The sequence below is a fragment of the Eleutherodactylus coqui genome, chromosome 8 (genome assembly GCF_035609145.1).
Source record: "Eleutherodactylus coqui strain aEleCoq1 chromosome 8, aEleCoq1.hap1, whole genome shotgun sequence".
Classification (NCBI taxonomy): Eukaryota; Metazoa; Chordata; class Amphibia; order Anura; family Eleutherodactylidae; genus Eleutherodactylus; species Eleutherodactylus coqui.
Genome location: NC_089844.1, coordinates 163,547,354 through 163,619,442, shown reverse-complemented (window position 1 = coordinate 163,619,442; position 72,089 = coordinate 163,547,354). Strand labels below are relative to the sequence as shown.

General features: G+C 47.0%; 2 protein-coding genes across 2 annotated transcripts; one reads left to right on the top strand and one right to left on the bottom strand.

Annotated features, from left to right (window-relative positions):
- Window positions 1-18,429: 18,429 nt before the first annotated feature.
- LOC136577988 (uncharacterized) lies at window positions 18,430-18,888 on the bottom strand. The gene has a single exon (XM_066577898.1). It carries the CDS (start codon window positions 18,886-18,888, stop codon window positions 18,430-18,432), a length of 459 nt encoding a protein of 152 aa, XP_066433995.1.
- Window positions 18,889-20,916: 2,028 nt separating this feature from the next.
- Window positions 20,917-55,638, top strand: LOC136577987 (uncharacterized). Its single transcript, XM_066577897.1, has 6 exons — window positions 20,917-21,079; window positions 26,680-26,985; window positions 27,437-27,778; window positions 33,513-33,821; window positions 55,156-55,503; window positions 55,589-55,638. Exons 1-6 carry the CDS (start codon window positions 20,917-20,919, stop codon window positions 55,636-55,638), a joined length of 1,518 nt encoding a protein of 505 aa, XP_066433994.1.
- Window positions 55,639-72,089: the final 16,451 nt, after the last annotated feature.

Sequence of the window (72,089 nt, the reverse complement as noted above, 5' to 3'; positions counted from 1 at the left end):
TCGGAAGATCACTTTCAGGATCCTCCTCCTCCTCCTCCTCCGGCCATACACGCTGAAAGGATGACAGGCAAGCAGCATCTGTACCCTCAGCAGTGGGCCAAGCTGTCTCTTTCCCCTCCTCCTAATGCTCCTCCCCTTCCTCCTCCTCCTCAACGCGCTGAAATATAGACATGAGGGTGCTCTGACTGTCCAGTGACATACTGTCTTCCCCCGCCTCCGTTTCCGAGTGCAAAGCGTCTGCCTTTATGCTTTGCAGGGAACTTCTCAAGAGGCATAGCAGAGAAATGGTGACGCTAATGATTGCAGCATCCCCGCTCAGCATCTGGGTAGACTCCTCAAAGTTTCCAAGGACCTGGCAGATGTCTGCCAACCAGGCCCACTCTTCTGTAAATAATTGAGGAGGCTGACTCCCACTACGCCGCCCATATTGGAGTTGGTATTCCGCAATAGCTCTACGCTGCTCATAGAGCCTGGCCAACATGTGGAGCGTAGAGTTCCACTGTGTGGGCACGTCGCACAGCAATCGGTGCACTGGCAGATGAAACCGATGTTGCAGGGTCCGCAGGGTGGCAGCGTCCGTCTTGGAGTTGCGGAAATGTGCGCTGACCCGGCGCACCTTTCCGAGCAGGTATGACAAGTGTGGGTAGCTTTTCAGAAAGCGCTGAACCACCAAATTAAAGACATGGGCCAGGCATGGCACGTGCGTGAGGCTGCCGAGCTGCAGAGCCGCCACCAGGTTACGACCGTTGTCACACACGACCATGCCCGGTTGGAGGCTCAGCGGCGCAAGCCAGCGGTCGGTCTGCTATGTCAGACCCTGCAGCAGTTCGTGGGCCATGTGCCTCTTATCTCCTAAGCTGAGTAGTTTCAGCACGGCCTGCTGACGCTTGCCCACCGCTGTGCTGCCATGCCGCGCGACACCGACTGCTGGCGACGTGCTGCTGACACATCTTGATTGCGAGACAGAGGTTGCGTAGGAGGAGGAGGAGGGTGGTTTAGTGGAGGAAGCATACACCGTCGCAGATACCACCACCGAGCTGGGGCCGCAATTCTGGGGGTGGGTAGGACGTGAGCGGTCCCAGGCTCTGACTCTGTCCCAGCCTGCACTAAATTCACCCAATGTGCTGTCAGGGAGATATAGTGGCCCTGCCCGCCTGTGCTTGTCCACATGTCTGTTGTTAAGTGGACCTTGGCAGTAACCGCGTTGGTGAGGGCGCGTACAATGTTGCGGGAGACGTGGTCATGCAGGCCTGGGACGGCACATCGGGAAAAGTAGTGGCGACTGGGAACCGAGTAGCGCGGGGTCGCCGCCGCCATCATGCTTTTGAAAGCCTCCGTTTCCACAAGCCTATACGGCAGCATCTCCAGGCTGATCAATTTGTGCACGTTTAACGCTTGAGCGTGCGGGTGCGTGGCGGCGTACTTGCGCTCGCGCTCAAACAGTGGCGCTAGCGACGTCTGGACGCTGCGCTGAGAGACATTGCTGGATGGGGCCGAGGACAACGGAGGTAAGGGTGTGGGTGCAGGCCAGGAGACGGTAGTGCCTGTGTCCTCAGAGGGGGGTTGGATCTCAGTGGCAGGTTGGGGCACAGGGGGAGAGGCAGTGGTGCAAACCGGAGGCGGTGAACGGCCTTCGTCCCACCTTGTGGGGTGCTTGGCCATCATATGCCTGCGCATGCTGGTGATGGTGCCTCCCCAGCTGATCTTGGTGCGACAAAGGTTGCACACCACTGTTCGTCGGTCGTCAGGCGTCTCTGTGAAAAACTGCCACACCGTAGAACACCTTGACCTCTGCAGGGTGGCATGGCGCGAGGGGGCGGTTTGGGAAACAGTTGGTGGATTATTCGGTCTGGCCCTGCCTCTACCCCTGGCCACCGCACTGGCTCGGCCTGTGCCCACACCCTGACTTGGGCCTCCGCGTCCTCGCCCGCGTCCACGTCCTCTAGGCCTACTCCTACCCCTCAGCATGCTGTATTACCAGTAGTGCAGAAACAGAGCGCTGTAATTAAATGTGCCGCTTATTGGCCTGTGGTTGGAGGCTGACTTCGCTTACGGAACGCCAGGAAATAATTTTGCGCAAGCCTGCTGTAACACTTAGCTGGCTGCGTATGAATTTGGAGAACTACAACACCCAGCACAGACCCAGAACACTGAGGACAGTGACAGGCAGCCCAAATAGATTTTTTTCCCAAATTTTTTTTGCAAAGGCCCACTGCCTATATTCAATCAATATGTCTTCTGTCCCTGCCTAAGCGCTTCTGGCCCTGGAGTATGTCAAAGAACTGCAGAGTGTTGCACTGTGAACTGCAATACAGCGGTGATTTCACAGCCCAGACAGAGCCAGGAAATAATTTTGCGCAAGCCTGCTGTAACACTTAGCTGGCTGCGTATGAATTTGGAGAACTATCCCACCCAGCACAGACCCAGTACACTGAGGACAGTCACAGGCAGCCCAAATAGATTTTTTTCTCCAAATTTTTTTGCAAAGGCCCACTGCCTATATTCAATCAATATGTCTTCTGTCCCTGCCTAAGCGCTTCTGGCCCTGGAGTATGTCAAAGAACTGCAGAGTGTTGCACTGTGAACTGCAATACAGCGGTGATTTCACAGCCCAGACAGAGCCAGGAAATAATTTTGCGCAAGCCTGCTGTAACACTTAGCTGGCTGCGTATGAATTTGGAGAACTACTACACCCAGCACAGACCCAGAACACTGAGGACAGTCACAGGCAGCCCAAATAGATTTTTTTCCCCACATTTTTCTGCAAAGGCCCACTGCCTATATTCAATCAATATGTCTTCTGTCCCTGCCTCACAATATATGTCTTCTGTCCCTGCCTCACAATATATGTCTTCTGTCCCTGCCTAACCACCACTTCTGGCCCTGGAGTATTACTGCAGGGCGCAATGCTCTGCACAGCCGATATACCAAAAAAAAAAAAAGTGCAACACTGCAAAAAGCAGCCTCCACACTACTGCACATGGTTAGATGTGGCCCTAAGAAGGACCGTTAGGGTTCTTGAAGCCTACAATAACTCCTAACACTCTCCCTATAGCAGCTCCACCAAGATAGCACTTTCCCTCCTCTATGTCAGAACGCATCTGTGGCGAGCCGCGGGAGGGGCCGATTTTTATACTCGGGTGACACCTGATCTCGCCAGCCACTCACAGCAGGGGGGTGGTATAGGGCTTGAACGTCGCAGGGGGAAGTTGTAATGCCTTCCCTGTCTTTCAATTGGCCAGAAAAGTGCGCTAACGTCTCAGAGATGAAAGTGAAAGTAACCCGAACATCGCGTGGTGCTCGTTACGAGTAAAGAGCATCCCGAACACGCTAATATTCAATCGAGCATCAAGCTCGGACGAGTACGTTCGCTCATCTCTAATTACTACACCATTCATCCAATCGCCATGAGACTTTGGGAAGTTGTTGAGTACACTCCTGGGAAGATTACTGGTATAGTACATCTATCCTATGATAAATGGCGCGCTTGCGAGTGTCGTCGACAGTTACGCCCCCCCCACGTAGATCGTTCGATTTCCATCATTGCCACTAATTCTCTCACTTCCCGATGTCGTAGAAACATGAAATTTAGCACAAGCATTGATTATGTCATAAATAGGAAAGGTTAATGGGTCCCAACTCGATTATTCAAATCTAAGCGCAATAGAATTAGCGTCCAAATTTTATGTACAGAATCTAATTCTCTCACTTTCCAATGTCATAGAAACTTGAAATTTGGCACGAGCATTGATTATGTCATAAATAGGAAAAGTTAATGGGTCCCAACTTGATTATTCAAATCTAAGCTCCAAAGAATTAGCGTCCAAATTTTACGTACGGAATCTAATTCTCTCACTTCCCGCTGTAATTTGGCACGAGGATTGATTATGTCATAAATAGGAAAAGTTAAAGGGTCCCAACTCGATTATTCAATTCTAAGCGCAAAAGAATTAGCGTTCAAATTTTATGTACGGAATCTAATTCTCTCACTTTCCAATGTCCTAGAAACTTGAAATTTGGCACGAGCATTGATTATGTCATAAATAGGAAAAGTTAAAGGGTCTCAACTAGAGATGAGCGAACGCGTTCGTCCGAGCTTGATATTCGTGCGAATATTAGGGTGTTCGGGATGTTCGTTATTCGTAACGAACACCATGCGGTGTTCTGGTTACTTTCACTTCCTTCCCTGAGACGTTAGCGTGCTTTTCTGGCCAATTGAAAGACAGGGAAGGCATTACAACTTCCCCCTGCAACGTTTAAGCCCTATACCACCCCCCTGCTGTGAGTGGCTGGCGAGATCAGGTGTTCGCCTAATATAAAAGTCGGCCCCTCCCGCGGCTCGCCTCAGATGCGGTGTGAGTTAGATGAGGGACAGTGCTGTTTATACCGGAGCTGCTGTAGGGAAAGAATTGGTAGTTAGTGTAGGCTTCAAGACCCCCCAAAGGTCCTTATTAGGGCCACTGATAGCTGTGTGTTGGCTGCTGTTAGCAGTGGCATTTTTTTTTTCTCAAAATCGGCTCTGCAGAGCGTTGCACCTGGCATTAGGGACAGAAGTGCTGCATAGGCAGGGAGAGTGTTAGGATTGAGTGTAGCCTTCAAGAACCTCAACGGTCCTTTCTAGGGCCATATTTATCCGTGTGCAGTACTGTTCAGGCTGCTGTTAGCTGTGCTGCATTTTTTTTGGGCTTCTCAAAATCGCCTCTGCAGAGCATTCCACCCTCCATTGATACTGCAGGGAAAGAATTGTATAGGCAGGGCCACAACACAGTTATTATTCATAGAATATACGCTTTACTGCTGGCTTCGCCATTTGCTTTCCTTAATTGGGAAAAAAATTCCTGCTCTGCCAGAGTTATAATAACTCTGCTACCCTCACGTTCTGTGACACATAAGCAGGGACACAGCACAGTTATTAAACTTCTCATGTTCATTGAATATACGCAGTGCTGCCTTTTGGTGGGAAAAAACTGAAAACAAATCTATTTGTCCAGCCTCTGTCCGTCCTAACGCCTGTGGACACGTGTGAGCTGCGTGAAAAACATTGCTAAATCATACGCACCCAGCTACGCTTTACTGCTGGCTTCGCCATTTGCTTTCCTTAATTGGGAAAAAAAATTCCTGCTCTGCCAGAGTTATAATAACTCTGCTACCCTCACGTTCTGTGACACATAAGCAGGGACACAGCACAGTTATTAAACTTCTCATGTTCATTGAATATACGCAGTGCTGCCTTTTGGTGGGAAAAAACTGAAAACAAATCTATTTGTCCAGCCTCTGTCCGTCCTAACGCCTGTGGACACGTGTGAGCTGCGTGAAAAACATTGCTAAATCATACGCACCCAGCTACGCTTTACTGCTGGCTTCGCCATTTGCTTTCCTTAATTGGGAAAAAAAATTCCTGCTCTGCCAGAGTTATAATAACTCTGCTACCCTCACGTTCTGTGACACATAAGCAGGGACACAGCACAGTTATTAAACTTCTCATGTTCATTGAATATACGCAGTGCTGCCTTTTGGTGGGAAAAAACTGAAAACAAATCTATTTGTCCAGCCTCTGTCCGTCCTAACGCCTGTGGACACGTGTGAGCTGCGTGAAAAACATTGCTAAATCATACGCACCCAGCTACGCTTTACTGCTGGCTTCGCCATTTGCTTTCCTTAATTGGGAAAAAAAATTCCTGCTCTGCCAGAGTTATAATAACTCTGCTACCCTCACGTTCTGTGACACATAAGCAGGGACACAGCACAGTTATTAAACTTCTCATGTTCATTGAATATACGCAGTGCTGCCTTTTGGTGGGAAAAAACTGAAAACAAATCTATTTGTCCAGCCTCTGTCCGTCCTAACGCCTGTGGACACGTGTGAGCTGCGTGAAAAACATTGCTAAATCATACGCACCCAGCTACGCTTTACTGCTGGCTTCGCCATTTGCTTTCCTTAATTGGGAAAAAAAATTCCTGCTCTGCCAGAGTTATAATAACTCTGCTACCCTCACGTTCTGTGACACATAAGCAGGGACACAGCACAGTTATTAAACTTCTCATGTTCATTGAATATACGCAGTGCTGCCTTTTGGTGGGAAAAAACTGAAAACAAATCTATTTGTCCAGCCTCTGTCCGTCCTAACGCCTGTGGACACGTGTGAGCTGCGTGAAAAACATTGCTAAATCATACGCACCCAGCTACGCTTTACTGCTGGCTTCGCCATTTGCTTTCCTTAATTGGGAAAAAAAATTCCTGCTCTGCCAGAGTTATAATAACTCTGCTACCCTCACGTTCTGTGACACATAAGCAGGGACACAGCACAGTTATTAAACTTCTCATGTTCATTGAATATACGCAGTGCTGCCTTTTGGTGGGAAAAAACTGAAAACAAATCTATTTGTCCAGCCTCTGTCCGTCCTAACGCCTGTGGACACGTGTGAGCTGCGTGAAAAACATTGCTAAATCATACGCACCCAGCTACGCTTTACTGCTGGCTTCGCCATTTGCTTTCCTTAATTGGGAAAAAAAATTCCTGCTCTGCCAGAGTTATAATAACTCTGCTACCCTCACGTTCTGTGACACATAAGCAGGGACACAGCACAGTTATTAAACTTAGATTATTCATTCACTAGAGGCAGTGGGGCCTTTCGTTTTCCAAAAAGGGCAAAAATTATATTTGGCCTGCAGTCTTGCGCCAATTTATTTCCTGCCTGTGAAATCAAATCACTGGTAATACAGCATGCTGAGGGGTAGGGGTAGGCCTAGAGGACGTGGACGCGGCCGAGGACGCGGAGGGCCAAGTCAGGGTGTGGGCACAGGCCGAGCTCCTGATCCCGGTGTGTCGCAGCCGACTGCTGCGCGATTAGGAGAGAGGCACGTTTCTGGCGTCCCCACATTCATCGCCCAATTAATGGGTCCACGCGGGAGACGGTTATTAGAAAATGAGCAGTGTGAGCAGGTCCTGTCCTGGATGGCAGAAAGTGCTTCGAGCAACCTATCGTCAACACGCAGTTCTGCGCCGTCCACTGCTGCAAATCCGAATCCTCTGTCTGCTGCTCCTCCTTCCTCCCAGCCTCCTCACTCCACTACAATGACACCTGCTCAGGAGCGGGAACACTCCCAGGAACTGTTCTCGGGCCCCTGCTCAGATTGGGCAGCAGCGGTTCCTCTCCCACCAGAGGAGTTTATCGTGACTGATGCCCAACCATTCGAAAGTTCCCGGGGTCCGGGGGATGAGGCTGGGGACTTCCGCCAACTGTCTCAACAACTTTCTGTGGGTGAGGAGGACGATGACGATCATACACAGTTGTCTTGCAGTGAGGTAGTAGTAAGGGCAGTAAGTCCGAGGGAGCAGCGCACAGAGGATTCGGAGGAAGAGCAGCAGGACGATGAGGTGACTGACCCCACCTGGTGTGCAACGCTTACTCAGGAGGACAGGTCTTCAGAGGGGGAGTCAAGGGCATCAGCAGGGCAGGTTGCAAGAGGCAGTGCGGTGGCCAGGGGTAGAGGCAGGGGTAGAGGCAGGGCCAGACCGAATAATCCACCAAGTGTTTCCCAAAGCGCCCCCTCGCGCCATGCCACCCTGCAGAGGCCGAGGTGCTCTAAGGTCTGGCAGTTTTTCACAGAGACGCCTGACGACCGACGAACAGTGGTGTGCAACCTTTGTTGCACAAAGCTCAGCCGGGGAGCCAACACCAACAGCCTCACCACCACCACCATGCGCAGACATATGATGGCCAAGCACCCCACAAGGTGGGACGAAGGCCGTTCAGCGCCTCCGGTTTGCACCCCTGCCTCTCCCCCTGCGCCCCAACCTGCCACTGAGATGCAACCCCCCTCTCAGGACACAGGCACTACCGCCTCATGGCCTGCACCCACACCCTCATCTCCGCTGTCCTCGGCCCCATCCAGCAGTGTAGTTCAGCGCACCGTCCAGCCGTCGCTTGCGCAAGTGTTCGAGCGCAAGCGCAAGTACGCCGCCACGCACCCGCACGCTCAAACGTTAACCGTCCGCATCGCAAAATTCATCAGCCTTGAGATGCTGCCGTATAGGGTTGTGGAAACGGAGTCCTTCAAAAGTATCATGGAGGCGGCGGCCCCGCGCTACTCAGTTCCCAGTCGCCACTACTTTTCCCGATGTGCCGTCCCAGCCCTGCACGACCACGTCTCCCGCAACATTGTACGCGCCCTCACCAACGCGGTTACTGCCACGGTCCACTTAACTACGGACACGTGGACAAGCACAGGCGGGCAGGGCCACTACATCTCCCTGACGGCACATTGGGTGAATTTAGTGGAGGCTGGGACAGAGTCAGAGCCTGGGACCGCTCACGTCCTACCCACCCCCAGAATTGCGGGCCCCAGCTCGGTGCTGGTATCTGCGGAGGTGTATGCTTCCTCCACTAAAGCACCCTCCTCCTCCTCCTCCTCCTCCTCCTCTGTCTCGCAATCAAGATGTGTTAGCAGCAGCATGTCGCCAGCAGTCGGTGTCGCGCGGTGTGGCAGCACAGCGGTGGGCAAGCGTCAGCAGGCCATGCTGAAACTACTCAGCTTAGGCGATAAGAGGCACACGGCCCACGAACTGCTGCAGGGTCTGACACAGCAGACCGACCGCTGGCTTGCGCCGCTGAGCCTCCAACCGGGCATGGTCGTGTGTGACAACGGCCGTAACCTGGTGGCGGCTCTGCAGCTCGGCAGCCTCACGCACGTGCCATGCCTGGCCCACGTCTTTAATTTGGTGGTTCAGCGCTTTCTGAAAAGCTACCCACGCTTGTCAGACCTGCTCGTAAAGGCGCGCCGGCTCTGCGCACATTTCCGCAAGTCCCACACGGACGCTGCCACCCTGCGCACCCTGCAACATCACTTTAAGCTGCCAGTGCACCGACTGCTGTGCGACGTGCCCACACGGTGGAACTCTACGCTCCACATGTTGGCCAGGCTCTATGAACAACGGAGAGCTATAGTCGAATACCAACTCCAACATGGGCGGCGCAGTGGGAGTCAGCCTCCTCAATTCCTTTCAGAAGAGTGGGCCTGGTTGGCAGACATCTGCCATGTCCTTGGTAATTTTGAGGAGTCTACCCAGGTGGTGAGCGGCGATGCTACAATCATTAGCGTCACCATTCCTCTGCTATGCATCTTGAGAAATTCCCTGCAAACCATAAAGGCAGCTGCTTTGCGCTCGGAAACGGGGGCGGGGGAAGACAGTATGCCGCTGGATAGTCAGGGCACCCTCCTGTCTATTTCTCAGCGCGTACAGGAGGAGGAGGAGGAGCATGAGGAGGATGAGGAGGAGGGGGAAGAGACAGCTTGGGCCGCTGCTGACGGTACACCGGCTGATTGCCTGTCATCCTTTCAGCGTGTATGGCCTGAGGAGGAGGAGGAGGAGGAGGAGGAGGAGGATCCTGAAAGTGATCTTCCTAGTGAGGACAGCCATGTGTTGTGTACTGGTACCCTGGCACACATGGCTGACTTCATGTTAGGATGCCTTTCTCGTGACCCTCGCGTTGCACGCATTCTGGCCACGACGGATTACTGGGTGTACACACTGCTCGATCCACGGTATAAGGAGAACCTGCCCACTCTGATTCCCGAAGAGGAAAGGGGTTCGAGAGTGTTGCTATACCACAGGACCCTTGCGGACAAGCTGATGGTAAAATTCCCAGCCGACAGCGCTAGTGGCAGAAGGCGCAGTACCGAGGGCAAGGTAGCAGGGGATGTGCGTAGATCGAGCAGCATGTACATCCCAGGCAGTGCAACAGTCTTTAAGGGCCTGGCCAGCTTTATGGCTCCCCACCAAGACTGTGTCACCGCTCCCCAGTCACGGCTGAGTCGGCGGGAGCACTGTAAAAGGATGGTGAGGGAGTACGTAGCGGATCGCACGACCATCCTTGGTGACGCCTCTGCCCCCTACAACTACTGGGTGTCGAAGCTGGACACGTGGCCTGAACTAGCCCTGTATGCCCTTGAGGTGCTTGCTTGTCCTGCGGCTAGCGTCTTGTCGGAAAGGGTGTTTAGTGCGGCTGGGGGAATCATCACAGATAAGCGTAGCCGCTTGTCAACCGACAGTGCCGACAGGCTAACACTCATCAAGATGAACAAAGGCTGGATTTCCCCAGACTTCTGTTCTCCACCAGCGGACAGCAGCGATACGTAAGCAATACGTAGGCTGCACCCGCGGATGGAAGCTACGTTCTCTCTCACCATCCAAAACGGGGACATTTCTGCTTCATCAATCTGTGTCTAATATTCCTCCTCCTCCTCCTCCTGCTCCTCCTCCTGAAACCTCACGTAATCACGCTGAACGGGCAATTTTTCTTAGGGCCACAAGGCTCACTCAAATAATTTTTCAGAACAATTTTTATAAGTTTCAATGCGCTTAAAAGCGTTGGAACTTTAACTTGAACCAATTTTTCGTTACACTGGGCTGCCTCCAGGCCTAGTTACCACTTAAGCCACATTAACCAAAGCGATTCACCTGCCATCTTGGTTGGGCATGGCCAATTTTTACTGAGGTACATTAGTACTGTTGGTACACCAATTTTTTGGGGCCCTCACCTACAGTGTAATCATAGTAATTTCTATGTTCTTCGCCTGCACTCATGGTACAGAAAGGTGTGTGGGGTTGGCCTACACTTTAGCTACATAAATGTCACTTGTGCCTTGGCTATACTAAGGCTACTGAAATGGAACTAAGACTGCGCTCCCGCTATACTGCTGCTTCGGAATTGTTACTGGGGCCTGTCTTGAGTGCTACTATTGCTTACATGGAACGAAGACTGCGCTCCCGCTATACTGCTGCTTCGGAATTGTTACTGGGGCCTGTCTTGAGTGCTAATATTGCTTACATGGAACGAAGACTGCGCTCCCGCTATACTGCTGCTTCAGAATTGTTACTGGGGCCTGTCTTGAGTGCTACTATTGCTTACATGGAACGAAGACTGCGCTCCCGCTATACTGCTGCTTCGGAATTGTTACTGGGGCCTGTCTTGAGTGCTACTATTGCTTACATGGAACGAAGACTGCGCTCCCGCTATACTGCTGCTTCGGAATTGTTACTGGGGCCTGTCTTGAGTGCTACTATTGCTTACATGGAACGAAGACTGCGCTCCCGCTATACTGCTGCTTCAGAATTGTTACTGGGGCCTGTCTTGAGTGCTACTATTGCTTACATGGAACGAAGACTGCGCTCCCGCTATACTGCTGCTTCAGAATTGTTACTGGGGCCTGTCTTGAGTGCTACTATTGCTGACATGGAACGGACACGTGGAGAGGACACGTAGTGCCTCAAAAACATCCCCCTCCTCCTCCAACAGGGAAAACATTGTTGGCAAATGCCTTTGCATTGGTTCGTCTGGTGGCAGTCCAAGAATTTCACCTTTACCGACACTACAAGAGAGCCCCCCCACCATCCCCCCGCCACGGCCTACTTAATCCTGGCCACATTCCGAAAACCAACAAAATACAACCGTGCTACTAGGTCCGCAGTCACCACCACATTACCACCAACGCGGTTACTGTTAAGGTGCATATAACCACGGACACGTGGAGAGGACACGTAGTGCCTCAAAAACATCCCCCTCCTCCTCCAACAGGGAAAACATTGTTGGCAAATGCCTTTGCATTGGTTCGTCTGGTGGCAGTCCAAGAATTTCACCTTTACCGACACTACAAGAGAGCCCCCCCACCATCCCCCCGCCACGGCCTACTTAATCCTGGCCACATTCCGAAAACCAACAAAATACAACCGTGCTACTAGGTCCGCAGTCACCACCACATTACCACCAACGCGGTTACTGTTAAGGTGCATATAACCACGGACACGTGGAGAGGACACGTAGTGCCTCAAAAACATCCCCCTCCTCCTCCAACAGGGAAAACATTGTTGGCAAATGCCTTTGCATTGGTTCGTCTGGTGGCAGTCCAAGAATTTCACCTTTACCGACACTACAAGAGAGCCCCCCCACCATCCCCCCGCCACGGCCTACTTAATCCTGGCCACATTCCGAAAACCAACAAAATACAACCGTGCTACTAGGTCCGCAGTCACCACCACATTACCACCAACGCGGTTACTGTTAAGGTGCATATTACCAATCTGACTGGGGCATGCAGACACCTTGACAGAATGAATAGTGTGTGGCACATAGGTTCCCCATTGCTATGCCCACGTGTGCAGCTCCTGATGGCGGTGGCACAGGATTATATTTCTCATTGCTTCTGTACAGCATTGTGGGCTATCGCCCCGCCCCTATTAAAGAGGGTCGCTACCTAGCCGTGCCAACCCTGTGCAGTGTGTGCCTGCGGTCCCTCGTCGTGGCAGACGCACTTCTAAATAGACATGAGGGTGGTGTGGCATGAGGGCAGCTGAAGGCTGCGCAGGGACAGTTTGGTGTGCGCTGTGGGGGGGAGGGGGTGCGATTGGGCAGCATGTAACCCAGGAGAAGTGGCAGCAGAGTGTCATGCAGGCAGTGATTGTGCTTTGTTGGAGGTAGTGTGGTGCTTAGCAAAGGTATGCCATGCTAATGAGGGCTTTTCAGAAGTAAAAGTTGTTGGGAGGGGGGGGGCCCACTCTTGCCGCTATTGTGGCTTAATAGTGGGACCTGTGAACTTGAGATGCAGCCCAACATGTAGCCCCTCGCCTGCCCTATCCGTCACTGTGTCATTCCCATCACTTTCCTGAATTGCCCAGATTTTCACACATGAAAACCTTAGCGAGCATCGGCGAAATACAAAAATGTTCTTGTCGCCCATTGACTTCAATGGGGTTCGTTGTTCGAAACGAACCCTCGAGCATCACGGGAAGTTCGTTCCGAATAACGAACACCCGAACATTTTGGTGTTCGCTCATCTCTAGTCTCAACTCAATTTTTCAAATCTAAGCGCCAAAGCATTAGCGTCCAAATTTTACGCATGGAATCTAATTTTCTCACTTCCCAATGTCATAGAAACTTGAAATTTGGCACGAGCATTGATCTCTATAAATAAAAATGAATGTATGTCTGTCTGTCTGTCCTTCATGCATTACTACACCATTCATCCAATTGCCATGAGACTTTGGGAAGTTGTTGAGTACACTCCTGGGAAGATTACTGGCATAGTACATCTATCCTACGATAGGTGGGGTGCGTGCGAGTGTCGTCGACAGTTATACGCCCCAGACAAAGATCGTTTGATTTCCATTTCAAGCACGAAAGCAAAAGGCATTACGAGTAACGGGATGCGTGTTTAACTACAAAATGATGCATCCGCCGAATGTTTCGCAAGACAATTGCTGGATATTGAGAATGCTGAGGCAACATGAAAGCTGTGCTGTGATTGGTTGCTATTTCTTATACTGCTGAGGTTACATGAAAGCTGTGCTGTGATTGGTTGCTATATATTTTACTGCTGAGGCAACATGAAAGCTGTGCTGTGATTGGTTGCTACTTCTTATACCACTGAGGTTATATGAAAGCTGCACTGTGATTGGTTGCTATATATTATACCGCTGAGGTAAAATGAATGCTGCGCTGTGATTGGTTGCTATTTTTTATATTGCTGAGGCAGAATAAAAGTTGCGCTGTGATTGGTTGTTATTTCTCTTACTGCTGAGGTAACATGAAAGCTGCGCTGTGATTGGTTGTTATACATTATACTGCTGAGGTAACATGAACGCTGCGCTGTGATTGGGTGTTATATATTATAAAGCTGAGGTAATATGAAAGCTGCGCTGTGATTGGTTGTTATTCTAAATATATAAAAACGAATGTATGTATGTATGTCTGTCTGTCTTCGCAGCAACGCGCGATGTGTAAGCTAGTTATATATAAATTTTGTTTGTAATAAAACGTCTGCTGTGGCCAAATTATTCAAAAGATGGTAGGTGTCTGTCGTTATTCGGGCATAGGAGGTGGAGGTTGGTAGTGAATAAAAGGTTTGAAGGCTACAGCTGGAAACGACTCTGTTGTACCCGTCTCATGGAAGTAGATATCTGACTTGTAGTTTTGCATTGTTTTGCAGCAAAGCCCAAAGTGCGGAGCCCTATAAAACTGTCCCTGACCAATTCTGATGTCCTGTGTACTTTGGACATAGAGGAATTTTATCCTTCTGATATCCAGATAAAATGGAACGATAAAAAAAATCAGAGTTTGGATAAAACAGTTGAAAATGCTGACGGCAGTTACAGCGTACACAGCGAGTATAAACTTCCTGGAAGCTTCTTCAAAGACCCGCAGTCCTTGGTGACCATCTCCTGGAAGCATAAGTCCACGGATGACTGGGAATGGAGGCAGATGTCTGCTGTGGATAAAGGTAAAGGTGTAACGAGCCTCATCTGTAGTGATCAGTGATAATTACACAGGATTTCACTAGAGATTTGTGCTTTATTTCATGCATGGACGCCGCCCTGGATCGTGCAAATACAGATCCATATTGGCTCAATAGAAAATTAAACCAATGCCCGTAAATATGGAAGCAAATGCTGCTGACAAACTATTGCAATGTGACAATACGTAAGTCTGGAACAGCCTTAGGGCTCTTTCCCACAAGCGCACAAATACAGCGTCTTTATACGCCGGAGAAAATACGCTTGTTCAGCGTTTAATCACCCGAAAGGACGTTTTCCCCCTCACGACTATTTCACCCAAAACATAGTTCCAGAACTATGTTTTGTCCTAGCGTATATACGCTAGCCGCGTATGTTCTCTTTTTCACGCTGCTGTTGTTTTTTCACACCGAAGTTTCGCCGGTGTGAACAAATTCATTTCAAATCTGTGCCTCTATTGCGGGCATATATACAACCGGGCATGAACGCGTATATGCGCTTGTGGGAATGAAGCGTCAGTGGAAGACTTCTCATGGACCCATGCTTAGCTATAACACATTGTACAACATTCTCTTCCTTTACTTTGTTCCTTTTAGATTTCCCATGGAAGCCAGACTTACGAGAGATTCCTGTTCCCAACCTTCTTGCGGGTATCGCAGCCACCCTGAAATGTGAGGTGTCCAACGTGTTCCCTGATGTGCTGAGTGTGAGGTGGCTGAAGAAGAAGGACAGTCAGGATCTGTTCCCGCTGGTTCATAGTGATAAATACAGGATTTCAGACCCTAAAGAAGAGCGCCAGAAGGACAATACATTTATATATAGAGGATGTATAATGTTCACTCCATCAGTCAGCGAGGACCAAGGAGCAGAGTTTATCTACAGAGTGGAGCATCCCAGTTTAGGAAGACCAGCAGAGAAGAGCACCGGCCCCCTCTATATACAAGGTGACTGAAGATCTACTAATATATCCATATGGTCTTTATAGTAATGTATATTCTGTATAAATAGCTAGTAAATATTTGTGAGCTGCCACATTGATTAATGTACATGGCTGAAATTCAGGCGGCTCGCTCGTTAAGGTATGTGGTGCAGTTATGGGAATAGGTGGTGATGTACCTCTGGTGTAAACTATAAAAATAAGTGAAGCAATTGTACAATTAGGGTTTTTACATTTTTTAGGAGCTTCGCAATAGTACTGTCCAGTAGGCATTCCCTACCAGTCAATGTCAATGAAATATGACGCCATCCACTGATAGTGCGGTAGAGACGGCCCACAGGACCGCTGGGCTCTGTATGTAACAAGAGCTGGTGCAGGTGAATGAGTGGTGGGGTTGTAGTACAAAAAGAAAAGTAGCAATGGAGTCTGCATGAACATTGTTGTAAACGTAGGCAGCCGGTCCCACTGAACAGTGCTACAATTTTCCCCTTTGTTTCAGATGTTTTGATACATAATTTATATAGTCTCAGATTAGAGCACGGATGTGCCAACATTTTAGGTTGGTGTCAGAGGTGGGTCGTTTTCTATATACATTTATGTATTTGTATTGTATTCTGTAATTTTTAATTTATTTTTTTAACATCTATATCTCCCATGACATCATATAAGGACGTCACACAGGATTTGTTTACTGTTTTGTTTTTAACTGCAGTTTTCTACAGTAGCTGGGACATCCATAGGAGCTCTAGTTACAGAAAATCCATAAGAGCTCTAGTTACAGGAAAAAACTAGTGTGACAATAGTCACTGGCAGAGCTGATCTGGAGTCTAATACCCTGCAGCTCTACCATGATGGGGGATGATCACTGAGTCCAATAGAGGAAACTGCTTCCTCTATTCTCTACATAGCGCTCATTGAACAGGTACTAGTCCATCTTGTCTCCATCGGAACTATCGTGAACGCCTTCAGCTGATGATTGGCTACCTGGGTGAAGGCTGCAGATGACAGCCTGCGTTGGGCAATGATTCAGCGTCGGCATTGGACAGAAGGATTGCAGGGCCAGCTTCAGTATCTGCGGTAGACCGGAGGGGACATTGGGCACCAGCAGTGAGAGTGACAGCGAACGATGGCAAGGCAGTCTAAATGCATCCATATGATAGCGTTGGCCGCGTTCGGCGTAGAAGCAGGACAGGCACAGTGATTCTCCTGAAGATAGTAGCCATGGGGTGAGACTGACAGCGGTGCAGGCGTCAGGGGAGAAGGGAGAGCGACAGGAAAAATGCCTGGAGGCTGAAGGGGAGATGATGTTACACGGGCGCGTGGAGTGACAACGGGGTACCGGGGGGAGATTGAAAGCGGGGCCACAAGAGGATATGGGAGGACGGCGGCAGGAGCATTACAGAGGTGCAAGGAGCGCAGATGGAAGGCCTGAGGCGAGCATACATGCCTGAATTCCAGTTTGAGGTGTGGCCTTGCGTATGGGGAGCAGCCAATCTGCATTAGTGGCCGCCACCTGCCCCTCCCTTGTGAGTAAACCCACACAACCCATGTCTCTACCCATTCTTCTGGTGGAGACAAGATGAACGAGTACCAATTTAACATCATGTATCCTGCAAGAGAAGGCAGAAGTAGTTAAAAGCCATTCTCCCCCAGATCCTTGGTGTCCCTGACAACCGCAGTGGTGTCCCTGACAACAATAGCGGAGAAGCAGACAATGTGGAGCTGGATTAAACAGTGCAGTGGCAGGGCCAGGCTTTTATAGGAAGTCTAATCAAGTGCTGGGCAGAGCTTGGACATGGGCTGAGTTAACAGGATCTGGGAACAAGGCAGCAGATATGCAAGGGGACTGTCCAAAGAGCTGAGAGCTCAATAAAAAGGGCTGCTGCTGGGAGTACAGGAGGTTCCCGGTTCAAGTCCTGACACTAGCCCCCCCCCCACCCCCCTGGAAATCCCAGAGGGACTTTCCCGGGTACCTTTGATGGAAGTCCCATGTGAGCCTAGGTGTATGTATGTTCCCTTCTGGCTCCCACGAGTTTTCCTTCAGCCCGTATCTCTGCCAATGCACCAGGTACTGCAATTTTACCTGGTATGTTTGGAAGTCCAAGATCCTTTCAACGATGTACTCATCATGCCCCTTGGTCTGACCATTGGACTAGGGGTGGAAAGCAGAAGACAAGTGAATAGTAAGTCTCAGAGCCGTGCAAAAACTCTTCCAGAACTTAGATGTGAATTGAACCTCCCTGTCCGAAACTATATCAACTGGTATTCCATGCAGTCTGAAAACCTCCCAGATGATTTACTCCGTGGTGTGCTCGGCAGTAGAATCTTTTTTTTGGGGGCAAAGTGACACATCTTTCGAAGTTGGTCCACAACAACCAGGATGGTAGTCATTCATTTTAAGGGGGACAGGTCCACCATAAAGTCCATCAATATAGATCCCCAAGGCCTGGATGGAATTGGCTGAGATTGTAGGAAACCCAGAGGGCAAGCTCGGGGTGTCTTGTTCTAGGCACATACCTCGCAAGAGGTAACATATCTCTTCATATCTTTTCTGCAGTCGGGCCATCAGATAGAACGAAGCAGGAGTTCCAAAGTTTTTGTGACCCCAAAGTGACTGGCCAGCTTGGAATTGTGGACCAGTTTGAGAACTTCGGGTTGACCAGCCTCAGAAACGTATAGTTAGTGTTCTTCCCTCTAAATGTCCATTCTTGAAAGGGAGCTTTACATCCTTAGAAGGATGACTCAGGAAAGTATCACTTTTGTAGCCTCCCTTAAGCTTTATTAGGAAGTCCTCAGAATGCAGGATATCTAAAAAAAAATTTTGGGCACAGAATTGTGTGGTCTGTATTTAACTACTCTTCAGTCTCCGAAAATATCCTGGACAATGCCTTGCAATTTTGGAAAACCAGGACGTTAGGACACAACAAAATTGAACCTGAAGAAGAACAGGGCTCATCATGCTTGTCTCACAGATAACCTCTTGGCAGTACAAAGAAATTCTAAATTTTGGTGGTCAGTAAGAACCGTCACTGAATGATGGGCTACTTCCAAGAGGTCTCTCCATTTGGTGGAAGCCACCTTGATGGCCAGAAATTCCTTGTTCCCGACATCATAGTTTTTCTCTGTGGATGATATGGTGTAGGTCAAAGATGCACAAGGATGTAGTTGCATCTTATCTCTGACTCATTGTGATAGGATAGCTCACACAGTGGAGTCGGAGGCATTCACATCCACGACAAAAGGCAATGCTGGTCTTGGCTGGATCAATACTGGTGCTGAAGTAAACAGAGTCTTTAGTTTCTCCAGAGCGACCTGTGTTTCCGGGGACCAGGAAAATGTGTGTACTTTCTTTGTGAGGGAGGTGATGGGAGAGATGACTTTAGAGAAGTCCTTGATAAATTTTCTGTAGAAGTTCGCAAAACCAATCAGGCACTGTACTTTCTTCAAATTTCTTGGAATGGGCCAATCCAGGATGGCTTTAATCTTGTTGGGATCCATACTTAACCCGTTTGGAGAGATAATGTATTCCAGGAATTGCATTTGGGTCTTTTCAAACTTACACTTCTCTAGCTTGATGTAGAGGTTATTCTTTTGGAAATGTTTCAAGACCACCCGAATGTGCCTGCTATGTTCCTCCGAATTCTCAGAGAAGATGAGCATGTTCTCGAGATATGCTACTACAAGTTGATTCAACTCATAATACCAATAGAGAAGAGCAGGGTTACCAGCAGAACTCTATTCAACCCAACCAGGGTGGGACTTAAAAATGCACATGTGCATTGGACACCAAACGACGCTACACAATACTGGTTATCCAGCGCATTGAGATGATGTAAGACACCGGTGGATGACTGACAGAGATGGCATATGGACGAGACACACCTGATGGCATACCTTCTAAACTGTTTTGAGGTATGTTTTAAACATTGTGTATGTGTTTTACACCTGTGCAATTGTGAGGATTCATCACATATGTTTTAGCTCTAATGTAATTGGTATACTTGTTTGTATGACTTGTTATAAATACTGTGGATGTCGATTGTAACACTTTATGCTTGAAAAAGACCTACAGTATTCTATGGTCAAAACGTAGCATTTTTTTTAATATGGAGGAATAAAGTTTTGAAAATTTTTTGCATCAATATATGCTGCCACAAGCCTTCTTTATAAAGGTCTCAAAATACGTCATTGACAAAGTACTGGAAGCGGGAGCACTGCAGAGACCAAACGGCATCAATAGAGATTCAAAGTGTCCATATCTTGTTCTGAAAACCATCTTCCATTCATCTCTGGGGTAGATCCGTAACAGATTATATGCTCCTTTGAGATCCAGTTTAATAAAGACCTGAGCTACCCGAAACCTCTCCAACAGTTCTGGGATTAACGGGAGAGGATAGCAATTCTTATCAGTAATCTTGTTAAATTCGCAGTAATCATTGTGCAGTCAAAGAGTAGAATTTTTCTCTTCAACAAAGAAAATGGGGACTCTTGCTGGGGAAGAAGAAGGTTGGATGAAGTAATTCTTTAGATTTTCATCCAAATGTTCCCAAAGAGTCTTTAACTCTGGTTCTGAGAGATTGTAGCTATGCCCAAATGTAATAGAAGCTCCAGGGAGCAGCTCAATAGAACTGTCATATGGCAACTGTTCCGCTTTCTTCTTGCTGCAGACATCCCTGAACATATGGTATTGAACAAGTAATTTCTCAAAATCCTGTTGACCATCCTCAAGGTCTTACATTGGTTTAGGGGTGGATGGTGCTATTTGGCAGTTCACTTTACTGTATTCTGAAGGGAAGGCAATGGTCTTTGATTCCCAGTTGATAAAGGGATTATGGGTAGAGAACGAGGAAATTCCAAGAATCACCAGAAAATTAGGGGACGAGATGAGCTGGAAGCTGATAGTCTCTTGATGGTCAGGTTTCATAATGAGCTCGAGTTCGATGGTCTCCTGTGTGACGGGTCCCGAGGAACAAGGGTGACCCATTCGAAGTTTCCATATCGATCGGTAGGAGCTGAAGTCTGGTTGCAATGTTTTTGTCACAAGCGAATCCCAAGTCAAACATCGCTGAGGATGTCATCTTTTGATTACCCGTTAAGATCGCTATTGGGAATACAAAATGGTAGAGCAAGGTAAAGGGTTTTAACACCATCTTGGACTACCAGTGCAAAGGTGTGTTTGGTGTCATCCCTTATTTCCATGATGGCTGGATTGGTCATGGTCTTGATGTTGGCTAAGGTGAGAGTCCTTTGGAACTTGTTTGGACAGTTTAAGGCATAATGCCCTTAGCTTCCACAATATAGGCACAGATTTTCCACACGGCACTGTTCTTTTGCAGCTGGCATCGACCTGCATCAGTTCTGGTGCAGCTTCAGTCCTTGGCAGGGAATTCAACATGGATCGGCTGGAGGAGTAAGGGGTGGTGGTGCCCAAACCCCGCAGTCTCTCTTTTTGCCACTTGGAAAATCTCTGGTCAATTCGAATGCAAGCTGAATGAAGTCTTCTAGATTATCGGGGGTCTCTACTCTGGCAAGTTCATCCTTTACCCACTCAGATAATCCCAGGCGGAATTGGCTCTGTTGTGCAGCTGGGTTCCACAAGATATCATTCGCTCAGCGACAAAATTAATCTGTATACTCTGCAATGGAACATCATCCTTGTCGTAGGTTATGTAACCTCCCTTCAGCACAATGGCTCAGATCATCAAAAATTTGACCCATAGCGGTTGTGAAGGCATCAAGGCTGTCAAGGAGATTACTGTTGGTCTCTATGTACAGCGAGGTCCATATGAGCACCTTAACAGCGAGGAAGTTAATGATGAAAAACACTTTCTTCCTACTGCTGGTAAACAAGGTGGGCTGCATCTGGAAATGCATTGATTTAGAAATCTTCTATACTGCTGACAATCCCCACTGAATTTTGCAGGCAGTAACATGCGGACATCAGACCCTGAGTGATGCAAATCTAGCAGTTGCCTCTGTAGACTGATTATTCCCTTTTGTTGATCTAGCACCAGTGCCTGTAATCCAGTAAACTTCTCTTGATAGGAGGTACAAAATTCCTGGAGCTCTGTAACTTGCTTCCACTAGGCAATCATTATGGGCTCCATGTTTGGGCATGAGTAATATATAACGTCTTACCGTCACTGGATAGGAGCCATAGGTGTAATAGCAGTGCAAGTGAGTAGTCAGAATAGCCAGGAGTCGTTATTGGTAAATCTCGGTTGCAGTACAAATTGATAAGGCAGGTAATGAAATCAGAGAGGCAGCCAGAAGTCAATATCAGGAGGCTTTGCAGAAATAGCGGAGAAGCAGGCAATATGGTGCTGGATTAAATCCTGCTGTGAAGCAGATTATTCATGTGCTGGTACAGTGGCAGGGCCAGACTTTTCTAGGAAGTCTAATCAAGAGTCGGGCGGAGCTAGGACATGGCCTGGGCTAACAGGATCTGGGAACAAGGCAACAGGTATGCAAGGCTTCTGTCCAAAGAGCTGATGCCTCAATAAGAAAGGCTACTGCTTTGAGTACAGGAGGTTTTCGGTTCGAGTCCTGACTAGTTAGTTAAATATCTCCATGCTCAAGTTCTAGCTAGTGATTTAAAATTCTGTAAACTAATAACGTTTCTCATTAATTATGTAAGCAATTGTATTGTCTGAGGATTGACAGCTCTGTCAGCCAACCAGCACCTTCCCTTTAGATATATAAAATCCATCTCTTCCTGGCTTGAAGTGCTGGTTAAATTTCTTGTCTTCTGGTCTTGCCAGTGCTCACAGCATATCTGTCTGCTGTCTGGCTTCTACTCTGTGATTCTGTCTGTCTTGTATTCCCTGAATGTTTGCATATAGTCTGCAGTTTGTTTATTGTCAGTTTTGTTGGAGTTCAGTGTTTTATGTTCAGTTCTTCAGTAGTCCCCGGTTCGGTTCTCCAGTTCCTCTCTGACTTCGGACCCTGCCTCGTTCAAGCAATGGGGATGTTCCTTTTGGGACGGGTGCTATGCTTTGAGGCGATCCCTATCAGAGAGGTTTAAGGTGTTCTGCTCAGATCTGTATTTATATGTTTGGTCCGCTCCTGCGTCTTAAACAGCTTTCGTCGTGTGTGCACACGCCTGTCCTGATTGCTCCGGTACCTTGCTCACTATAGTTTAGTCAGCAGTCTCAGACAAGTGTGAAATCTGTCTTCTGCAACTATCAGCAGATATGGTGCTCAGCTACCTGTCGTAGGCAGCACACTCCCACAGCACTCATCTCTGCTGCGTCACACACCTACAACTAACATTTTTATAAACTGGTTCTGCCTAGCAACTGAGAACTCCACCCCATTGCCTTTTCACACCACCATGCTCTGTATCAGCAGATATTCAACTTAAAGAAACTGTTACTTTATAACTTCATAAGCGTAGTTAGTCAAACATTATTGCATCATGTTTCCACAAAGATGTTACCAGATTACAGGCCCGGCGACCACTGTGTAGACGTCTGCAGCTTTTTCAGCAGTCGGGGAGGCGGGAGCTCAGATGTTTGCCGGGGGAACTGTATTAGCAGGTGGGTAGGTGGCACCAGGAAACACTATTAGAGGGCGGATAGCCGGCCGCGGGGAACACTATAATGAGCAGGGGAGCCGGCTGCGGGCAGCACTATTACCGTTAACAGAGTGGTAGTCAGGAGGGGAGACAAGCACCGCAGATGACAGCGTCGGGGAGGACAAACAGGAGCATAACAGTGCATTAACAAGGGGCAAGATTATTCTACTTATCAGCAGGACCTGCAGCCGAGCCTTCTCTGCAGCCAATCAGCTTCAGGGGGCATCACCAGGCAGTCAGTCTTATCTCCACCAGGACTTCATGGTGGCGTCAAGATACACTAATACCGACAGTACATGCTGTGTTAGGGTGGCTTCAGATGAGCGTGTATTTTGTGCGTGCATACGCACGCATAAAAACACGCATCTATTAGCCCCAATGCATTCACTATGGTGTGTGCACATGTCCGTGCTTTACAAGCGTGCGCCTGCAGAGATAGGACATGCGTGCACCATAATGAATGCATGCATTGTTTTCAATGCAGCCGCAGCTGCTGCCGGCGGCTCCATTGAAAACAATGGTCTGCCGGCACCCCTGCATTGTGTTCAGGAAAGGGCTTTACATATAAGCCCTTCCCTGAAAAAGAAAAATTTTAGTGTAAAAAAAAAAAATATATAAACTTACCATCCGCCGCTGACGTGTCCCCCGCAGGGATAAAGAACACATCTGCCTCATGCGGCAGATGTTTCCTTCATCCCCGCTAGTAAAAAGAATTCCCTGCTGCTATATCTGATACAGATGCAGCAGAGGAATTCTTCAATTCTCTACCGCAACTGTCACACATGTCAGCTGCAGTAGAGGATTCTTCTGCCGTTAATTGATTTCAGGGAAGGGCTTGAATGCACGGACCTGCATTCACGCATGTTTTTGCACGTGCATGGGTGCGCACCTATGTACGCACCTATGTACGCACAAAAACACGCTCGTCTGAAGCCACCCTTATTGGCATATTATCCGTATACTAAGAAATTTATGTGCCCTATACCTAAACAAGTTATCCCCACAGGATGGGCGATACTTACTGATTGCTGGGGTTTGACTGCTGGAATAACCACCAATCTTGTAAAGAGGGCTTCCAAAGGTTCACGAATGAAAAGAGCTGCAGTTGCCAATTTGCACTGCCACTCCATTCATTGCAGTGTGACCGCCGGAGTTAACAGAGTTAAAGCACTCAGGTATATCAGGCAGTCCTATTGAAATGGAATATCAGCACATATGTTCAACTGCTGCTCTTGCCGTGTCCGAGAAGCGGGCCCTCAGCCAGGTAGACAGCGGGCTAGAGATGTTAACCCTTTCCAATCCAATTTGTATCCTAGTTTTCCTAGGGGGCTTACTCTTTTTCTGCCGTTATACAACGGCACTATCTGCTGGCTAAAGCCAGTACTGCATGAGGTGACACGTTGGATAGGCTCCAACAGCAGAGAGTCTAGCAATATACAGTAAGAGAACCCAGATGGACGTTTTCCAACATCGGAGCTGTACAGCCTTAAATCATAATGTCTTCAGACGTCAGACAGTGGATTGGAAAGGGTTAAGACTTGGACTCTACCGTCTCCCTCTCATAGAGAAACTAAGGGACGCTACCTCGCAACCAGCTGGGGAACCTTTTCAAATAGTAACCCGGTGATACTTTAAGTCCAATTGTCACTCGTGACGCCACCGTTCCTTCTCCTGGAATGGATCTCTGGGATGAATAAAATAGTCCAACAGCAGAAGAATAGTTTTGGAACAAAATCAGGAACGGTTGGTTTTGCCCATTTACTTAACTTCTTAGAAAACATTCCATACAGTTGCGGTAAATCACAGTGTACAAAAAGTAAACCTCACAGTGAAGCTCACGGGGTAATGAACAATCCACAGACCAAGTGTTATCTGCAGCTTCTTCCGCTCCTGGTAATCACTTTCTTCACCAGCAACACACTCACACTGACGTTCTCTCTTTTCTTGCTGTTAAGTGGTTTCTTTCCTAACAGACAGCAGCGGTATAGAGAACTCCTGGGAAAAACAGGCCCAGGCCAAGCAGCAGGCAAATCGCTCGGCCTCCTCCATTCTCCACAACACACTGACTGACCTGGCAGTCTCACTGTCGGATATTCCAGATTCTCTCCTCTCTCACTGAAGCTGCTCTTTCTCTCTCTGGCATCTCCTGCCTAGACCCCGACTGCCTTGCAGCTTCCATAACTCCTAGCACTACACTCCTTTGCAACAACTCCCTTACATTGCATCATCTCGTCTAAAAGCACCAATAGGTATTAGTGTATCCTGACGCCATCGGAAGCTAGGTGTTTGACAGGGGGAACGCCCTTCTCACACCCCTAGCTCTCGATAAGGTGAAGACACTAAAGTCCTCCTAGCTAAAATGAGTAGCTGTAAAAGTTAAAGAACCAGAGTAACCCTCACCCTAAGGCCTCATGTCCACGGGGAAAATAAGAATTAAAATCCGCAGCGGATTTTAACTCTTCTCCCGCGCGCGGATCCGCACCCCATAGGGATGCATTGACCACCCGCGGGTAGATAAATACCCGCGGATCGTCAATAAAAGTGATTTAAAAAAAAAATGGAGCATGAAAAAATCTGGACCATGCTCCATTTTCATGCGGGTCTCCCGCGGGGACGGCTCCCGCGGGCTTCTATTGAAGCCTATGGAAGCCGTCCGGATCCGCGGGAGACCTAAAATAGGAATTTAAAAGCATTTACTCACCCGCAGCGGGCCGGGAAGGTCTTCTCTTCCTTACGGCCGCATCTCCCTTGCTTCGGCTCGGCGGATGTGCCCGGCGCATGCGTGACGAATTCATCCGCTGGCCGAAGAAAGAAGATCCGGCCGCGACGCAGAGAAGAAACGGAGCGGATGGGAGGTGAGTTTATTCTCATTTATTCTTCTTTTCAGCGCTCATGTCCGCGGGGCAGGAGGGACCCGCTACGGATTCTACATGTAGAACCCGTAGCGGGCCCGATTTTCCCCGTGGACATGAGGCCTAAGGCTTCTGGGGCCTTAAAAAACAAAGGAATGCAGACGATGCAGCCCTCAATGTGTCCGCAGCTGCCGTTCCCCCTTGCATCTGCACGCGCCTTTCCGGCCGCTGCCTCAGTCATCTGCGGTTGCTGACGGCCGGTGGCTCTGTGGAAGTTGGGTGGCGCATCTGGAGGCTCCCATCTGTGTGAGTGCAGCAGCCGTCCCCCGGTACTATCTTGAAGCTAGGTCACGGCCGGTGGCTGTGTGCAGTGAGGTCGCTTGCTGTCGGTGGCTGTGTTCTCTGTGATCACCGGTGGGCCGCTGCCGTAAGATGTGGAGCCTCTGTCTGTGACGCTGCCTCCGTGCTCACAGGTGTTAGCGGACGGCCGCCTCAGTGGTTAGCGGTCAGGCGCCTCAGAGCTGCCTGACAACCTCAATGTACGTCAGACATTAAGGGGAAGGGCGCTTTCATGTCCCTGCCGCTTCAGCAGTCTGTAGGGTTTCTCCTTCAGGGCTGCAAGCGGGGAACAGGCTAGCAGCTGCGGCTAATGCTGTATGGCTTCCTCAATAATGTTTTATGGGCTTACAGGACCTGCAGGGCGAGCGCCTATGCAGCCAATCAGCTGCAGGGGGCGTCACCCCCTGTCACTCTTGACTCCACCAAGACTTCCTGGTGGCCGCACCAATAATTGTTACCTTCAATATGGATCTGCTAGCGCTTATGTGATGGCTCCCTAGACTTGATGTATCTGAAGATCAGTAGATGAAGCCATCATTATTGTGAGTAGCCATTCTTGTCTGATCTTGTGAATATTCTCCTCTGTAATACCGTTATCATCTTCAGTTACTTGCACTGGCCAGTAATGAACGGCTGCCTCTTATTCATAATGGTACAGACTCTTACATATCTGTTCTCTTCCAGCTAAACCACACGTGTCGGGTCCTGTAGAAGCCTCTCTGACTGACTCCGGGGATGTCATCTGCTCTCTGACTCTACAGAACTTTTATCCAAAGCACATTACTGTCAGATGGACAACAGAGCAAAATCCACTGAAATCCAAAGAAGAGCTTCAAGAAAATACCGATCACACATATAATGTCTGCAGCCGGTGCCCCGTCCAGGGAAGTCTCCTTAAGGATCCCAACTTTAAACTGACTGTGACCTGGAGGCACAAAACTATGAAGGAAGAAGAGAGGAGAGTCCTGTCCTGGAGAGATGCAGATAACAGTAAGATACTTTACCCTCCGTATAGTTACATGGCAGACAGCTGTTTATCACATGATGTAGTCCACAAGCCCATGTGTCATGTAATTCTGTCATTTATCTCTGTTAGTGGGGGAAGTGAGGACAGACAAACAGTAGCCCCCCAGACCCTTCTGTCTCCTCCAAGCCTTTGCTTCTAGGAAAGAAGTACATTCAGCATCCGACTGAAAAGCCCTTTTGCCGTCCTAACAACATGAAGCAGTAACACAGCCATGTACAGAACGCCTCAGCTGGTCATACACATTAGATGTAGATCAGTTAGACTTGCCAGTTTGGGCAGAATCAGCCAACCATAGAATTATTCCTGTGGTAGTATTTGATGTCTGCCCCACCCTGTAAGATATGACATATCTGCACATCCATGTCTCTATGTGGTATAAATACATGGTTTTACCTGATCACTTTATTTCTGAAGGTTTTCCATGGCGTCCTGTCATCCAGGAAGTTCCCGTACCTCATGTACTGATGGGACAACCAAACACCCTCCAGTACAACATCTCCGGATATTACCCGGATGCGGTGACTGTGAGCTGGTATAAGAAGGACAAGGGAGCTCTGGAATCTGTTCCTGTACATGATAAGTATAAGAAGTCGGTCACCGAGTCCCAGAGACAGCCTGACTCCACGTACTCCTGCACGGCCAGTCTGCAGCTCACCCCCACACTAAAAGATGGGGAATCAGAAGTCATCTGCAGAGTGGACCATCCCAGCCTGGAGGGACCATTAGAGAGAAGCACCAGACCCTTACGTGTGCAGGGTGAGTGGGAGCCTTAAAGTCAACTTTGAAAAATCTTTTTGGGTCTGACATTCTGTGGAGAGATTTAATTGCTAAAATGCTGTCTTCCTGCAGCCACCACTCGGGGGCGCTTCCTGCAGACTGTTTTATGTAGTCCAGGCAGTCACAACTAGGATCTCACTGTAATCAACGTAGACAGAATGTTATTTGATCCCTTAGGCCAATGCCAAGGATTTTGAGCTTTGTATATGAGGAGAGAGCTCAAATCACTATAAAGAAATAAAGGATGAAGCAAAAGTCTGAACACGCCCATTTAACTGGTGTAGTAATGAGAAAATCAACTTCTAATGTGTGAAAATATGAATTGGGAGGGAGGCTGCATTTTTTGGTGGAGAAGATGTTTTCGGCAGGCATTTAGAACTCAGCGATATTGAATTTAGCTCAGGGTTTTCAATTGCGAATGGGCTCGTGTGATATATCATTCCACGATCCCTGGCCCACTCCGCCTCCATTGACTTAGTGATGATCACTGTAAAAGCACAGAAGCGATTATCACTGGAACGACCTGTTGGGTGAATCTGCACCCAACAGTCATCCCGTGAAAAGGGCCCTTGGGGTCTGACGACTTGTGCAGTCTCCCAGAATGCATCACTTGTCAGTACTCAAGAGGTCTATGTGGAGAGACCATCAATAGACCATCCTACCTGAGGCCAGCCCTGATTATGACATTAATCCGCACAGAATGTTTAACAGCCCCCCAGCAGTTTAGGGTGATTACTGCTTCTTCAGGACAAGAAGATTACAGTTATGAATTAGCAGAGCCCCTTCCAATTTAAACACATGTAGCTCCGGTTCTATCAACATGTTTTTAGTGTCATTTTAAAGGTAAAATTCTTCTCTTACACAACTGGAAGTGCAGTGAGGAGCACTGAATCTACAGCTGTCACTATTCAGTCAGTGTGTGCAGAGAAAAGAGGGAGGCAGATGGGGGATGAGCAGGCAGCACTGAAGATATGGCATTCTCCTGTATATTCCCCTGTTGGTTCATGTTTTCACCTCCCTTCATTTGGAGAGCATATTTGCTCTCTGATAGTCGGATATGGTTTTTTTTCCCAGAAAAGAAGTGAAATGACGAGGACTTGCCCATCTAATCACTCCTCTACCCCATTTAACCCCACAGATGCTGCATTTATTGCTGACTGTGGCATCTAAACGTTTTTACAGGAAAAATAAATTAAACCTTTTTACCCTTCACACCCCACCTCAAAATGGTACCAATAAAAACTACAAGTTGATCTACAAAAAACAGGCCTGATACTGCCCTACCGACTGAAAAATCAAAATGTTCTGCTCCTGGAATGTGACGACCCACAAAGTCTTTGTGTGTGTTTACTTTGTGCAAAAGTGGTAAAACATAATGAAACTCTATAAGGGCGAGCACCCACTGGCGTTTGCGTTGGTAGTGCGTGAAAAACGAGCGTTTTCGCATCTACGCGTTTGCGTTTTTCACGCGTTTTTCGCTGCGTTTTTTTAACGCAAAACGCGGAGAATGTCTCATCCTAAAACGTTGCATAGCGTTCTATACCAACACACCCTACAGCACCTGTGAAGAATGCCCGCCCTTCCACAGTCTTCATTACTGTTGTCTTCAAAAACGCCACGCGGCGCGTGCGAATTGCGTTGCGTTTTTTCCGGGAGCATTGAAAACCATGGGAGAAGTTAGATTAAAAAAAGGAGCCAGAGTGTAAGGACAGCTGCGATGCGATTTTGCGGGGCGGGGCGATTTTAAAAACGCCAGTGGACACGAGCACACTTTATCTCTATGCCTGTGCAGGAAAAACGCAAAACGCAAAACGCAGGTAAAAAAACGCCAGTGGGTGCTCGCCCTAAATCTGGTATAATTATTAATGGCCCGTAGAATGAAGGTGACAGAAAACTTATACCACACTTTGAAAGCTATAAAAAGAAATTCCATAAAACAAGGGTCAAATAGTTTTTTGTTTTTTTTCCATTGCCTCCAGCAAAAAACAAATCTCCCCGAAATCAGTTCCCATAAAAATTAGAACTTGTCCTGCAAACTACAAGCTGTCCTATAGCTACACTGCCGAAAAAATAGAAATTTATGACCGCTGAAAACAAAAAGGATACGATTTACTGTCTAAAGTCTAAAATTAGTCATGTCACTAAGGCCAGCTGCAACCGCGCATACCTTGTGTCTTCTGTATAGCCAATGGCCTCGGCGGCTCGCCATTGGTCACATACAGTACAGGGTTCTGTTTTTAAATCTCTTTTTTTTCCCACGCCGTCGCTAGTAGATGACACGGGCACCCGCGACCTATCAATATCAATTGCGGATGGGTTGCGGGTCGGGGGGCCTCCATTGACTTCATTGGAAGCCATCTGTGTGGAGCTGACATGAAAATGGAACATTCTGCAATTTTTCCTCCGCTCACGGAAATCGCAATTCATTTCTGCGCATGTGTAGGAAAAAGAATTTTGCATAGCATGTTGTGAACAATATTTGCTGCAAATCCTCGGTGCAGATACCGACCTCGGATTCCGCAATGCAAATCCGTTCGTGTACCACCTGCTTAAGTGGTAGAACTGTACTTAAGGCGACTGAGACATGAATTCAAGATCTACAATAAAACAGTGAGATTTTTGAATGGGTTTTAGGGTGTGTTAACATGTAGCAGAAATGCGGCAGATTTGCCATAGGGGAAAATTTCACAGTAAAAATCCGCAGCATTTCTGCAAAAGAAACCATCAGTGCGGATTGTGGCTCTAAGGGCGGGCTCACACAGCTGTAAGCGGAATCCAATTGTGGAGACCCGTAACGGATTACAGATGTAAGCTCCACTACTACACCACGTTAGACCACATATGGTGGCTGAATTGTACTGCACCTCTATGTTTTGTTTATATTACCTGCAGCCCATACGCAATGTAATTGCACGTATATCCATGATCATACAGAACAATGGGCTCTATGGCATGTGTATATATGGTACAATAGAACATGCTGCGTTTATTTTCCACTCACAGAATATACAATTCCAACATGCTAATGTGAGAGGAACTGCGTAATTCAATGCATTTGATTGAACAGAGGATTACCAGAACGCTCCATGGAAAAGGTACTGGCGTCACGAGAACATTCAAATTACAGCATTTGCTACCACTGTGATTACGCTTGCCACTGTGCGCAGCCAGGCCGGGCCACGCCCGGAAATTCTGGGAAGGGACAGCAGAGCCACCATTGACAACCACCTTATTCCCCGCTCTCTCCCCACAAAGGCCTGCGCTTGGTATGTGTAAATTTGTGAGGTGTCATTTATTGGAGTCGCCACACAGGTGTCCTACCTGAGGCTGGCCCTGATTATGACATGAATCCGCACAGAATGTTTAACCTTCCCCAGCAGTTTAGGGCGATTTCTGCTTCTGCAGGAAATGTGTAATTCAATGTATTTGATTGAACAGAGGATTACCGCAGATTATATACACGCAGAATCCACAACTCAAATCCAGTCACGTGAGACCGGACTAAATCTGCCACAGTGCTCTCCTTCACTATGCAATTATTTGTGCTGTCAGTGCACCCCTTCACCCGGCACATGGCCTCTGGTTGGCGCAGCGCTGCTGGTCAGGTGATGCGGAAGTGGTGCCAATTGTGCGGATTTTGACTCTGTTTCTTTTGCCAAAATCCTGCAGGATTTTTCCATAGAGTTTTCTGCAGTTGAAAATCCGCAGCATTTCTGTTGTGTGAATATACGCTTAATGTGAGTGTTAGAAAAATCACAGAGGTGAGGAAAAAGAAAACACAAACACATTCACTGAAAAAGCCAAAAATACCTGAAGGTCTGCAAAGCAGACACGGTCGCCATAGGCACGATCGCCATAAGGCAGGCACAATCGCCACCGGCACAATCGCCGTAGGGCAGGCGCAATGGCCTTAAGCCCTGAGGATATGTAGTCAGCCAGACAATAATGTGGAGGAGCAACTTGTTCCTGGCAAGCTAATATGCAGTCACCCACTCAACCCAGCCCAGATTGGGGAGGAGCGACTGCATATGATAGCCTGCACATGTGAACGATACCAAAGATGTCAGCCATAGATGGGTGGTGACCCACCATACAGGATATCAACCCTGGCTGATATGACAGCGGGTTGCCCTGTATCTCTAAGGTGGGCCACACTGGCTGACATCTTGGGCTCCCCCACCAACTAGCAAACTACATACAAAGATACTAATGCATACTAATAAAATGCGGGTGTTAGTACTGCATTTTGGCCAAAACGCATAGGCTGACGGACCGCGTCGAGGTCACACCGCTTCCGTCAGTACCTACGCTAACTCACGATAAATTACATAAAATCACAGAGGTGAGGAAAAAGAAAAAACAAACACATTCACTGAAAAAGCCAAAAATACCTGAAGGTCTGCAAAGCAGACACGGTCGCCATAGGCACGATCGCCATAAGGCAGGCACAATCGCCACCGGCACAATCGCCGTAGGCTGGTTGACTACATATCCTCAGGGCTTAAGGCCATTGCGCCTGCCCTACGGCGATTGTGCCGGTGGCGATTGTGCCTGCCTTATGGCGATCGTGCCTATGGCGACCGTGTCTGCTTTGCAGACCTTCAGGTATTTTTGGCTTTTTCAGTGAATGTGTTTGTTTTTTCTTTTTCCTCACCTCTGTGATTTTATGTAATTTATCGTGAGTTAGCGTAGGTACTGACGGAAGCGGTGTGACCTCGACGCGGTCCGTCAGCCTATGCGTTTTGGCCAAAATGCAGTACTAACACCCGCATTTTATTAGTATGCATTAGTACTTTTGTATGTAGTTTGCTAGTTGGTGGGGGAGCCCAAGATGTCAGCCAGTGTGGCCCACCTTAGAGATACAGGGCAACCCGCTGTCATATCAGCCAGGGTTGATATCCTGTATGGTGGGTCACCACCCATCTATGGCTGACATCTTTGGTATCGTTCACATGTGCAGGCTTTTAGTATATGCAGTCACTCCTCCCCAATCTGGGCTGGGTTGAGTGGGTGACTGCATATTAGCTTGCCAGGAACAAGTTGCTCCTCCACATTATTGTCTGGCTGACTACATATCCTCAGGGCTTAAGGCCATTGCGCCTGCCCTACGGCGATTGTGCCGGTGGCGATTGTGCCTGCCTTATGGCGATCGTGCCTATGGCGACCGTGTCTGCTTTGCAGACCTTCAGGTATTTTTGGCTTTTTCAGTGAATGTGGTAATGTGAGTGTTAGGGGTTAACCTACAAACGTGGGCTGCATTCACACGAACGTATATCGGCTCGGTTTTTACGCCGAGCCGATATACGTCGTCCCTCTCTGCAGGGAGGGGGGGAGGATGGAAGAGCCAGGAGCGGGAACTGAGCTCCCGCCCCCTCTTTGCCTCCTCTCCGCCCCTCTGCACTATTTGCAATGGGGAGAGGCGGGATGGGGGCGGGGCTAATTCTCGTGACTTGGCCCAGCCCCCGTCCCGCCTCCTTTCATTGCAAATAGTGCAGAGGGGCGGAGGGGAGGCAGAGAGGGGGCGGGAGCTCAGTTCCTGCTCCTGGCTCTTTCATCCCCCCCCCCCCTGCAGATGAGGACGACGTATATCGGCTCGGCGTGAAAAGCAAGTCGATATACTTTCGTGTGAATGTAGCCATAAGACAACATGGCGTCTAGGGCGGTCGCTCACTTCATGTGTATTTTGTTTTCTGGAATCTCCATTATTTTCTAGGTAAACCAAAGAGCAGAAAACCTATTAGAGTAACTTTGGACAAAGAGGAGATGAAATGTTCTGTGGTTCTAGAGCGGTTCTATCCCCGGGATATCCAGATTATGTGGGATTGTGTATCAGAACAAGAGACACAGCGCTGTCCATCAACAGAAAGATTTACTACTAATATGGATAAATCGTACGGCGTTACCAGTGATTGTAGGATTCCTGAGAAGGATCTGAAGAACCCGAACGTCAAGGTAATTGTGAAGTGGATTCATGAGTCCATGGATGATCCTGGGAGCAGAGAGATGACTATAAGACATGAAGGTGAGAAGGGAACAATGGGGGATATCTATCCATAGTGTAATAATGGCACGTTACCGATAAAGAACAAGATGCTTACACTGCAGCTAAATAGATTCAGTGCTACTCACAGTTAGAACTGGATGATTGAATTAACTTAAAGGGGTTGTCTCGCGGTAGCAAGTGGGGTTATGCACTTCTGTATGGCCATATTAATGCACTTTGTAATATACATCATGCATTAAATATTGGCCATACAGAAGTTATACACTTACCCCCTCCTGGTGCTGGCGTCCCCGTCTCCATGGCGACGAGCAAACTGCTTCTCTGGTCGCCGGAACAGTCGCGCTTCCGCAGAGAGGAATCCCCTTCTGTAAGTTTCTTGCTCACGAGCTGCGTCCTGGCTCCTCCCCCTTCTCAGCATCATCGTGTAGCTCCGCCCCATCACATGGTGCCGATCAGCTAATGAGGTGGCTGGAATCGGCAATGGAGCTCAGTCAGCAGAAGAACATCCACAGTGCACCATGGGAGAAGACCCGCAGTGCACCATGGGAGAAGACCAGCGGTGCACCTTGGGAAATGACGGCGGCCATCTTGAGAGAAGAATTTTTATAACTTCATGAAATGATCTAACGGTGAGTAGAAACTCTCTTTAAAATTGCTTTCCACGGGTAGATTATCATGTTTGCTTTAGGAGGGGGACTGGGCAGAGAAAAAATTTACAATTTTGCCGCGGGACAGCCCCTTTAATTACTTCACCTTTTTGCTGAGACTTTCGCTTTAATTATGAAATGGATATTAGCCCTGACTCATTCGGGAGGGGATCATATCTGGCTGAGGGGAAGAGGGAGAAACAACCCGTGTCCAAGAAGCTGGGTGGACGCTAAGAAGCCAGGAGACAGTGCAATGCAATATACAAGCCTACGACCGATGTGGCTGAGGCTAGGCCAGTTAGCGCTATGCTTCATTTCTGAACGGTCTCCTAGGAGCCACTACATGCTAGCAATTATTGTGCTGCTACTTGGGCCCTAGCTGTCATGGGTGAAGGATCAATGAAAACAAAGGTTTGGTACAGTGTTAGGCTGCATTCCCACGAACGTATATCGGATCGGTTTTCACGCCGAGCCGATATACATCCTCCTCATCTGCAGGGGGGAAGGGGGGAGGATGGAAGAGCCAGGAGCAGGAACTGAGCTCCCGCCCCCTCTCTGCCTCCTCTCCGCCCCTCTGCACTATTTGCAATGAAAGGAGGCGGGACGGGCGGGGCTAGGTTTCAAGAATTAGCCCCGCCCCATCCCGCCTCTCCCCATTGCAAATAGTGCAGAGGGGCGGAGAGGGGGCTGGAGCTCAGTTCCTGCTCCTGGCTCTTCCATCACCCCCCCCTCCGTGCAGATGAGGAGGACGTATATCGGCTGGGCGTGAAAACCGAGCCAATATACGTTCGTGGGAATGCAGCCTTAGCCAGTAGAGCAAAATGTGATTGTTCCCAGCAAGAGAAACCAAGTAATCCTGTAGATATGATACCTTTTAATGGCAAACAAAAATACATGATGTAATATCGAGCTTGCGAACCTGTCGGGCTCTTCGTCAGGTTAAAAATGGAATAGATCTGAAGAGGCATGAATATTTATACACACTTATAACATACATACTTATGACAAGGCACACACATGGATGGGATTGGTTCGTACTTAAAAGGAATACTACAACAGAAAACAAACTTTTTTGTATAGGCACTGATAGTGGAGTGAACGTTTTATGGGTGAAGGATCTGCACCATTCCAGGGAAAGCTTTTTGCCAGCTTTCTAGGTAAAGTCTCTACTGATGCTTGCTTCCTATTCTGATTGGAGTTTGCTGCCTGTGTGCAGTAATCCTGTTCAGTCAGCTGATGCGGCTTCTTGCTTATACACTTGCTTGGTTAAATTTAATGGGAGCTGCACTGCAATACCAACCTGAACTGCTGTGCTATGATCAGCATTTCTGCTTCCCCCTCTGACCACAGCGACAGCAGCACAAGGAATCAGCTGATTGGCGCCAGGGATCTGAGCGGCGGGTTCCTGCCATTCACCTATTAATTACCTGTTGAATAGAAAAAGTTAACAAAGTCCCAGAATATCCCTTTAATTGAGACTTCTGTGACACAGTGTCCACGTGCCCAAACTTTGCTGATTGTTGTATTACCTCTTCAGATAGCCCATTCCTGAGATCTGCTAGCCTTCTCTATGACCCAGTATTTTCGGTGTTGCACAGTACAGGTGATGGGAGTGCTGGCACATTAGGCAGGATAAGTATTAGCTCTAATGAACAGGGAGGTAATTCTGCAAGGCAGGAAGGTGCAGGAGTCACATATGGAGCTACCAGCTGCTTTAACTGATGCGAATGACCATGACTCGGGTATAACAGAGTTGTTTCCAGCTGTAGCCTTCCACCTTAACCACTACTGATCTCCAACGTCTATGCCCGAATAATGACAGACACCTCTTTCTTTGGATAATTTGTCCACAGCAGCCATTTTACTGTAACAAACAATTTCCAAAAATCAACATATAATTAACCCAATCCAACCATTAATAATTAACATTCCCCATCAAAGAGGGGAAATCTTTGGTGCCCTAAAAAATCTGTTGCCTCACCATTTAAATGAAAAATATTCGAAATGCCTCCATCTGCACTCCAATTGACTCAGGAGACCCAATTTCCCAAATGCCTCCAGGTGCCCACCTCCCGACTTTGAGATCCACTAGCCTATACAAGACTGAACACTCCACCATTTCTGCAAAGACTATACCCTGTCAGAGCCAAGAGGCGATAGACCCACCATAATCATTAATCGAAGAGGGGGAGTGGAGGGGGATATCCCCCCACACCTTACCCCCCAACCCACTTTTATCCCAACTCCAAGGACCCCCCCATCCGCCACAGCTAGCACGACTTGACCACCTCAAGCCTGTGCCACACCACACAAAACTACCGCTCTCTCAATCTCCTCTTTGATCATCAATGACCACATGTCAATTCCCACATCATTCAAATGCACACCGTTATGCCTTCAAAAATTAATGTGCCTAGATTCCAGTTGCAAATGACACACAGCCACACCCCTATTCTGAGTCACAAATCTCGACACCTCCCGATTTATCTTTACCCGGGCTTGTTCAAACTTCCCATCGACCTTGCATTGTGCCACACCTTACGCGGCACAATCTCTGACCACACGACTATCAACCCCAGATAGGACGTCGAAAGTCACGTTATATCATACTGAATGTCCCACGACAGATCCCGAAAAGGCCTCCTACCCAAATCATTCCCTCCCACGTGCAATACCAAAATATTTGGAACGTGGGCAAAACTAATGAAATGGTAAAAATCTGGCAACACCCTACACCATGCCATTCCCCACATACCTATCCACCTTAAAACTACCGTACCCCTAGCAAAACCTAACTGTCTTCCATTAGGCTGGATATCAGTCCTCTTCACGCCCCAATAAAAGTAGGAATGGCCCATAATCCACACCAAACCCTGGTGATGATGTGAAAAAGAATAAAAAAAGACATTTGGGAGGATCCTCTGTCTTCTCAGGTGTCAATGGCACCACAAAATGATGTGCCACACACTGAACCGTTCCAAGAAGGGTCGTACAAATCGCTGCCCCTATGCATAGAAAATCATCCAAATAATAGATTATCGAACCGATCCCTGCTGAGTCTTTTGCCACCCATTCCATGAACAAACTAAACGCCTCAAAATATGTGCATGAAATAGAACAACCCATCTGTCTGCAAAGTATCTCCCTTCCATAAAAACTCCCCAGCAAAGGAATACTCTCAGGGTGTAACAGGAAAAAACGAAAAGATGATTCAACATCTGTTTTTGTCAACAGTGCCCCCTACCATATTTTTTTACCCAACATACCGCCGCATCAAATGAGGTATAAACCACCGAACGAAGCTCACGATCTATACCGTCATTGACAGATGCCCCCTGTGGGTAGGATAAATGGTGAATCAACCAAAACTTATTTGGTTCTTTTTTGGGGACTACTCCTAACAGTGAAACTATAAAATCCAAAAGAGGAGGTTCCGTAAAAGGTTCACCATGCGACCCAAAAGAACCTCCTTCCCTAGTTTTTCAGTAACGACTGTTGGATACCTGAGGGCTGACTGAATGAATGTTTTGTAGAAAACAGGATGAAATTACCAGAAACCGTCATGGAAACCTAGCCACAATAACTCTGCTTTAACTTTACTGGGGTATCGATTTAGAAACGTCTTCATCTCTGCTAGCTTCACCGGCTACATCCCTTTTTCCAAAGCTGGCTGGTACCTTCCCTTTTGTAAGACATTTGCTTACTCCATGTGATCTTGCATTACACTGTGAGCAGATGGGCTTAAATCTTCCCCCCTCCCTACATTTACACTGACTCTTGTTAAACTGACAACACAATCCCGTTCAACTAAAGGCCTATATCCTTGTGATCCAATCTGATCATCTGCCTGAACTGCTCGTCGTGCTGCAGCCAGGTCTGTCCCCCATACACTCTATAAGCCTCCCCGATTGAATCCATGTAGCAAAAAAGCAGAAAACAATTTTCTAGCGCCTTTTCGACGATCATACTAGCTAAGATGGTGAAAGCCTGCAGCCAATTAATAAACATCTGCGGAATCAAGCTCCATCTTGTCTTCTCCTCCTCTTCCTTTTTATATTCCGTCCTCTTCCCTTTGTCTAACTTGAATTTTTCCAAAGGAAGCAGAGAGAATACCTCCATGTATTCATCTCAACGTATATTATCCCTCACTTCCTTTTTTAAATGTTCTCCCATCGGACCCTCAAAACACACATAAACCTCTCCCTTTGCTCTGTCTCCTAACCGGATCTTCTCACCATCTTTTTCCGTAAGCACCGCGACCATTACCCCTGGTGCCTGCAGCCTCTCTGTTGTCACCGCCACACTTTCACAAGGAATGCTACCCCTACTTGATGTCGGACGTAATGTAGATGTCCACTCGGAAATAGGAGGTGGGACAGGTCCCATCTCCTGCCTGTCCAACAGTTCCCACATACACCCCAAAACTGCCCTCAAATCATTCCCAACACCGCGTGTGTTCAAACCTGCCCTTCTATTTCTAAAACCCTCCTCTAAACTGTCCCCAGCGAGCACCAACCAACTGTCTAAATGAAGTGGACAAGACATTGAATTACACTCACCAGGCGGGCAGGAGCTGTGATCCCACCAGCCACCATCCCTGCCCCCGATGGGTCATCTCCTCTTCCACACAACGTTCCTGCCAAATCTTTGAAATCCATACCGACTGGGGCCACTCCACTGCTCCTGCAGCCAACACTGACATTCTAGCAGATGACACCTTCCCCTGTGTCACTGGACGGCCGACAGCCATCCGCCGTTACCGACGTCTGACCACTGGACCCGATGAACCTCTGGACTCCTGACATCCTCTTTAATCTATGGTCCAGTCCTGCGACAGGGTAACACCCTGACTGGATCGCCATGTAAGCAACCCATCACACTTCCCCTGCTACCTGCTGTTTGCTGAGCCCTAGACCCCACCCCTTTTACGGGGCTGGGCCTAGTCGCGCCATCTCATGAGATTCCTCCCAGGCCTGCTATCTCCCCTCGCAGGTGGTGCAGAGGAGAATCAGCCCGGAGGGGCCTTGAGAAAGGCTACCTGAATGGTGGCAGGCTACCTTGCAGTTATCCCCAGGGCCTCCTCCATGGTCCTCTACAGCCATCCGACTCCCGCTCTGCTGCTGCAGCCCGCAACTGATCCATCAAGGCCTCCATCTCCATGGTAAGTATAATAGTCTCTTTTCCTTCTCCTTTCTGTGTCCTCTTTTTCACTCCTGTGTTCAGACTGTGGTTCCTGCACTTTTGAAAATTCCACCCCTAGTGTCTTCCCTCCCCCACACTATGTAGCTCCACCCCTCCCCCTGGCCCTTGTTAACCCCTTCCTTTCCGCTTCCTCGTTAACCCTATCATGGTGACCTCCGCCCTATGCTACGGCCCTTCTTGAGAAGCACTGCGTGTCCTCTATAAGAGTAACGTAGTATTATACAGCACTGCGAGGAGGAAAGGACAAATATGTAATGCAGGATTGGGAGGACAGCACACAGGGAGAACAGTATATGGAGGCTGTGATGGAGGGGTAGAGTTATGCCCACGGTTTAAAACAACAAGGAGCCAATCAGAAATTGGACAATTGGATGTTCAGGAAAGTAAGCAGTATTCTCTTCAACGCTCTCTCTCTGTTTAAGGTTACTCTAGAACTGAATCCCATCAGGCTACGTTATCTGAGGGTTGTTTTCCCAGCAAGGTTATTATTTAGGCTCGGTAATAGTTGAGACCTGGGTCAACTGTACTTTCCCTGACTTTGGTTTTACAGGGGCTAGGAGCACTCACTGTTGTGTAGTAAAGATGCCAAGCTCCTTTCCTCTACACTGCACTTGTCTTTACAAGCTTGTAAGCGCTCCTCCTCCTCTCCGATCAGTGTTGGATCCTGCAGCTCGGCTGTACATCTCCCTCCTCATCTACCTCCAGATGACTACTCTCTGCCTCCTCCTAACAACAACCGCTTCTCTTCCTGTCTATTTCCTCGCACTCACTCTGTAACTCCTCCTAACATCCTGCCTCGCCCTGCTCTCCTTCCCCGGCTTGCATCCCCCTCTACCAATCAGGGGCTTTTAATGACCGCAACCAATCCGGAGACAGATGAATAGGCTATTGTCTGCGAAGAAAGAGGAAAGACAGGGTCTTTCCGACAGGCAATACCAGAAATCAAACTACTAACGACCACTTGTCTGTTTATGAGTTAGTGAGTCTCGTAACTCGCCTCCCCAGCAACATCCTAGCCCCCCAACCCCCTCGGTGCAGTCATAGCCCTGCAGTGATGTCGCAGCCACACTCCTGGTGACATCATAGCCCCACCCCCTGCCCCGTTATGGCAGGTCCTAACACTGAGAATACGACTAAACTGTGATTATGTCAGACACAGCTCAGCAGTCCTGAGAGGAGTCACTGACCTACGGTCACCACATAGATCCAGCAGGCTGAAGTACCTGTAGTGACCTCACTATTGTGGGAGGAGCCATTCTGGAGTTTGGTAGTACTGTATACTGGATAAGCCAACAGAAAGTACAGGGCCTGTGATGATGTCACCGTCATGTGATCACCTGTGTGGGTGGAGTCAGGCATCACATGACCAGGGGCTCATCACTGTATCCAGGAGCTGTGTCATGTGTGCAGTCAGCATAAATGTAGTAGAGCTGTGAGTGACTGTTCGTCTGATGTGCTGTGCGTGTAATGTGTATAGTCAGCATAGATGTATATCATGTAGCACAGCTGTGTTTGTGACGGACATGTCATGTAGCAGAGCTGAGTTTGTAGCATGCGCATGTACTGTGGCACAGCTGTGTATGTCATGCACATATAATGTAGCAGAGCTGTGATTGTACCATGCGCATGTCATGTACCAAAGCTGTGTCTGTGACAGGCATGTCATGTAGCAGAGCTGTGTCTGTCAGGTACATGGCATGTAGCATAGTTGTGTGTGTCTCTGTTACACGCCCATGTACCACAGCTGTGTGTGTGATGTGCATGTAGCACAGTTTTGTGTGTGACATGCATGTACCACAGCTGTGTGTGTGACGTGCATGTAGCACAGCTGTGTGGCGCATTGCACCACCAGAAACACTGGTACTATAATTTCCTAAAAATTACTAGTATCTCCTAAGGAGTGCATAAACGGGAGTTTAAAGGGGTTGTCCCGCGCCGAAACAGGTTTTTTTTTATTTCAACCCCCCCCCCCCCCCCCGTTCGGCGCGAGACAACCCCGATGCAGGGGTTAAAAAAGAACACCGCACAGCGCTTACCTGAATCCCCGCGCTCCGGTGACTTCTTACTTACCTGCCGAAGATGGCCGCTGGGATCTTCTCCCTCGGTGGACCGCAGGGCTTCTGTGCGGTCCATTGCCGATTCCAGCCTCCTGATTGGCTGGAATCGGCACGTGACGGGGCGGAGCTACACGGAGCCGGCATCCTGCACTGCATCCTGCCCATTGAGAAAAGAAGAAGACCCGGACTGCGCAAGCGCGTCTAATTTGGCCATTAGACGCCGAAAATTAGACGGCTCCATGGAAACGAGGACGCTAGCAACGGAACAGGTAAGTGAAAAACTTCTTATAACTTCTGTATGGCTCATAATTAATGCACAATGTACATTACAAAGTGCATTAATATGGCCATACAGAAGTGTGTAGACCCACTTGCTGCCGCGGGACAACCCCTTTAAGGACCAGTGACTATGTGACCATCCTGTAGGACCTCCCGGACCACTACAACTGTCCTTAAATTTCAGGTTGTAGGAATTATTAACATATTCTAGCAAATCCGACATTGATGCCCTGCTCTGATCCCAAATTAGCAAGAGATCGTCAATGAAGCGTCCATACAAGATAATGCCAGAGCGAAAGGGATTGGTCTACAAAATAACAAGTTTCCTCCCACAAGTAAATAAATTCGTCAGTGTGGCGAGAATAACTGCTATAACTAGACCGGTGGTGCTCCAGTGCATGTACCAGAGTATCATGAGAGATACAGGAGTACAGCACCAGAACAACCAAGGCAATCCATGATCAGCTGATCAAGGGAGACTAGAAATATTATATAGTACCTGCTTACTATCACAAAGGTAATGGGGTTGTGTTGCATGTATATCGCTATTACCTGTTGTAGAAGGCCAATATGCTACAAGATTCTGGTCCGTCCTTGTGGTAAATAGTCCAGTCCTTTGCAAAGAACCCACATCGGTGCTGTATTCCTGACTGTACTGATGTAATCATCCTGAACCGCTCAGCTAATACCTATCCTGGGATATACACTGTTAATATTCCTGAGCAGGTCGGTGTACCATACTGTCTGCAATACAGTATATAGTCATGTGCTTATAGGGCAGAGCAGGCAAGGGGGAGGAAAGGTAATGTAATGAAATATGATCGTACCATATAGGTGTTCAGCGGTATGTAGCTGTGCTGTATAGGAGTGTTCAGCGGAACGTAGCTGTGTTGTATAGGAGTGTTCAGCGGTATGTAGCTGTGCTGTATAGGAGTGTTCAGCGGTACGTAGCTGTGTTGTATAGGAGTGTTCAGAGGTATGTAGCTGTGCTGTGTAGGAGTGTTCAGTGGTATGTAGCTGTGCTGTGTAGGAGTGTTCAGTGGTATGTAGCTGTGCTGTATAGGAGTGATCAGCGGTATGTAGCTGTGCTGTATAGGAGTGTTCAGAGGTATGTAGCTGTGCTGTATAGGAGTGTTCAGTGGTATGTAGCTGTGCTGTATTGGAGCGTTCAGCAGTATATAGCTGTGCTGTATAGGAGTGTTTAGCGGTATATAGCTGTGCTGCATAGGAGTGTTCAGTAGTATATAGCTGTGCTGTATAGGAGTGTTCAGCAGTATATAGCTGTGCTGTTTAGGAGAGTTCAGCTGTACGTAGCTGTGCTGTATAGGAGTGTTTAGTGGTATGTAGCTGTGCTGTATAGGAGTGTTCAGCGGTATATAGCTGTGCTGTATTGGAGTGTTCAGCGGTATATAGCTGTGCTGTATAGGAGTGTTCAGCGGTATGTAGCTGTGCTGTATAGGAGTGTTCAGCAGTATATAGCAGTGCTGTATAGGAGTGTTCAGCGGTATGTAGCTGTGCTATATAGGAGTGTTCAGCAGTATATAGCTGTGCTGTATAGGAGTGTTCAGCGGTATGTAGCTGTGCTGTATAGGAGTGCTCAGCGGTATGTACCTGTGCTGTATAGGAGTGTTCAGCGGTATGTAGCTGTGTCGTATAGGAATGTTCAGCAGTATATAGTTGTGCTGTATAGAAATGTTCACAGCTATGTAGCTGTGCTGTATAGGAGTGTTCAGCAGTATATAGCTTTGCTGTATAGGAGTGTTCAGTGGTATGTAGCTGTGCTATATTGCAGTGTTTAGCGGTATGTAGCTGTGCTGTATAGGAGTGTTCAGCAGTATATAGCTGTGCTGTATAAGAATGTTCAGCGGAATGTAGCTGTGCTGTTTTGGAGTGTTCAGTGGAATGTAGCTGTGCAGTATAGGAATGTTCAGCGGTATGTAGCTGTGCAGTATAGGAATGTTCAGCGGTATGTAGCTGTGCTGTATAGGAGTGTTCAGCGGTATTTAGCTGTGCTGTATAGGAATGTTCAGCGGTATGTTGCTGTGCTGTATAGGAATGTTCAGCGGTCTTTAGCTATGCTGTATAGGAGTGTTCAGCAGTATATAGCTGTGCTGTATAGGAATGCTCAGCGGTATGTAGCTGTGCTGTATTGGAGTTTTCAGCGGTATGTAGCTGTGTTGTATAGGAGTGTTCAGCGGTATGTAGCTGTGCTATATAGGAATGTTCAGCTGTATGTGGCTGTGCTGTATAGGGATGTTCAGCGATTTGTAGCTGTGTTGTATAGGAGTGTTCAGCGGTATGTAGCTGTGCTGTATAGGAGTGTTTGACGGTATGTAGCTGTGCTGTATATGAGTGTTCAGTGGTATGTATCTGTGATGTATAGGAGTGTTCAGCGGTATGTAGCTGTGTTGTATAGGAGTGTTCAGCGGTATGTAGCTGTGCTGTAAAGGAGTGTTTGACGGTATGTAGTTGCGCTCTATAGGAGTGTTCACCGGTATGTAGCCGTGCTGTATAGGAGTGTTCAGCGGTAGGTAGCTGTGTTGTATAGGACTGTTCACCGGTATGTAGCCGTGCTGTATGGGAGTGTTCACAGGTATGTAGCTGTGTTGTATAGGAGTGTTCACCGGTACGTAGCTGTGCTGTATAGGAGTGTTCAGCGGTATGTAGCTGTGCTGTATAGGAGTGTTCAGCAGTATATAGCTGTGCTGTATAGGAGGGTTCAGCGGTATGTAGCTGTGCTGTATAAGAGTGTTCAGAGGTATGTAGCTGTGCTATATAGAAATGTTCAGCAGTATATAGTTGTGCTGTATAGAAATGTGCACGGCTATGTAGCTGTGCTGTATAGGAGTGTTCAGCAGTATATAGCTTTGCTGTGTAGGAATGTTTAGTGGTATGTAGCTGTGCTATATTGGAGTTTTCAGTGGTATGTAGCTGTGCTGTACAGGAGTGTTCAGCAGTATATAGCTGTGCTGTATAAGAATGTTCAGTGGAATGTAGCTGTGCAGTATAGGAATGTTCAGCAGTATGTAGCTGTGTTGTATAGGAGTGTTCAGCGGTATTTAGCTGTGTTGTATAGGAGTGTTCAGCGGTATGTAGCTGTGCTGTATAGAAATGTTCAGCGGTATGTAGCTGTGCTGTATAGAAATGTTCAGCGGTATGTAGCTGTGCTGTATAGGAATGTTCAGCGGTCTGTAGCTGTGCTGTATTGGAGTTTTCAGCGGTATGTAGCTGTGCTCTATAGGAATGTTCAGCGGTATGAAGCTGTACTGTATAGGAGTGTTTGATGGTATGTGGCTGTGCTGTATAGGAGTGTTCAGCGACTTGTAGCTGTGTTGTATAGGAGTGTTCGGCGGTATGTAGCTGTGCTGTATAGGAGTGTTTGACGGTATGTAGCTGTGCTGTATAGGAGTGTTCAGTGGTATGTTTCTGTGATGTATAGGAGTGTTCAGCGGTATGTAGCTGTGCTGTATAGGAGTGTTTAGCTGTATGTAGCTGTGCTGTGTAGGAGTGATTAACGGTTTGTAGCTGTGTCGTATAGGAGTGTTCAGCAGTATATAGCTGTGCAATAGAGGAGTGTTCAGCGGTATTTAGCTGTCCTGTATAGGAATGTTTAGCGGTATGTAGCTGTGCTGTATAGGAGTGTTCAGCAGTATATAGCTGTGCTGTATAGGAATGTTCAGTGGTCTGTAGCTGTGCTGTATTTGAGTTTTCAGCGGTATGTAGCTGTGCTATATAGGAATGTTCAGCGGTATGTAGCTGTGTTGTATAGGAGTGTACAGCGGTATGTAGTTGTGCTGTATAGGAGTGTTCACTGATTTGTAGCTGTGCTGTATAGGAGTGCTCAGCGGTATGTAGCTGTGCTGTATAGGAGTTTTCAGCGGTATGTAGCTGTGCTATATAGAAATGTTCAGCGGTATGTAGCTGTGCTGTGTAGGAGTATTTGACGGTATGTGGCTGTGCTGCATAGGAGTGTTCAGCGATTTATAGCTGTGTTGTATTGGAGTGTTCAGCGGTATGTAGCTGTGCTGTATAGGAGTGTTCAGTGGTATGTATCTGTGATGTATAGGAGTGTTCAGCGGTATGTAGCTGTGTTGTATAGGAGTGTTCAGCGGTATGTAGCTGTGCTGTATAGGAGTGTTTGACGGTATGTAGTTGCGCTGTAAAGGAGTGTTCACCGGTATGTAGCCGTGCTGTATAGGAGTGTTCAGCGGTATGTAGCTCTGCTTTATAGGAGTGTTTGACGGTATGTAGCTGTGTTGTATAGGAGTGTTCAGCGGTATATAGCTGTGCTGTATAGGAGAGTTCAGCGGTATGTAGCTGTGCTGCATCGGAATGTTCAGCGGTATGTAGCTGTGCTGTATAGAAGTGTTCAGCAGTATATAGCTGTGCTGTATAGGAATGTTCAGCGGTCTGTAGCTGTGCTGTATTGGAGATTTCAGCGGTATGTAGCTGTGCTATATAGGAATGTTCAGCGGTATGTAGCTGTGTTGTATAGGAGTGTACAGCAGTATGTTGTTTTGCTGAATAGGAGTGTTCACCGATTTGTAGCTGTGCCGTATAGGACTGTTCAGCGGTATGTAGCTGTGCTGTATAGGAGTTTTCAGCGATTTGTAGCTGTGCTGTATAGGTTTGCTCAGTGGTATGTAGCTGTTTTGTATAGGAGTGTTCAGAGGTATGTAGCTGTGCTGTATAGAAATATTCAGCAGTATATAGTTGTGCTGTATAGAAATGTTCACCGCTATGTAGCTGTGCTGTATAGGACTGTTCAGCAGTATATAGCTTTGCTGTGTAGGAATGTTCAGTGGTATGTAGCTGTGCTATATTGGAGTTTTCAGCGGTATGTAGCTGTGCTGTATAGGAGTGTTCAGCAGTATATAGCTGTGCTGTATAAGAATGTTCAGCGGTATGTAGCTGTGCTGTTTTGGAGTGTTCAGTGGAATGTAGCTGTGCAGTATAGGAATGTTAAGCGGTATGTAGCTGTGTTGTATAGGAGTGTTCAGTGGTATTTAGCTGTGCTGTATAGGAGTGTTCAGCGGTATGTAGCTGTGCTGTATAGGAATGTTCAGCGGTCTGTAGCTGTGCTGTATTGGAGTTTTCAGCGGTATATAGCTATGCTGTATAGAAGTGTTCAGCGGTATGTAGCTGTGCTGTATAGGAGTGTTTGACGGCATGTAGTTGTGCTGTATAGGAGTGTTCAGCGGTATGTAGCTGTGCTGTATAGGAGTGTTCAGCGGTATGTAGCTGTGCTGTATTAGAGTGTTCAGCGGTATTTAGCTGTGTTGTATTGGAGTGTTCAGCGGTATGTAGCTGTGCTGTATAGGAGTGTTTGACGGTATGTAGCTGTGCTCTACAGGAATGTTCAGCGGTATATAGCTGTGCTGTATAGGAATGTTCAGCGGTATGTAGCTATGCTGTATAGAAGTGTTCAGCAGTATAAACCTGTGCTATATAGGAATTTTCAGTGGTATGTAGCTGTGCTGTATAGGAATGTTTAGCGGTATGTAGCTGTGCTGTATAGGAGTGTTCAGCAGTATAAAGCTGTGCTGTATAGGAATGTTCAGCGGTCTGTAGCTGTGTTGTATAGGCGTATTCAGCAGTATGAAGCTGTGCTGTATAGGAGTGTGTGATGGTATGTGGCTGTGCTGTATAGGAGTGTTCAGCGACTTGTAGCTGTGTTGTATAGGAGTGTTCGGCGGTATGTAGCTGTGCTGTATAGGAGTGTTTGACGGTATGTAGCTGTGTTGTATAGGAGTGTTCAGCGGTATATAGCTGTGCTGTATAGGAGAGTTCAGCGGTATGTAGCTGTGCTGTATAGGAATGTTCAGCGGTATGTAGCTGTGCTGTATAGGAGTGTTCAGCAGTATAAGGCTGTGCTGTATAGGAATGTTCAGCGGTATGTAGCAGTGTTGTATAGGAGTGTACAGCGGTATGTAGTTTTGCTGTATAGGAGTGTTCACCGATTTGTAGCTGTGCCGTATAGGAGTGTTCAGCGGTATGTAGCTGTGCTGTATAGGAGTTTTCAGCGATTTGTAGCTGTTCTGTATAGGTTTGCTCACTGGTATGTAGCTGTGTTGTATAGGAGTGTTCAGAGGTATGTAGCTGTGCTGTATAGAAATATTCAGCAGTATATAGATGTGCTGTATAGAAATGTTCACCGCTATGTAGCTGTGCTGTATAGGACTGTTCAGCAGTATATAGCTTTGTTGTGTAGGAATGTTCAGTGGTATGTAGCTGTGCTATATTGGAGTTTTCAGCGGTATGTACTGTGCTGTATAGGAGTGTTCAGCAGTATATAGCTGTGCTGTATAAGAATGTTCAGCGGTATGTAGCTGTGCTGTTTTGGAGTGTTCAGTGGAATGTAGCTGTGCAGTATAGGAATGTTCAGCGGTATGTAGCTGTGTTGTATAGGAGTGTTCAGTGGTATTTAGCTGTGCTGTATAGGAGTGTTCAGCGGTATGTAGCTGTGCTGTATAGGAATGTTCAGCAATATGTAGCTGTGCTGTATAGGAGTGTTCAGCAGTATATAGCTGTGCTGTATAGGAATGTTCAGCGGTCTGTAGCTGTGCTGTATAGGAGTGTTCAGCGATATATAGCTGTGCTGTATAGGAATGTTCAGCGGTATGTAGCTGTGCTGTATAGGAGTGTTCAGCGGTATATAGCTGTTCTGTTTAGGAATGTTCAGCGGTATGTAGCTGTTCTGTTTAGGAATGTTCAGCGGTATGTAGCTGTGTTGTATAGTAGTGTTCAGCCGTATGTTGCTGTGCTGTATAGGAGTGTTCAGCGGCATGTAGCTGTGCTGTATAGAAGTGTTCAGCGGTATCTAGTTGTGCTGTATAGGAGTGTTCAGCGGTATGTAGCTGTGCTGTATTGGAGTGTTCAGCGTTATGTAGCTGTGTTGTATTGGAGTGTTCATCGGTATGTAGCTGTGCTGTATAGGAGTGTTTGACGGTATGTAGCTGTGCTGTATAGGAGTGTTCAGCGGTATGTAGCTGTGCTCTACAGGAATATTCAGCAGTATGTAGCTATGCTGTATAGGAGTGTTCAGCAGTATAAACCTGTGCTATATAGGAATTTTCAGTGGTATGTAGCTGTGCTGTATTGGAGTGTTCAGCGGTGTGTAGCTGTGCTGTATAGGAATGTTCAGCGGTATGTAGCTGTATTGTATAGGAGAGTTTAGCGGTATGTAGCTGTGTTGTATAGGAGTGTTCAGCGGTATGTAGCTGTGCTGTATAGGAATGTTTAGCGGTATGTAGCTGTGTTGTATACGAGTATTCAGCGGTATGAAGCTGTGCTGTATAGGAGTGTTTGATGGTATGTGGCTGTGCTGTATAGGAGTGTTCAGCAACTTGTAGCTGTGTTGTATAGGAGTGTTCGGCGGTATGTAGCTGTGCTGTATAGGAGTGTTTGACGGTATGTAGCTGTGCTGTATAGGAGTGTTCAGTGGTATGTTTCTGTGATGTATAGCAGTGTTCAGCGGTATGTAGCTGTGTTGTATAGGAGTGTTTAGCTGTATGTAGCTGTGCTGTGTAGGAGTGTTTAACGGTTTGTAGCTGTGTCGTATAGGAGTGTTCAGCAGTATATAGCTGTGCAATAGAGGAGTGTTCAGCGGTATTTAGCTGTGCTGTATAGGAGTGTTCAGCGGTATTTAGCTGTGCTGTATAGGAGTGTTTCCGCGGTATGTAGCTGTGCTGTATAGGAATGTTCAGCGGTATATAGCTGTGCTGTATAGGAATGTTCAGTGGTCTGTAGCTGTGCTGTATTTGAGTTTTCAGCGGTATGTAGCTGTGCTATATAGGAATGTTAAGCGGTATGTAGCTGTGTTGTATAGGAGTATTCAGTGGTATTTAGCTGTGCTGTATAGGAGTGTTCAGCGGTATGTAGCTGTGCTGTATAGGAATGTTCACCAATATGTAGCTGTGCTGTATAGGAGTGTTCAGCAGTATATAGCTGTGCTGTATAGGAATGTTCAGCGGTCTGTAGCTGTGCTGTATAGGAGTGTTCAGCGGTATATAGCTGTGCTGTATAGGAATGTTCAGCGGTATGTAGCTGTGCTGTATAGGAGTGTTCAGCGGTATATAGCTATGCTGTATAGGAATGTTCAGTGGTATGTAGCTGTGTTGTATAGTAGTGTTCAGTAGTATATAGCTGTGCTGTATAGGAATGTTCAGTGGTCTGTAGCTGTGCTGTATTTGAGTTTTCAGCGGTATGTAGCTGTGCTATATAGAAATGTTCAGCGGTATGTAGCTGTGTTGTATAGGAGTGTACAACGGTATGTAGTTGTGCTGTATAGGAGTGTTCACCGATTTGTAGCTGTGCTGTATAGGAGTGTTCAGCGGTATGTAGCTAAGCGGTATAGGAGTTTTCAGCGATTTGTAGCTGTGCTGTATAGGAGTGTTCAGTGGTATGTAGCTGTGTTGTATAGGAGTGTTCAGAGGTATGTAGCTGTGCTATATAGGAATGTTCAGCGGTATGTAGCTGTGTTGTATAGGAGTGTTCAGAGGTATGTAGCTGTGCTATATAGGAATGTTCAGCGGTATGAAGCTGTGCTGTATAGGAGTGTTTGACGGTATGTAGCTGTGCTGTATAGGAGTGTTCAGTGGTATGTAGCTGTGTTGTATAGGAGTGTTCAGCGGTATATAGCTATGCTGTATAGGAATGTTCAGCGGTATGTAGCTGTTCTGTTTAGGAATGTTCAGCGGTATGTAGCTGTGTTGTATAGGAGTGTTCAGCGGCATGTAGCTGTGCTGTATAGAAGTGTTCAGTGGTATGTAGCTGTGCTGTATTGGAGTGTTCAGCGTTATGTAGCTGTGTTGTATTGGAGTGTTCAGCGGTATGTAGCTGTGCTGTATAGGAGTGTTTGACGGTATGTAGCTGTGCTCTACAGGAATGTTCAGCAGTATATAGCTGTGCTGTATAAGCATGTTCAGCAGTATGTAGCTATGCTGTATAGGAGTGTTCAGCAGTATAAACCTGTGCTATATAGGAATTTTCAGTGGTATGTAGCTGTGCTGTATTGGAGTGTTCAGCGGTGTGTAGCTGTGCTGCATAGGAATGTTCAGCGGTATGTAGCTGTATTGCATAGGAGTGTTTAGCGGTATGTAGCTGTGTTGTATAGGAGTGTTCAGCGGTATGTAGCTGTGCTCTATAGGAATGTTTAGCGGTATGTAGCTGTGTTGTATACGAGTATTCAGCGGTATGAAGCTGTGCTGTATAGGAGTGTTTGATGGTATATGGCTGTGCTGTATAGGAGTGTTCAGCGACTTGTAGCTGTGTTGTATTGGAGTGTTCGGCGGTATGTAGCTGTGCTGTATAGGAGTGTTTGACGGTATGTAGCTGTGCTGTATAGGAGTGTTCAGTGGTATGTTTCTGTGATGTATAGAAGTGTTCAGCGGTATGTAGCTGTGCTGTATAGCAGTGTTCAGCGGTATGTAGCTGTGTTGTATAGGAGTGTTTAGCTGTATGTAGCTGTGCTGTGTAGGAGTGTTTAACGGTTTGTAGCTGTGTCGTATAGGAGTGTTCAGCAGTATATAGCTGTGCAATAGAGGAGTGTTCAGCGGTATTTAGCTGTGCTGTATAGGAGTGTTCAGCGGTATTTAGCTGTGCTGTATAGGAGTGTTTCCACGGTATGTAGCTGTGCTGTATAGGAATGTTCAGCGGTATATAGCTGTGCTGTATAGGAGTGTTCAGCAGTATATAGCTGTGCTGTATAGGAATGTTCAGTGGTCTGTAGCTGTGCTGTATTTGAGTTTTCAGCGGTATGTAGCTGTGCTATATAGGAATGTTCAGCGGTATGTAGCTGTGTTGTATAGGAGTGTACAGCGGTATGTAGTTGTGCTGTATAGGAGTGTTCACCGATTTGTAGCTGTGCTGTATAGGAGTGTTCAGCGGTATGTAGCTATGCGGTATAGGAGTTTTCAGCGATTTGTAGCTGTGCTGTATAGGAGTGTTCAGTGGTATGTAGCTGTGTTGTATAGGAGTGTTCAGCGGTATGTAGCTGTGCTATATAGGAATGTTCAGCGGTATGTAGCTGTGTTGTGTAGGAGTGTTCAGCGGTATGAAGCTATGCTGTATAGGAGTGTTTGACGGTATGTATCTGTGCTGTATAGGAGTGTTCAGTGGTATGTAGCTGTGTTGTATACGAGTGTTCAGCGGTATGTAGCTGTGTTGTATAGGAGTGTTCAGCGGTATGTAGCTGTGCTGTAAAGGAGTGTTTGACGGTATGTAGCTGTGCTGTATAGGAGTGTTCAGTGGTATGTAGCTGTGTTGTATAGGAGTGTTCAGCGGTATGTAGCTGTGTTGTATAGGAGTGTTCAGCGGTATGTAGCTGTGATATATAGAAATGTTCAGCGGTATGTAGCTGTGTTGTGTAGGAGTGTTTGACGGTATGTGGCTGTGCTGTATAGGAGTGTTCAGCGATTTATAGCTGTGTTGTATTGGAGTGTTCAGCGGTATGTAGCTGTGTTGTATAGGAGTGTTCAGCGGTATGTAGCTGTGCTGTATAGGAGTGTTTGACGGTATGTAGCAGTGTTGTATAGGAGTGTTCAGCGGTATATAGCTGTGCTGTATAGGAATGTTCAGCGGTATGTAGCTGTGCTGTATAGGAGTGTTCAGTGGTATATAGCTATGCTGTATAGGAATGTTCAGCGGTATGTAGCTGTGCTGTATAGAAGTGTTCAGTGGTATATAGCTGTGCTGTATAGGAGTGTTTGACGGTATGTAGTTGTGCTGTATAGGAGTGTTCAGCGGTATGTAGCTGTGCTGTATTGGAGTGTTCAGCGGTATGTAGCTGTGTTGTATTGGAGTGTTCAGCGGTATGTAGCTGTGCTGTATAGGAGTGTTCAGCGGTATGTAGCTGTGCTCTACAGGAATGTTCAGCAGTATATAGCTGTGCTGTATAGGAATGTTCAGCAGTATGTAGCTATGCTGTATAGGAGTGTTCAGCAGTATAAACCTGTGCTATATTTGAATGTTCAGTGGTATGTAGCTGTGCTGTATTGGAGTGTTCGGCGGTGTGTAGCTGTGCTGTATAGGAATGTTCAGCGGTATGTAGCTGTGTTGTGTAGGAGTGTTTAGCGGTATGTAGCTGTGCTGTATAGGAATGTTTAGCGGTATGTAGCTGTGTTGTATACGAGTATTCAGCGGTATGAAGCTGTGCTGTATAGGAGTGTTTGATGGTATGTGGCTGTGCTGTATAGGTGTCTTCAGCGACTTGTAGCTGTGTTGTATAGGAGTGTTCGGCGGTATGTAGCTGTGCTGTATAGGAGTGTTTGACGGTATGTAGCTGTGATGTATAGGAGTGTTCAGTGGTATGTATCTGTGATGTATAGGAGTGTTCAGCGGTATGTAGCTGTGCTGTATAGCAGTGTTCAGCGGTATGTAGCTGTGTTGTATAGGAGTGTTTAACTGTATGTAGCTGTGCTGTGTAAGAGTGTTTAACGGTTTGTAGCTGTGTCATATAGGAGTGTTCAGCATTATATAGCTGTGCAATACTGGAGTGTTCAGCGGTATTTAGCTGTGCTGTATAGGAGTGTTCAGCGGTATGTAGCTGTGCTGTATAGGAATGTTCAGCAGTATATAGCTGTGCTCTATAGCAGTGTTCAGCAGTATATAGCTGTGCTGTATAGGAATGTTCAGCAGTATGTAGCTGTGTTGTATAGGAGTGTTCAGCGGTATGTAGCTGTGCTGTATAGGAATGGTCAGCGGTATGTAGCTGTGTTGTATAGGAGTGTTCAGCGGTATGTAGCTGTGTTGTATAGGAGTGTTCAGCGGTATGTAGCTGTGTTGTATAGGAGTTTTCAGCGGTATGTAGCTGTGTTGTATAGGAGTGTTTAGCGGTATGTAGCTGTGTTGTATAAGAGTGTTCAGCGGTATGTAGCTGTGCTGTATAGGAGTGTTTGACGGTATGTATTTGTGCTGTATAGGAGTGTTCAGCGGTATGTAGCTGTGCTGTATAGGAGTGTTCAGCGGTATGTAGCTGTGTTGTATAGGAGTGTTCAGCGGTATGTAGCTGTGTTGTATATGAGTTTTCAGCGGTATGTAGTAGTGCTGTATAGGAATGTTCAGCGGTATGTAGCTGTGTTGTATAGGAGTGTTCAGCGGTATGTAGTTGTGTTGTATAGAAGTGTTCAGCGGTATGTAGCTGTGCTGTATAGGAGTGTTCAGCGATTTGTAGCTGTGCTGTATAGGAGTATTCAGCGGTATGTAGCTGTGCTGTATAGGAATGTTCAGCAGTATATAGCTGTGCTGTATAGGAATGTTCAGCGGTATGTAGCTGTGCTGTTTAGGAGTGTTCAGCGGTATATAGCTGTGCTGTATACGAGTGTTCAGCGGTATGTAGCTGTGCTGTATAGGAGTGTTCAGCGGTATGTAGCTGTGCTGTATAGGAGTGTTCAGCGGTATGTAGCTGTGCTGTATAGGAATGTTCAGCAGTATATAGCTGTGCTATATAGGAGTGTTCAGTGGTATGTAGCTGTGCTGTATAGGAGTGTTCAGTGGTATGTAGCTGTGTCGTATAGGAGTGTTCAGTGGTATGTAGCTGTGCTGTATAGGAGTGTTCAGTGGTATGTAGCTGTGCTGTATAGGAGTGTTCAGCGGTATGTAGCCACGTTGTATAGGAGTGTTCAGCAGTATGTGGCTGTGTGGTAATCACCTACCTTTTGGAGTTCAGCCTGATATCTGTGTGCAGGTTCTTCCACAGCCTGTGATAAGAGGGAGCAGCAATGTGGAATCTACTGTAATAGAGCTTGATAAAGACGACGGGAGTCGTTGAAACGTCGCCATGCTATTGTACGTACTGGATGTTCTATCATGAATAAAAGCATGTTATACAAGTAAAGTCTTCTGCTTCCCTGCTGTTTCCTGAGGATTGGTGCTGCCCTCCATCACTCTATAGTCTACAGTTCTTGTTGGATTCTTTGTATCCAGGATCCGGAAGGCGAGAACGGCAAGTATTAAGCAGTTCCTCCACACCTGCAACGCAGTGTTTTTGTTTGGTGCTGCTGTTTAACTACACTTGATGCGTAATAATAACTGTCTTCTGTCTGTGGATCCACTGTATAGTTATTTTGTGGGTTTAATTCATCATTTTCTGTGCAATGTTTCAGTATTTCTGTACTTATCTATATCTGTGACCAGATCATGTAACACTGAATCCTTCACTCCCTGCAGATTACCAGTATCGTCCTGCAGTGAACATACAGGTACCACCCCTATATAATAACTCTGAGGCCTCGCTGGAATGTACCGTCTCCAACTGCTTTCCAGATGTAATAAGTGGGATGTGGATCAAGAAGGACAGACAATCCGGAGAAACACATCACATAGCTGGAGATGGGGCGTACAAGGTCTCCCACCATGAGCTCGGCAGACAGCCCAATAATACATACTCCTATAAGTCGTGCCTGATCTTCACCCCCTCTATGGAATCGCATCAGGGTTCAGAATTCATCTTCCAGGTGGAACATCCGAGTCTTCAGTATCCCATGCAGAAGAGTACAGGAGCGCTGCAGATAGCTGGTGAGTATCAGACACTGCATCATAGAGGGAGGTCAAATGGAAATCCGGATCATCCTGATTATTTCCATCTATGAATATATTCTAGAACATCAGCATTTCTCTGACGTAGTGATCATGATGTACAAAGCAGGATAATGTAATGTCAGGAAGCTGCAGCCTTACTGGGACATGATCATATGAGTATGTTCACACGTGGCAGACTTGTTGCTTAAATGTCTGTGAGGGCTCACACCCGCTGGCGATAGACTTTCCTGCGATGGGAGAGTGAGTGAAAATGCATGATTATGAAACCAATGATTTTAACTGGTCTCATTCTCATTTGTGATTTGTTCACTCAAGCCTTGCAGTGGTAAGAAAAATCTGCAATACCGCTCATTGCTTTCAACGGGGCTGGCGGCAGTATATACCATTGAGAGGAGAGAGGGGGGCTGAGCAACAGAGAATCGCTTACGTATCCTCATATATATGGAGAGATAGGGGGCGGGGCCTGATGCTTCCCTAGAGCGGGGGTGGGGCTAGAGGGGTTATCATAGTGATCCCTCTATAGCCAAGTGAAGAAGCGGGGGCTAGTGGCTTTAGCCCTGCCCCCTCCCTTGGCTATAGAGGGATCTCTAGCCCCACCCCTCTCAAGCCCCATTCCCTCACCCCCGCTCTCCGGGAAGGTGTGGGAAAGCCCTCAACCCCTGCTCCCTACCCTATCTCTCTAAATATGGGGAGATATGTAAGAGATCCCCAGTTGCTCTGCCCCCTCTCTCTCCTCTCTATGCGCGATTCCTAGGCTGCTTTGCAATCTTGTTCCATTGATTTCAATGGGGCCGGTTCTGCTGCCGCCAGCCCCATTGAACACAATAGGTGATATCGCAAATTTTTCTTAAGGCTGCATTCAGACGAACATATATCACGCCAAGCCGATATACGTTGTCCTCGTGTGCAGGCGGGGGGGGGGGGGGGGTGTGGAAGAGCCAGAAGCAGGAACTGAACTCCTGCCCCCTCTCTGTCTCCTCTCCGCCCCTCTGCACTATTTGCAATGGGGAGAGGCGGGACTGGGGCGAGGCTGAGTTGCGTGAATTAGCCCCGCCCCTGTCCCACCTCTCCCTATTGCAAATAGTGCATAGGGGCGGAGAGGAGGCAGAGAGGGGGCGGGAGCTCAGTTCCTGATCCTGCTCTCCCATCCTCTCCTTCCCCCCCTGCGCACGAGGACAACGTATATCGGCTCGGCGTGAAAACCGAGCCGATATACGTTCGTGGGAATGCAGCCCAACACTGTGAGGCTAGAGTGAACAAATCACAAATGAGAATGAAACCATTGAAAATCATTGGTTTCATAATCATGCGTTTTCACTCACACTCACATTGCAGGAAAGTCTATCACCAGTAGGTAAGAGCCCTGACTCTGTCATTTATCTGATTGGAGCTTGTGCATCTATGCACTCAACGCAGGAACAACCCATTCAGATAAATGAAACAGATTTTCATTTGGAGAAATGTCTGCAACAAACCATCCGCTAGTGAATGTACACGTCTTTAGTAGTCCGTGTTCTAACAACCCTTATCATAAGTAGCCGCACCCCTAAGGGTGTTTTCCCATATGCCAGAAACAATCCGCATGTCCTACATGTGGATTTTGTTGCAAAATTGCTGTGGATTTCATCCTTTACAATTCCCCTGCAAAACCCACCTGTAAGACATGCAGATTGTGCAGCACATTTGTCCATACTAGATTTTTCACCATGTGTTAAAGCACCCTTATTGGACTCTCAGAAAACCACCAGAGAGGAATCTCTTAATGAGATCATGACCCGGTTATAACAGAGTTGTCCCTACTGCAACTAAACGCTCCCCCCTTTAACCATAACTAATTAACCACAGGCACTTCTTATTTTGGATTAATTGGCCACAGCAGCCATTTTTTTACTAACATAACATTAACATGAATACAACATTTCCAAATCACCCCCAAAATAAGAGAGGTCCTTGGAGCCCCAAATAATTCACACCAACCAGGGAAATATTTGTAATCGCCCCCGACGCACACCAGCTGACTCGGTAGACCCTATTTCCCAAACAATGTCTCCTGCTGGAAGCCAGCTGACTCGGAAGAATCAAAACTCTCCAACTTGTCTCTCGTTGCCTACCTCCCGAGACCTGCTAGTTATAACCAGGCTGGACACACCATCCATCTTTGTAGGGCTCAGCCCTGTCAAAGCCAGAGGCAACAGACCCACCTAATCAACAATAAAAGGGGGAAAGTAGCTATCAAGCCCCTGCCTTCCCCTCCACCCCACTTTTCTGCTGACTCCAAGGACCCCCCTAGTTCAGCTTGTTTCAACCCCCTTCCTTGTTGATTCAGAGAAAGGCAAATGGACTCCGTCACTTCTCCAGTAATTCCCTTCACTTGATTATAGCTCCATGTGCCTAACTTCCACTCCCCAATTTTATCCCACAAAACATAACACCTCTCTGTTCAATTCTAACCTCAGCTACCTCCCATCAGGCTAAACCCTTGTCCTTTCTGCCCCCAATAAACATAAGAGTGTCCCAGTATCCAAACTAAAGCTGAACTATTATCTGAAATTAAAACAAAACCATATGATACGTCACTCCATCCAACTAACCCCCCCCCTTTTTAATCGTAAATGTGGTCTCACGTAAGACTTGTAACGCCCCCATTCCCATCTACCAATTCTTTTCACCGCTTCTACTTCCATACCCCTACCAGCCGCTTCCACCATGAACTGAAACCTCAACAAAAACTGCCCATCTTCATGTCTAAAAAATGGCTTTGTGCTCCCCCCCAATACCCTCTTGTAGTCCTCCTAAGCTTTTATATGGCACATTACCACCCCCACAACCCCTCCTATCTCTATCCTCTTTCCTTTTCCACACTGATCCGTCTTAGAATGGCATATATAAACCTCTAAATGCCCACCTACCATTCTAAGATCCTCCGCCTGTAAAGCACCCCCTACTTTCTTGCGGGGTGAAACTAACTCACCTATCTTCAACGCCCCAAAAAAGACCAACGGAAAGGCAACTTTGAACAAAACCCTTTCAAAATTATTTTCACAAACCGTTTCTACTGCTAAACCCAATTTTTCCAAGAGCCTAAACGAAACCTCCGTGTATCCTTCCGACCTTTTGCCCTCCTTTTAGCGCTTGCTTAACCAAAAAATTCTTATATATCCCCCTTACCCCTTAACTTGCACCCAAAAGCTACTCCTGCCATAAAACGATTCATTCGAGCTACAAAAAGTTCACCCACTGACCCCTCTCCTAACCACCCCAATAGCGCCCCCACTCTATCCTCCTCCTAGCTAACATCCCCGAACTGCGATAACCACCTTTCCCATTCTTGCCATGCCGCCTCATATGCTGCCATAGTACCCGGAGCCAGTGACCCACTAATCAAGTGCCTCACTGCTTGCTTACCAAGTTCTATAGTCGAGATGGGCATGTCCTCTCATCCTCTTCTGCCTGCGGGGCCAACAGCCTGTACCACTCCCACTGAAATTGAGAGCATTCGCAATTGAATTATCGACCCCGCCACCAACCACATATTTAACGACAATGCCTCCAGCACCAGATGGCACAACAAATTCACCACTTGAGGGGAGGATGCCGTCAAACTATTAATCGCTTGCACCACCCCTAAGTTTTCACAATGGAACTGTACCTTTTTATTCTGGAAGTAACTTCCCCAGATTGCAGTTGCTATGACTATTGGAAAAAGTTCCATTAGCACCAAATTTCGCACTAGACCAGTTGTTTTCCAGTCTCCTGGCCACATACTACTGTCCCTGAAAATATGCCCCAAAACCTGTACTCCCTGCCGTGCCTGTAAATAACACCCAATCAAAAGTCATTGACTTCCTCGATCATCACTGATCTCCCATTATACTTTTTCAAAAAGGTCGCAATACCGCCAAAACACCTTTCCACAGACAAATAAAATGGTGGGGTGAACGTACCCCAGCCGTTGCTGATGCCAACCTCCAACAAAAAATGTGTCCATTGGCATTATTCGGCAAGCAAAATTGAGCTTCTCCAATAATGACTGCAGGTCCCGCAGCGTGATTTTAGTCACCCCCGGACCCTGTCCATCTCTTTCAAACCCTACAATTTTTTCTTCAGGCAATCTACACTCCGTTGCTTTCGTATCAATGGTAATACCCAAAAAACTCAAACACGTCATAGGTCACTCAGTCTTAACAGGAGCCAAAGGCACCACAAAACACTAGGTGATCCATTGAATTGTCCCCAATAGGGTCGCACAAATTGGCGACCCTCCAGGGCCTATACATAAAAAATCATCGAGATAGTGAATAACCAACTTTATTCCAGCGGTGTCCCTCACTACCCACTCCAAAATGGAACTGAAAGCTTCAAATATGCACATAAGATTGAACATTCCATGGGAAAACACCTAGCCGCAATGTAATTGCCACCCCAATAGCATCCCAGTAACCGAATACTCTGTGGGGGCCACGGGGAGTAAGCCAAAAGCTGATTCAATGTCTGACTTTGCTAACAACACTCTTTTCCCATATTTCCGAACCCAGCCGACCGCCGCGTCAATACGAAGTATACACTACCCCAAGTGGTGACACTACAAAGTCCCTCAAAGGAAATTCCTTAAAAGGTCCCACCATGTGACATAAACGAACCTCCTTTTCAAGCTTTTCGGCTACTACAGCCGGACACTTCAGCGCTGACTGCAAATTTTTTGTTGAAAAAGGGACGCTATGTTCAGAAGTGGGAATTTTAAAACCATCCCGGAAACCCTCAAATAATAACTTGGCATTTGCCTTATCAGGGTACCTATTTAGGAATGGCACCATCTCTGCCAGACTCACTGGTGTCATCCCTTTTCCCAGGAACTGCAGGTCCCTTGCCTTTTCCTTTCCTAAAGCACTTCGCTGCTCCATGCGATGTTACATTACACTGGGAGCAAACATGCTTAAATCTACACCCTGCACCGAACTTGCATTGGCCCTCATTAAATTGCCAACACAACCCCTACCTATGCCCTCCTGCCTAGATAAATTGTCCTCCGGCCTGTGAACTAATCGCCGAGCCTGAGGACCCGGCTCCCCCATGAAAGGGCAGCCTGTACCTTACCGGGGCCATAACCCGGAGCCACAACCCAATGTCCTTCTGGTCCCATCTAATGGAGAGACAGACCACCTTTCATTGCCTACACTCATCATATCGCAGCCAGTTTTGACCCCCATAAACTCTATAAGCTTCACCTATCGCATCCAAGTAGAGGTAAAGGCTAGAACAAGTTTCCAGTGCTTTTTTCCCAATTACACTTGCTAATATGGCGAACGCCTGCAGCCAATTCGAAAACATCTGTGGAATTAGATGCCACCTCTGTTTTTCTTCTTCCTCTTTTTTATATTCAGTTCTAGTTCCTTTGTCCAAATTAAATTTTTCTGAGGGAAGAAGAGAGAATATCTCTATATACTCGTCCTGCCATATTTTCTCCCTCGTCTCTTTTTTCAAATTGGCCCCTAATGGCTCCTCAAAGCAAACATAAACCTCCCCTTTTGCCCAGTCATCCAAACTTACCCCATCAGCATCCTTTTCCATCTGAACCGCTGTCGTCACGCCAGCCGCTTGTTCCACATTAGTCACCCCAGTAGAGCTTCCGCATGGAATGCTGTCCCTGCTAGTTGCTCCCCTTGACGACGTTGTCCACGCTGAAACAGGTGATGGAGCGGGCACTACTTCTTGCCACTGCAAAAAATCCCACATGCAACCCACCAATGCTCTAAAATTGCTCCCTGTGCCACATGCATCCACCAACGCTCCCACAATGCTGACCCCACACATCATCCCCAAACTCTTCCCCACAAGCTCTACCCGGCTATTTAAATGAGACGGATAAGCCATAGATGTTATCTCACCTGGCTGTGTAGGGGCTGGGGGCCCACCAGCCGCCACACCTTCATCTAGTCAATCCATCTCCTCCTCTCTGGAACATCCTCTCCGAATCTCCAGATCCCCACCAGACTGCAACCGCTCCACTGTGCTCACAGTCGCCGCCAAGCTCCCTGCCGAGGATCCATTTCTCCATGATCCTGGACTAACCGACCGCCGTCCTCCGCTCACTTCATTCTGACTTTCGAATCCTCTGATTTCCAGCTCCCTTGTCCCTCCGATCCTCATCAACCCTTGGTCACGGCGAGGCTGCTTCATGACCGATTAATCACCAGGTGAGCAGCCCCTTACTCTCTCTCCTCTCCCCGCTGTCAGTCCGGCACTAGGTCCCGCCCTCTCTCAGCACAGGGCCTAGTAGTAGATGCCACACTGCGCCACCGGCCGGGATTCCTCCCGGGCCTGCTTTCCCCCCTTGTCACCGTAGCAGAAGAAAGCCTGCCCTGAGGGACCATTGAAAGGCTCTGTATGCAGCGTTGGTGTGTGCTCAGGGCTAAGCCTCACTGGCGCATGCACCCTCCACGGCTTTCTCTCCCTCACCGCTGGTGCCACAGGCTTTGTCTCTGGTGCTCCCAGTGCCTCTCCCAACATCCCCTCCAGCCGTGCTCCTCTGCCACTGCTCGGATCTTCGCCAGCATCTCTTCCATCTTCTGGTAGGTAATGGAATCAAACTATAACATAGAAGAACAAATCAAAATTATTCTGAGTATTTTCATCTATGAATGCATTCTATAAAAAATTTAATTTCTGTCATAGTGGCATCATGAGGTTGTGCAGGAAAATGGTAATTGTTATGTCCGAGCCGGACGTAATTTTATGTCCGTAAAAGATGAATATACTGTACACAAAAGGTACAAATGCAGTTAACACAAAATAATATATAAGCAAACTACAAAGTGGGGAAAAGGGGAACCGACCCTAACCTACTGATGCGAAGGAACCCTACCTAAAGCAGAGCGCACGCCCTCATAAGGGCAACCCCACATTAAGAATCTACTGTCTGTAGATGGTAACAGGGAATGTGGGAACAGTAGATGTTACTCAAGAATAAAATCCACAAATATGCAAGGAATAAAACGTAACAACATCCCAGATAATAAATGTGTGTACACATATCAATATATTACCAGATAGACTTATCTAAACTGAATCACTAGGCTGGATTTATAAGCCTTTGATTGGACCAGATACACCTTCAGGCTGAGAGTATAACTGGCATCCTTTTTAGGAGAAGCCAGAACAGATGTACACCAACGCTGCTTGGCTTCGCTAGTTTGGATACACACCTCCCAGCCAGCCAATTTATCCACACCAGCAGTGTCAAAACCACAATGCGCATGCCACCAGCATGAGGATCATGTGAGCCGGGGCTGATGCCGTGACATCACCCCAGTCCCGATCCTCTGACATGGCCGGTGAGCCGTGACCGGTAATCTCAAGTACCTGGTACCTTGTCTTTTTGTATTTCACTGAACTTTAGGGCTTTTTCACACAGACGTATTTTTCATCAGTATTTTGTGAGCCAAAACCAGGATCGGGTCCAACATACGGAAGAAATGCAAATCTTCCCCTTTCACTTTCTCTCTGTAAGTCCCGCTCCTGGTTTTGGCTCGCAAAATACTGATGAAAAATACGCCCGTGTGAAAGAGCCCTTAGGGATATGTCCACACAAGGCAGATCTGCTGCGGATTGTCACACAGAAAATCCACAGCATTTACAGTAACAGTGAATTGGATGACATTTACGCAAATCTTATCCACACGCTGCAGAGAAATCTGCACAAAATCCACACAGAAAGGAACAATTTATGCTGTGGATTCTCACATCAGTTTCACCCTTTGCAATAAATATCTGTGAAAATCTGCAACTAGATCTGTGAAAAAGATCCGTAAGAGAAATAGATCCCAGCATGCTCTATTTCTGTAGGTACCGCGCAGCGTGAGCCCTATACATTTGTATGGGTAGCGTATGCAACGCTGTCCACATACAATACATTGCATACGGATGGCTTTTTCATACGCTACCTCACTATGAAATAGAGCGGGACATTTTTAAAAAGAATCACATTGCGCATGACCGCCTATGTGAAACGCAGGCATGTGCAGTTTACTAGCAGCCATATGTTTTTTCCGCTGGCAGACCCAGTATTTACAAACACCAGTAAACCGCTGCAGGGAGACCCTCAGCGTTTTACTAATATGGCCGTAGATATGAGGCCTAATGCACATCCAAATCTTCAGCAGATAGAATATACTAGTTGTGTCTTAAGTAGCCAAAGCACCCCAGACCATTAGTAGCCATACCTTACTGGACCTGGACTATAAGTAGACATACCTGTTACTGCCAAAGGATATTCACTCCTCGCCACTAATCAACCTCGATCACTGACAAAGGCAAAGAAGGTAATGATAAAGCAGACCTTTCACTCAAAACCATTAAACTCAATGGCTCACAAGAATTACCCCAAAAATAAAACACCAAATCACAGCATAAGGGCTAAATAATAGAAGGGTCAGCTGATAAAGGGAACCCCAGACAGCTCTTACCATTGTCCCCATGTATAGGTTCTGAAGAGCTGCATGATTTTAGATTAAGCACTCTTTAAATTCCAGCTCGTAACAGAGCTCTGAGTCAAAGAGATGGTCACGTCTGCGTCTCCCCACCCGCAGCATGTTGACTAACAGGTCTTTCCCTATACACAAGCATGGAGAGGAGCTGACTGGCAGCATGCTGCCGGTGGAGAGAGCATACACTGGGCACCTCTTTGTCTTGGAGCTCCCTTGCGAGTCAAACTTTAATGGTGGCTTCAGTCATTGCAGAAACACAGCAGAAAAGTTTCCTATCAAAGAGGGCACAATTGTAGCAAATCCCGTTAAGAAGTAGGGGGGAAAAGCGCTGCAGATTTTCTGCTATAACGGTACTGTACCGCTAACCTGAGGATCTGCTGCGGAAATTATGCATTTCTGCAACCTGTAAACACACCCTAAAATGTGCTTAATCTGAAATGCCTCAGGGTTTCAGAATAAAACATACCCCATGTATGTTCAGCAATGTGAACTCGGTGACTGGTTCTCTTTAATTCGTAACACCACAGGTGTAAAGAGCATCATGTATGTCATATGTCTCACAGATGTGTGAAATTACACATCATTAACCGCTGACTTCCCTACTACTTAGCCGTTATCCTGTGATATGGTGTTATTTATGGGGTAATTTCTTGAGTCATTGATTTTAATGGGTTTTCAATAAAAGTTTGTTGTTTTTTTATTAAGGTCTTTGACAGTGATAGAAACCCTGACCCTGACTTGTCACAATCACACCACTCACTGGACCCTGACTAGTCATAGTCACACCCCTCACTGGACCCTGGCTAGTTACAGTCACACACCCTCACTGGACTCTGACTAGTCATAGTCACACTCCTTCACTGGACCTTGATTAGTCATAGTCACACCCCTTAACTGGACCTTCACTAGTCATAGTCACACCCGCTCACTGGACCCTGACTATAGCCACACCCTTCATTGATTACAAATAGAAACACCCCTTAATGGTCCCTGACAATTTATAGCCATACCCTTAACTGGATACTAACTATAGGACGAGTATCCCAGGGATCTATGGTGCTCTGAGTTTGGGTCAGTAGACCTGCGGTCCGGCTGGGCTGATCTTCCAAGAATGTGCCATAATACGTTCGTCTGAAACTGGCCTGAATCGCTAACATCCTAATGACCCCCGAATATAAGTAGCCACATCCCTTATAAGACTCTGACTCTCAGGGCTCTTTCCCACGAGTGCATATCCTCCGTCCATTTTCACGGCCGTCCGATATGCGCTGTGATCTGATGCATTGGATTCCAATGCATCAAATCACATAGGCATATTTCTGAGACATAAAAACGCCCGGCCAAGCCAATATAGCGCCAGGTGTTTTACATTGGGCCCAAAAGATAGTCCTGGAACTATCTTTTGGGCTAGACTACGTCGGCTGTTGGAGCCCATGGCAGCTACCGTAGGTGGGAGGGAGTTTAGCAGCGTGGCTGCTAAACTCCCTCCCTCTGTTCTCCTGTGCAGGCTCACCTCTCATTCCTCCCCGCTCATTCTGTGCAATGGGAGGGGGCGGGACGGGGGTAGAGCTAAGCACTGGTCCGCCCGCATTCTCCCAATGATGGCTATGGACAAGGGCCAGGACGTGGGTGGGGCTAAGCGCCCACCCTCTCCCCACCCCTTTTTCATAGCCATCAATGTGAGGAGGCAGGGCGGACCGGGGCTTAGCTTTGCCCCCTCCCATTGCACAGAACAAGCAGGGAGGAACGAGAGGTGAGTCTGCAATGGGGATGGAGGGGAAATTGGTGATGACCTGGTGAGCTTGGCGCATTTGCATAACGTTTGATTTGTGCACCCGTTAACCAGTTTTTTCTCCACCCAACGTAGCGTATATCGGCTGGCCGATATGCGTTTGTGGGAATAAAGCCTCAGGCATTCTTTCTGTAAATAAAGCCATTGGGCAGGAATCACTCAGTAATGTGGTGGTCGTCATCGTTGGAGGAGGGAACAAAGTGGCAGCGCATGTAAACCGGATGAAGTATGGAAAGCACACATACTAAGAGCAGTTGTTCTTATTTCCAGATGCCGGTGACAAGGACATTAATGAGCTCTGTGAACTCTTTGGATAAACCTAGTAATGTGAAGATTCCTTCTGCCTGTTGTACTGTGAGTATATAAGATGTGACGCCCGTGTTCATTATTACGGGACCTGCTCCACCATTATGACAGACCTTCAGCTGTACTGAACCAGAACCGGATCCCTAACAACCAACAGGATCTGCTCCCTGAACGAACACTACACAACACGGACATTATCTGGCAGACCACCCGCAATACCTGCTCTGACCAGAGGCTGCTCTGGGGGCATCTCTGCATCATCAGCTGAATGTATGTAATGTGACTGATAATGACTGGTTTACTTTATATAGTTATATATGTACCTTTAATGTGCATCCATGATGAGAGAATACAACATCTGTATAATGTCTGTAAGGTTACACTAAGTTACAGTACATCCTCCGGAGCTGCACTCCTGGCTGCTGACGGATCAGCGGGGTGTGATGCCGTCGGCTGTAGTCTCTGCTGATCACATTGTTCTCCGCCTCTCACCTTCGGGTATGTTCTTATAAACCCCATTCAGATGACCGGAGAAATGTCTGCAGTAGATTTGCCAATGGTGAACGCATCCATACAGTTCTATCTCTTTATACTAATCAGTAGCTCTGACTGAGATGTGTATATATAACACTATGACACTAATGTACATCTGCTGAGTATTATGTGTCTAGTGGTTTATAATAAAGCCTCTTTATGTCTGTATTTGTCACCTTTTTGTTGTTTTGCAGAGCTTGAACACTTTTGACAGATTCAGACAAAGTATAGTAACATGTTTTTTTTTATCCGTCTCTCTTACTTTTATGTAAATTCTGCATGCTGCTGGTTTACCGCTGGCAAAACACTAAGCAGATGTTGGTACTATTGTACCTTGTGACCACCGGAAGCTAGGGGTTTGACAGGGCTTGCATCCTCCCCCCCTGCACACGAGGACAACGTATATCGGCTCGGCGTAAAAACCGAGCCGATATACGTTCGTGTGACTTCACCCTAATATAAAGTGATGTGTGCCTTTCATACATTAGGCGCAGTGTGCGCTGGCAGGGATCAAATTTAGACCAGCGTTTGGAAAAGCTTGTTTTACTAAATCTCCCCATTATGGCTTCTTCACACCACCGTGTGTGCGCAGGTACTTGCACATGCTAAATCTGCATACGCTATACACAGAAAATAACTCATTGATCTCAATGGGTTTGTTCTCATTAGCATGTTTTGCACATGCATGGGAGAAAGTAGAAACTGTTCCATTTTCCTGCGTTTTGTGTAGCAAAATTCCGATAGAAGTCTATGGAAGGTGTGAAAATATGCAAGGCGAAGGGTGTGACACTGCGCAAAACACGGGGAAAGGAACAAATCTGGAGCTCATTAAGCTTTAAATAGCCATTAAATCTACAGAAAAACTACAGCATGTGCAGATGCGTGCAATAATAAAATTATGTACCTCTTGTTTATGCGTAAATGTGCTGCAGCGAGCGTTTTTGTGCATAGGCTCATGTAATATGTATTTTGAATACAAATTTCTGCACCGATTATGCCTACACTAATTGAACATGTAAGGTCTGAAAGGAAATACTTTTAATAGTGAAGAATAAAATCCCATCAGGAAAATAAATCTCCGGTGTTGGGAAATATTTTGGCTCACAGTTTGATTATACAAAATAAGTCAAGCCATAATTGGGTAAATTCTAAAGGTTTTTTTCAAATGTGGTGATAATAAATGTTTATGCTGTTAGTTCACCTTAAAAAGAGTTTCTTCTGAAGATGCCATTAACCCCTTAGTGACAAAGCCGGTTTGTGCCTTAATGACCAGGCCAAATTTTGGAAATCTGACGTGTCATTTTAACATAGAATAACTCCGTAAAGGTTTTGCATATCCAAGTGATTCTGACATTGTTTTTTAACCACATATTGTACTTCATTTAGTTGGTAAAAAAAGACCAATAGAAATTTTCCTTTTTTCACATTTTCAACTGCAATATGTCAAATATGTGCAAGCATATGCAGCGTACCACAGGGTGACGCCACCATTTCGGTACCCACCGGCATAAACATCGGCGGAGAATAAATGAGCCGCAGACAGATATGAAGTACCTCAGGTCCCTGGGAACAGTCAGGGCCTGGAATAACTTTACTTGAATAATAACTCCAACAATGCAAGGCAAAAATAGGCAGTATTCCAAGTGCAGGTATTTAGACAGACTTTAGTATGAGTACCTCCACACGGCGATCCCAGACTTCAGGACACCTGTGCGTGTGACAATTGAAGACCCGTACCTTCACCCAGCGGTCCCAGACTTCAGGACGCTTGGGCATGAACAATTGAAGAATAAAGTGTACCTCTGCACTGGGCCTTGAGTAGCAAAGACTTAGGACTGGCTCACGCTCTCTCTCTCTCTCTGGGGGCGCATTTACTGATCATGCTGAACCTTGAGCCTGGGAAACCTCTCCTTCTCTTCCATCTTCAACACATGAGGGCTGAAGGTACCCCCATGTGTCTCTGTGCTTTACTCTCTCAGCTGGAACTCAATATGGAAGACCTAAAATTCAACTCCTTTCCCACTCTCAAGCACTCACATTTATAGCCTCACTCATACCACATGACAGGACATAAATTGATACATTTTCCAGACAGTCAGCTAACACCAGACATTAACTCCTCATTTGCTGCAGCTGTGTAATACACATAACATAATGACAAGACATTTTTGCATAGTGCACCAACACAGGACATTACATGTATGACATTTATGGAGGGGGTCAGGAAAGCATGTACTGGGCCACTACACCTACTGTACAAATTTTTAATAAGATATATATTTCCATATTTTTATTTTATTCTAGGTGCACATTGGAAAAACTTTAGATTTTTTTTTTACAATTTAGGAGGCGTACAAATTTAACATTAATTATTAACATTTTGTGGAACATTTTGTTTTCCTACAGCAAGCCAAGATTTCAAAGGCTCATAGGTGTCAGAATTATAGATAACCCCACAAATGACCCCATTTAAAAAAATACACCTCTTAATATATTCACTGAGGGGAGTCAGGAGTATTTTGACTCCACAGTTTTCAGGAGCTAATGCAATTCAGAGGAGAAAAAATGAATTGTCATATTTTTGCAAATATGTAATTTTTTAGACAGTTTTCTCTCTATAGGGCACATGAAAATGAGGATTTACACCCCAAATTGGATACCCCTGTTTGTCCTGTATTCAGAAGCATACCCATTGTGGCCTTAATTTTATGGCTGTATGCACAACGGGGCCCAAAACGAAAGGAGCAGCCGGTGGCTTTCAGAACAGAAATTTAGTTTGAAGGTTTTTCCGGGCCCATTGCTCACTTGTAGAGCCTTTGAGAGGCCAAAACGATGGAGAACCCCCACAAATGACCTCATTTTGAAAAATAGACCCCTAGTCAATTAATCTAAGTGTGTACTGAGCATTTTGACCTCATAGTATTTTGCAAAAAATATTCTAAAGCATTTTAAAAATAAATTAAATTAATTTTTTTTCATAAATGTCACTTTCATGACACCTTTCTTCGTTTCAAGCAAGAAAAACCAAGAAGACACACCCCAAATTTTATAACACTAGTTCTTCTGTTTTCACCAATACTCCTATTGTAGCCCCAATCTGCTTATACTACACATGGCTAGACCTATAATGGAGGGAATACCCACTGGATTTCAGGGCACAACTGAATAAATTCCAGGCACCATTGATCACTTGTGAAGAAAAAAATTGACTCCCTAAAAGTAGTCCCCCCCCAATGACCCCACCCTTTTTGGCTTTCCCTAAATCTCAGATAAAAGTAATACTCGCAGCCCGTACACAATGTAATTGCATATTTGCTGCGGGTATATCAGCGACCATAGAGCACAATGGGCTCTATGTAGTGGATATCCACGGTAATATAGAACCTGCTGCGTTCTGTTTTCTGCAAGTGGATTACGTAATTCTGACCCGCTAATGTGAGCAGAATAGTGTAATCCAGTGCATTTAATTAATCCATTCATCACCGTGGATCAAACGCATGCAGAACCCGCAATTCCTCTCCAGTCGTGTGAGACCGGCCTAGGGTAGACCACTACCTTTTTATACCATTAGATAATGGTGATCACATGACCAGGGACCGCTCAACGAGGCCTCAGGTAGCTGCTGCAGGCTCTCGGCTACCTTTGCTATTCAAGAGCAAGGAGATGTTTATTTTCCCGGACCCTCTCCGGTTCTACACGTGTCCATCATTTTGCTTGTGCACGCATACGAAGAAGCCGGGGAAGCCCATGGAGGATGATCGCTTCGGTGTTCAAATGCGGAGGCCTCCAGTAAGAAGTTTCATCTCCTCTCACCGATTGCATCGGTAAAGGGAAATTAAACTTCAACTTTTTTTAAACTTTTAACGGTGATCACTTGACTGAGGACCGCTCACCGCAGCTCTTGGTCACTGCTCCAGGCTCTCAGCTACCTTTAGTGGCCAAGAGCATGGAGATTTTAAATTCCCCGGGCCCTCCCCAGCTTCTGAGCTTGCATCCGCAATTTTGCTGACGTACACATGCGCTGAAGCTGGGGAAAGGTCCATGGATAAAGATCCCATCGGGGGACATTGCTGGAGGTCTTAGGAAAGTAATTTCACCTCCCTTCCTGGATCGAAACCGTAATGAGAGGTGAAACTTTACCTTTTTCATACATTTACAGGGACCAGGGACTCCGTATCGTGCCCCCTGTAAGCTCTCCAGGCTCTCGGCTACGTTTGATAACCAGTAGCAGAGAGATTTTACATTTCCGTGGCAATCCTCGACTCTTGCGCATAAGTCTGCCATTTTGCCGCACAAAAGGCGGGGTAAGGTCCGCGGATAAATCTGAGGGCCTTAAGTACGTAATTTCATCTCAAAGGATCATATTCAGGAGGGGAGATAAAACGTAAAATTTTAAACTTTTTTTTTTTTACTTCACATGATCGCCATTATCCAATGGATAACGACGATCATATGACCGGGGAGCACACACCGCAGCCCCTGGTGGTGACATCTTCCTGCTCTTGGGTACCTTTGTGACTCGAGAGCAGGGAGATTTTAAATCTCCCAGGCTCCCTGTCCTACGCATGCGCCCAACATTTTACGTCTCTCGCGCATGCACAGAAGACGGCACCAGGTCCTTGCAGGACAAGAATGCCATGGCACATCATGGAGGACGGAGGTTAGTAGTTTCATATCTCCTCATGGATCTGATCCGTGAGGGGAGATGAAACATTTAACTTTATTTAACTTTTTTTCTACTTTTATGTGTTCGCGGTTATCCATTGGATAACAGTAATCGCGTGAGTGGAGGTTGACCTCTGATGACAGCTCCTGGCTACCTCTGGCAGCCGACAGCAGGGAGCTGTCACACTGCCCTGTAGATTAACGCCCAGACACCTAGGACGTCATGTGACAACACATATGGGTGGTCACTAAGGGGTTAACTACGTCCTGACCAGACCTATACCGGAGGCACCAGGGCAACCTGGATCCTTACATACTATGGGCAGTCAGGGACTGGTTAATTCAGACACTAATTGATTTGGTACTTCTGCTCTTGGTTTTATTCAGCCCTTGACTAATAATTGACAGCTCCCTTGTGTTTTGGAATAGTCACAAGCAGTAGGAAACTGTCAATCATTAGGCAAGTGGAAGGGCTGAGGAACACTAAAAGCCAAAACACAGGACCAGCCCTAGGTGAGAAGAATGCCTATTGGTTAGTGTAGGACTCATTTGCATAAGGCGTGAGGCTGAAGAATGGAGATTCCTCTGTGATGGTAACATTGGTAGCAGAAATAAAGGAATGTGATTACTGTCTGTCTTAGTTACCATTGAGAAACATTATATTACTAGTATCAATTAAAAATAGTTAGCTCTAAAAATGGAGTTAGGATTAACTTGATTCCATACCGTAATTCACAAGGGAGCAAGACGGTTTAACTGGTAGAAAACATTTGCAGTCGCTA

What these genes read in the sequence shown, in the direction of transcription:
- LOC136577988 (XM_066577898.1), bottom strand. Translation starts at nt 18,888, where the DNA reads ATGCTCATCTTCTCTGAGAATTCGGAGGAACATAGCAGGCACATTCGG.
- LOC136577987 (XM_066577897.1), top strand. Translation starts at nt 20,917, where the DNA reads ATGGCTCAGATCATCAAAAATTTGACCCATAGCGGTTGTGAAGGCATC. An exon ending in CAGACCCTTACGTGTGCAGG is followed by an intron (nt 27,779 to 33,512) that starts GTGAGTGGGAGC and finishes ATTATTTTCTAG; the next exon opens with GTAAACCAAAGAGCAGAAAA. An exon ending in AGGAGCGCTGCAGATAGCTG is followed by an intron (nt 55,504 to 55,588) that starts GTGAGTATCAGA and finishes AATATATTCTAG; the next exon opens with AACATCAGCATTTCTCTGAC.